The 72089-nt window shown below is 35.8% G+C and overlaps 1 protein-coding gene across 1 annotated transcript; it reads left to right on the top strand.

Moving 5' to 3' along the window:
• Positions 1 to 20035: 20035 nt before the first annotated feature.
• LOC128286793 (E3 ubiquitin-protein ligase RDUF2-like) lies at positions 20036 to 67453 on the top strand. The gene is made up of 2 exons (XM_053024507.1): positions 20036 to 20181; positions 66871 to 67453. The coding sequence occupies exons 1-2, from the start codon at positions 20036 to 20038 to the stop codon at positions 67451 to 67453; spliced, it is 729 nt and encodes a 242-aa protein (XP_052880467.1).
• The last annotated feature ends 4636 nt before the right edge of the window (positions 67454 to 72089 follow it).

Raw genomic sequence — 72089 nt, 5'->3', positions numbered from 1 at the left:
AAATTCGATAATGAAAAGGGAGAGTTTCTGGACACACTTCTTAGACGCTATAGCAAACACCAGAATCGTTGGATTCGCTCCTCCAAACTGATTCAAAAACCCCAATAGAAGTCACTACACACAAACGACTATAACTAAAGATTTGGCACCAGCTTCTAAAGTTATGAGGTTAAAAACAATGCAAAAGGCAAAATTCCAAAACGAAGAATCCCAAAATAAGTTTTATGATCAAAACCTTAAACTTGAGAAAACAAAAATTGAAGATAGAATAATAAGGAAAAAGAACGTGAACAAGGGGAACAATGAGAGAACGTGGGAGGGAGAGAAACCAAACAAAAAAAGTGCAACACGCATTTTTTCTTTTTGGGGTTTTTTTTATTCTCAAAATAAAAATAAATTAAAATAGATAAAACTAATAAATTTTTTAGCAACTCGAAAAAAATCTAAAATAAAATTATTCCCTTAAACACACACAAAGATTCAAACCCAAAACCTAAAGACAGTCTAGCACACAACCAACCACCAAACCAGCATGCCTATTCTAATACTAGAATGTGAAAATAAACAAAATAGATCAACCTATTCACTGCCCCTAACCACAAAGCTCAAAACTTCTAACCCCAAAATCCGGGGTGTTACAGGAGCAATAGATGATAGTTATGCAAATATAAAAAATGGGTACGAGGAAAACATAAGAATAAGAAAAAAACTAAATGATGCAAAAGGAAACAAGAAATGATGTCTACAATGATGCAATATGAAACTAAATATGATGTTTAAAATGATGCATTATAATGTGTGGAAGGCACGGTTTCATCAAATAGCATTGAATTACATGGTGACAAAGTTTACATGGTGTTGGGAAAGCTTTGCTTGGACATGAAATAAGCCTCAAAAAACATTTGCTACTGATGCTGCTGACCAGTGTCCACTGTCTCCCAAAGTTCCCCCAAACACTTCAGTAGGACCAAATTTCCAGTGTCAAGGGTCGTAAAATATCCCCAATGAAGTGATCAAGGGAACTCCAAGGAACAGCTGACTTTCCCTTTCTCACGCTATGCTACATTTTCTTGGTATATTTATGCATTGTAGGTTTAGTGTGTAAATAGGCAAAGGTGTACAGTTTGAAATGGTGATCCACAGGTGGGGTAAATGATAGCTTTGATGTTGTTGGAATTGAACCTGCCCAATATTTGAGGGAAAATAAATAAAGGGGTATAACAGCGATAGAAGAGGAGAGAATGATAGTAACAAGTGGAAAAAAGAGCTTTTGGATTCCCCAACTCTTACATTCTAAACGCTTTTCCTTTTCATTCTCCGGAAGGAAAAAAAAAACTGAGCCTTTTTCTTCACGTATAACACACCGCACCTCATGTTGCTAGCATTAACTTGGATTATTATATCCTTGGAATTGAAGATTAAATCACTTAATAGAAGCTTGCCAGAGACTTGTCTCTTGGTAAATGAAACAAATGCAGCACATTCACTTCTCTCATCCCATGTTTCCATAGATTTAAAGCACTTTATTGACAAATTTTGAAAAAGAAGGATTATTATCATTGTTTGGCATTTCAATTAGATTATTTAGACTTTGCCAATCAGATTGGTCAACAAAAAAGCTCTATCTCTACCTGTTAAAAGAGTTAGAGGAGACAATCTTCTTTTACCTTAAATCATATCCTGCTACAATTTAACTGATTAACAGGAAATCTCCATTAATATTCTTTGGTGCAAGTAAGAAATAAAGTCTCTAGTTTTTATTAGGTATAGCTGAAATGATTTTATGAAGATATCCTAACCAATCTAGAAAAGCTATCAAGGAATGCTAATTAACCATGAAACCATGCTTAATTATAACTGATAAAAAAACATAATTCCCTACCAATTTATGAAAGAAAGATCATTAGTTCCTATGCGAAGAAAAATTAACTAATTTTGGTAGGTTGTGAAGCAGCTTTATTTGGTTTATTTTGATCCAGATTAACAAGTCAACAGGCCATTTGAATCATCACTATTAATAAGTTGTCAGCAACAAGCCATTTGAACCACCATTATAAATAATTAAAGAAAGCAGGAAATTCTTGGCTAATATACAAACACCGCTTGAATGCCAGATATTCCTTTGTTGGAACAATTAATCCTCCCCTCGGATGGCATTGCTATGCATGATTGATATAAATTATGTCTGCAAACAATTCCATGAGAAAGCTTCTATTAGAAGTAACCCATACTTTTGACAGAGTACATCCAAAAGATATGCTTTTTTGTTCAGGTTCATTCTCTTGGTTGCTTCATGCGGAAACCTAAACTAATTAGCCTCAATTATTCTGCAAGACACTTCTAAGAATTGCTGGTTGTTTGTTTTGATTCATGTGATACAAAACATGCTCAGATAATTCCCAAGTGAAAAATTAATCTAGACGCAATAACAAGCCAAATGAATATACGAAGCCATAACTTTGAAGGCAAGGTTGGTGGATATATAATCTTCTTTCTTCAACTTACACATATTGTCATCTTTATTTTACATGCCATGCATTAGGATTTCAAGAATTAAGGCTTGTTCTGTTCAAAGAATCAGCAGTTCCATAGGTGGATGAACTTCGGGTGTATGATGTCCAAACAAAGAGCCTCTACCTTCGCGCGGTAGCACAACTGTCACAAGGTTCTTTAACTTCACATCTTCCATACCATTTGTAAGGTCTGGTGAGCAGGTCAATCACCATTGCATTGTTTAGTAGATAAACTGCAATCTCAATCTCACTTATTGATCTATGTGTGCCATTAATAAGAACTTTCCTTAAGATGATAATGGATGAGGACAGGAGGATGGTTTATTTCTGTTTCTTCATCGATATAATCGCAGCCATGTAGCTGCAGTGAAGCTTGACAAAAATAAAACAATCAAGGATCAGACATTCCATATTAAATCAGCTATCCAGAAAAAGAAAAAAAAATAGAAGGTATTCCTATTCAACACCAATGAATGCTGCCTTATTTTCATTACATTCTAATCATATTTAAGAAAAATTCTACGGATGCTAATGCTAGAAATAAAAGGAAAAAAAACAGACTTAGTACTTTGGTTATTATGGAGTAACATAAATTATGCTAAGTTTTTGACTAGATCATTCGTGCTGGTGTGAGGGGTCATCTGCTAGAAAACCTATGCAGAAGAATCTCTGATTTACCGTCCAAGGTACTTGATGTTGGAAATTGGCCATCCATGCTACTGTTATGTTTTTGTTGAGTGCATACGGCTTGTATGCATGCTGCATGCTGCAGCAACATGTTGTCTGTTGTAGTTGCAATTTAGTTTAGTTTGGTTGAAAATGAACTAAGTTGCTGACGTTTTGATGTGTTTAGGTGATGATTGAGCTGATAATTCAGCTTATTGATGTGTACAAGTAATGCTTAGCAAGTCCCTAGGCTACTAAGTGGGAGTAGGTAGTATTTGGTAATGTGTTTTCTCTATAAATGTATTGTTTCTTTATTGAATGAGTAAGCATATCTGTAAGCAAATCAATTTTCTTAGCTGAAGCCGATTGCTTCCTTGCTTCACATTTGTGAGCAAGTAATTTGTTCTTTGTTTCTTGCATTTGTTTCATTATTCTTTGTTCTCTGTTTCCTTCTTTTGTTTCTGATTTTTCCTTCAACTTTAGCTCAAGTTTGTGCTCATTTTTGCTCTTGGTTTCACTTGATCTTCTTGAGCAAATTTGTTGTTTATTTTGTGTTTTGCTGCTGCCAATGTTCCAACAAATGGTATCAAGAGCCTAAGTCTTTGAGGGCCTTCTCTTGTTGTTTGTTGTTTGAGATTTTAAGCTTAAGAAAGTAGGAAACCAAGTCGTTGAACTTGTTGTTTGTAGGATGAGCTTCACACCTCCTCCACCACCTGTTTTTCACTGGTGAGAACTACCACATTTGGGTGGTAAAATGAAGACTTATCTTCAGGCACATGATCTGTGGAGTGTAGTGGAGAATGATGCCGAGCCACCTCCCTTGAGAGCCAATCCCACCATTGCTCGGATGAGGCAAGATCTTGAGGAGATCGCCAAGAAGCCAAAAGCTATGGCCTGTTTGCAAAATGGAGTGTCTGACGTGATCTTCACTCGCATTATGGCATGTGACTCACCTAAGCAAGCTTGGGACAGGTTGAAGATAAGTTGAGAATGAAGTTCTTGTGCAGGGTCAACTTGAAAGAAAGCATCTAAGGACTGCCAAGTTCAAAAACTTGATGAATGAATGACATTTGCAGCATGGAGTCCAAGGAGGAGTGTTGGAAATTGGCCATCCATGCTACTGTTATGTTTTTGTTGAGTGCATACGGCTTGTATGCATGCTGCATGCTGCAGCAACATGTTGTCTGTTGTAGTTGCAATTTAGTTTAGTTTGGTTGAAAATGAACTAAGTTGCTGACGTTTTGATGTGTTTAAGTGATGATTGAGCTGATAATTCAGCTTATTGATGTGTACGAGTAATGCTTAGCAAGTCCCTAGGCTACTAAGTGGGAGTAGGTAGTATTTGGTAATGTGTTTTCTCTATAAATGTATTGTTTCTTTATTGAATGAGTAAGCATATCTGTAAGCAAATCAATTTTCTTAGCTGAAGCCGATTGCTTCCTTGCTTCACATTTGTGAGCAAGTAATTTGTTCTTTGTTTCTTGCATTTGTTTCATTGTTCTTTGTTCTCTGTTTCCTTCTTTTGTTGCTGATTTTTCCTTCAACTTTAGCTTAAGTTTGTGCTCATTTTTGCTCTTGGTTTCACTTGATCTTCTTGAGCAAATTTGTTGTTTATTTTGTGTTTTGCTGCTGCCAATGTTCCAACACTTGATTTGGATTCAGGAGTTCAGAAGAAAAATCTTTTCATCTTAGTATATAGTTATAGCAATATCATCAATAATGAATGGAATGCCATTGGTAAATTTCCACTTCAAGAGATGTCACAAAACTCAAAATTGAATGAAAAAAACAAAGGCTGCAAACACAAAAAACTTGCATGCAATTCCAACTATTTCATCAATGGACATGCCTTGAGAACTTTCCTTATTCATCTTAGGTCCAATGTTTTAAAAGTCATCCATCCTACGTCCAATGTTTTGAGGGTGTTGAAACAAAGAAAATTAGAATGCTCTAGACTCATGTCGCATTGCTCCTAGCACAACAACTTTATTGATGAGCTCATGATGTTCCTAGTAGTCCCATCAACAAGAAGATAACAGGAAACTTCATAGAACTTACTTCAGTGATGATCACGAAAATGAAAAATGGTGGCTTCATCTATGTCAGCATCGTAGGATGCATTGGTATACCTCTTGCCTAATAAACAAAGATCAATTTCATGAACCCCTCTCGCGACAGCAAATCTGTTTTCGTTTTGAGAAGTTGAGAGAATAAAACAAGGACAAAATACTTGATGAACTGCTATCAAATTCTCAACATCAACTTTCTTTTACACATGTAATACAATATATATAGGTGTGCTGGTTACAGATAATTCAACAAACCTCACTAATACACCTTGAAAATACAAAGATGAAACTTATACATAAAATGATTAGGTAATGTCAGTACCTAAAAATGTCAGTTCAATACTAACTCAGCTTGCTTTAACAAATAATCTCAGTAAGTAGACTAATTATAAAACATCTATATCAGCATATGTGAACCCTACCAGCATCACAACCAATGGTTCAACAAAAAATTTAACAGTTCACACTTTGATGAGCTCGCAACTAGGATGAGACCGCAACCTCAATTCAGCTTGCACTTTTAGTTAAACTCAAAGCTTTAGGTGAGGTCGCAAACATACTTGAGCTTGTAGCTTCGCAAGAAGAGTACACTACTGCATGAATGACCACTTTGTAACAAAAATTGATCATTTGATCAAGATGTGCAACATGTCAATGACGAAGTTTGAAGCATTCCCATACGAACAAGATATAATTAACACTCTTTTTAAACAATAAAAAAAACACTCACAAGGCCCCCAAAGACTAAGGCTCTTGATACGAATTGTTGGCGTATTGAGAAGTTGAGAGAATAAAACAAGAAAAAAATACTTAGCAAATTTTCGATAAACTACTATCAAATTCTCAACATCAACTTTCTTTACACATGTAATACAATATATATGAGTGTAGTGGTTACAGATAATTCAACAGACCCCACTAATACACCTTGAAAATACAAAGATGAAACTTATACATGAAATGCTTAGGTAAAGTCAGTACCTAAAAATGTTGTCTTTAAGGGTGTTCATCATTTGCCTATATCAATTGTCTTCTCAACAACTTACTATAGGCTCACAACACACATCCTACGTATGGGGTGTAAAAATGGACGTTGATAGAGGCATGCCACATTTATTACAACAAGCTCAAAAAGGCGATTACAGTCACTTGAAAGAAAGCAAGCTCAATAAATGTATACATATATCTTGTGCCCATGTAACATTTAGGTGACCGAGTTTGTTGGTCACTGCATAGGAATACCAGCCAAATCATTCCGGGTTGATCTGTGTAACCAAGTGTGTGATTATGGCAGGTTCCGCACTTTCTGTTTTCTATGTGCTCATGTAATGGCTGCATGTGCACATATCAACGTCAATTTTATGTAGTATGTGGATGAAGTTAACATGTTGGAATGAATTCTCTGAGTATGGGAAAATGAGTTCCGACCAATGGGTGAAAAAAAGAGATCTAGCCAATGCCACCACTTCCAACTAAGCTGGAACCAAATTTGGGCCTATAGGGAGAACCCAAAGGTTGCCTACAATCAACTCAAATTAGGATTGATATGGGTGCCCACGAAGGACATGAGCCAAAAAGATGTGGCTTGTGCAGAAATGTTGACCATTGTTGTAACAGGTTCTCGCATCGAATCATTTTTCCTGATCAAGCTTTCTCGTCTGAAAATGCTATATGATGATGGTTGTGAGTTGTCGTTTCCAATACTTGTTTATGGCCTAAATCAAGACAATCAACTTAATTTGGAATATAATTTAGTTATTTTTATTTGTCCACTTATATATATTACATAACGACGTGTATTGTTAGTAAATATATCATTGAAGATGAGAATCTTATCCTTAATAATTAAAACATAAAAAAAGTAAATTAAAAATATTAAAAAATGCAAAATCAAACTTCTCAAATTAAAAATGGAAAATCAAAAAACTAAAATTAAAATTTAAAAATCAAAATATATGGTTTGACGAAATAGTTCTAATGTTATATCTCTATGCTGGTTGCCTAAGGTGATGTGGTTGCTGACGATTTTGGTTTGGATTACCCTTATCCCTAAAGCTATCCCTTTCGTCTCCGTTTTCTTCGATTTGGGTTGATTGAGTCGGTTGAGATGGCAGTGTCACATATGGATCGTAGACAAGAACATTGAAGTCATACATTTCTACGAAGTCATTAAAAGTTTGCAGCTGACAAAATGCTGCCAGTGAACTAGTACCTGAAAACTAAAACACATCAGGTGCAGAGGCCAGTGCAGGACTGTATGTTAACCCAAACAGGCCCTGCTTAAGTTATGTTAATATTGATCGACTCAAAGGAAGGTTAATTTTAACAAAATTACTTCTGCAACTGCAGTAATAAACATGTGATGATTATTCGATTTTACATGTAAGTAACAAATCGGGCTAAAGGAAGATTTATTGTTCAATATGTTCTTATTGTTAGTTTTTTATTACTGCACCAAGATATCACTTACAAGTTAATCATTTTTCCAAAAATAAAATATTAATGAATGCTTGATATCTTAAGATGGGATTTACCTTTGTCCGAACTTATTATTTTGGTTTATTTTTAAAGTCTTGGGTGAGTTTGTTTTCTTTGATTCGATTACTATTATACTTACCAACATCACTACATGCTTTGATTATATTCCCATGTTAAATGACATGAAATTCAATTTATGTTAAGAGAATCTTATGATAGTTTTCGGAGTCATGGATCTCGACCTTGCATTAAGGGTTGACTCTCTCCATCACTTACATATGAGAGTACCTCTGTGTAACAACTATTTTTCAGTGGTGACGAAATAGTGGTTTAGGAAACACAAATTTCTATCGTAAAGGCTCATAAATAATATTTATAGAATATTTATGGAGTCATTAGAGTCGTATTAAAATTTGGTCAAGAAATTTTAACGTTTAGATAGTTAATTAAAGAAAAAAGACTAAATTGAAAAGGGTGCAAAACTTAGTAATTATTGCATTTAGATGATTAAATAGCTTAATAAATAAATGAGGAAGGACCTATGTGGAAATTAGCCCTAGTTTTTATGGTTGAAAGGTAAATGGTATAAAAATGATAAAATAATAGGTGCTTAATGGATAATTTGCAAACAACTCAAAATTAAACTAAAAAATTAGACATTTTACATTATTCTCTTCTCTTCAACCATTTACCGAAACCACCATTAGAGACTAGGGAGCTCCAGTCACTCTCTTAACTTTGCTGGTATGGAAATTGGCCCGTTTTCTTATAATTTTTATGTTTTTGAGATCGTTGCAACTAGGTCCAGCTAGCTCGTACCTTCGTTTTTGTATCTGTTAAAAGTTTCAGAAGTTACCATTGATGAATCTTGTTTGTTTGTGATGATAATTATATATTTGAAGCTTTGATTGTGGTATTTAGTTGTTTTGTGAAGTGATTTTTGTTAGATTTTGATTTAAGGATGGAATTGTTAAAATGTCAAAATTTCAAGGTTTGATGGTGAATTTGATGTATAATAGAGACTGTTAAAGGGAATAGAATATTCAACTATAATTTGACTCTTACAACATAGTCAATTTGCTAATTTTCGGGTTAGAGGACAAATTACAAAAGCTGTAAATGTTTTGGGAAAATGTGTAATTAATGAAAAGTTCAGGTTCATATGCATTGAATGGAACATGAAGTGTGTAAGATTAATACATTTTGTCTAATTATTTAAATAGGTCAAGATTTTAATGAGAGAGACAATAACCGAGAAAAAGTGAAAATAACGGAATAGTCCCTGCATATAGATCAAAATTAAATCGTAGGTAAGTCCATAGTATTTCAATACGTAAACAAAGTTTTACTTTTAATCTTATATTATTGTTCTTTAGTTAATATTTTTATAGATAATTATGGTTTTTAGTTAATATGTTTATAGATAATTATTGTTGAATGCACATACGTGCCCCTGTTGGTACTTCGGTACCCCTGAATGCACATTCGTGCCTTGTTTATACTTTGGTAACCCTGAACCAAATAGTATGTGAAATGTGTCTAATTGTATTTAGATTAAATATTATACTAAGTTCTTTCTAAGTTATGTAAACTTACCGGTTCTTGTGGATTATTTTGTAGATAATTGTTGTTGACATTTTGGAAGGATCAAACAACCGGCTCACACTATCCATCTAAGTTGGTAGTTTTTGTATCTTGTAGGATAGTGGCATGTATAGGATGATTTCTAATTGTGTCTTGGTATGTTTATGCATTGAAGGTTATGTTTGGTTCGATGTACTTTCAAATGCTTGTACATAAGGTTCCTTTTTTGTATTTTATGATGACTTCAAAATGGTTATTTATGATCAGTTTTGGTGAGCTTTTGAACTAGATTTTATGCATGAACTAAGTAATGTTGACTTGTTTTGGTATGTAATATTTTGATGTATTTGCGGTGCCTTTGAATGACATATTGGTTTGGTGAATTAAGCTACTTGAAATGGCATGATTATGTGCATTTGAATGATGCTTAGGTCCCTTAAAAGTGTGCATAAATGGACAGGTTGGTTATGAAATGGCTTGATTTTAGGTAAAATTTTAGGTTCATACGGCCTAGGACACAGGCTATCACGTGGCCTGGCAACACGATCGTGTGTCATTTAAGAATTTCTTAATGTTCAAGTCAATGTGTTACATGACTTAGCACATGACCTGATACACGGGAGTGTGGGGCTACTCAGTGAGTTACATGGGTGAGGACACGGGTTGGGACACGACCGTGTGTCCATTGTTCGAAAGTTACACGGCCTAGGGTGATTTTACATGGCTGTGTGACCCTTGTTTTTGAATTTTTACAACTTTTTCTTAAAACTCCTGATTTGTTTCAAATTTGTCCCGAATTCTCTCAAAGCTAATTTTAGGGCCTCGAATACTCGATTTAGGGACAAATTGCCTATGGTTGATATATTTTGAATGCCATGTATTTATTTTAATGTTATATAGGTAAATGATTCATGATTGTATGGTAATGCTCCTTAATCATAATCTGGCAATGATAACGGGATAGGGGTGTTACATTTAGTGGTATCAGAGCTACGATTTAGTCGATTCTAGGACTAATGTAGCAAGGTAGAGTTTAGTATATACATGCCACATATACCCTTTGATAGTGTGATGCTTTTGATCTACTTTAATATTGTATTTTCTTATTGATTCAAGATGTCGGCTAAGTCGAACTGGGTTGTAGTTAATGAAGCTGAAAGTAATGTTCAAGCTTCGAATTCTAAAGCAAGTAATAGTGCGTCAATTCCACATTCCTTTGGTGATAAAATGAAAAATGTATTTCTCGGAATAATGAACTAGTCATTTAACGAATTCAAGCAAGCAAATCTTGCAACTCCACCACCTCCACCCCTTACTGTGCCTCTTCCGGCACCCCTGGGTTCTTAAAATCCTATACCTATGACAGTTACTTGAGTATCCCTAAATAAAATCTAGAAATGTGGAGTGGAAGAATTTAAGGGAAAGGTTGATGATGATACTGCAAAAGCCGAGTACTGGTTAATAAATACGAAGAGAGTCTTCACAGAATTAATGTGCATTCCTGAAGATTGTTTGAGATGTGATGTATCATTGTTAAAAGATGATGCGTACTTATGGTGGGACACTTTAAGCACGATGACATCAAATAATCACATTAATTGGGACTTCTTTCAAATGGAATTCAAGAAGAAGTATATAAGTCGATTGTTTATTGAGAAGAAAAATAAAGAATTTCTTGAATTAAAATAGGGGAATCGGTCTGTAGCTGAGTATGAACGGGAATTTGTATAGTTAAGCAAGTATGCCCATAATATAGTGTCAAATGAAGAGGAAATGTGTATTGGATTTGAATATGAGTTGAATGATGATATTCGTATGTCTGTGGTAGCATTTAAGTTACGGGAATTTGTAGAACTTTTAAAAAGAGCCTAGAAAATTGAAGAAATTTACAAAAGTAAACAACAGTCAAATTCAAAATTTTGAGATTTTAACAAAAGAAGGTCGTTCAAGCATGCTCAAATGTCTCCATCGAAGAAATTTAGAAATGAGACAAGTCAATCAGCTGCCTCTTTAGAGTTCACTGGCAGAGATAAATCAAGACAAAGCAATTTTAGGTCTGTTAATTCTCCAGCAGCTAGTGTCAGAAGTGTAAGGAATGTTGAGAGAACCGTTCCTATTTGTGATTATTGCAACAAAAGGCATTTTGGTGAGTATCGATCAAAGTTGGGAGCTTGTTTCTGTTGTGGATCCACTGACCATTTCCTTCGTAATTTTCCAAAAATTCATAATGATTTTGGCAATTAAACAAACAAGCCTGAAGCAACCTCACCGAGAGGTAGACGATCTGGTAATGCTAGAAATGCTACTACTGGTTTAGGGAAGAATAGCGAGATGAATGAACGATCTAAAGTGAAAACACTAGCTAGAGCTTATACAACCAGAGCTCGTGAGGAAGCTATTGCCCCAAATTTTATTGCGGGTACTTTTTATCTCTTTGATATTAATGTATATGCATTGATTGATCCTGGATCGACTCAATCATACATATGCACTGCATTAGTAGACAAAAAGATTTTGTTTGCTGAGTTCATTGAATATACTGTCGAAGTAACGAATCAATTGGGTCAGTGTGCTTTAGCTAATTAGATATGTATATTGTGTCCACTGAAAGCTAGGGGTTACGACTTTCCCGCTAGTTTGATGTTGTTACCTTTTGATGATTTTGATCTCATTCAAGGAATGGATTGGTTGTCTGAGCATGATGTAATAGTGAGTTGCTGAAGGAAACAAGTTAGTTTGAAGTGTCCGAATGGTGAATTTATTTTTGTTAAGGCAGATGGGGTCGGTTGTATTACAAATGTAGTTTCAGCATTGTTAGCTCTAGAATTGATTAAAAATGGATGTGAAGCTTATTTTTCCTACATTCTTGGTTTGAAAGTGGCTGAATAAAAAATTGAGCAAGTGCCGATAGTCAAAGAGTATGCTAATGTTTTTCCTAAAGAACTGCCCAAGTTGCCATCGACTCGAGAAATGGAATTTGTGATCAAACTTGTGCCTGAAACAGCTCCAATTTTGATAACACCGTATAGGATGGCCCTTACAGAATTGAAAGAGTTAAAAGTGTAGTTGCAAGATTTGTTAGATCACAGATTTATTTGACTAAACAGGTCATCTTAGGGTGCTCCAGTTTTGTTCGTGAAGAAGAAAGATGTCAATGAGACTATGTATAGATTATTGACAGCTAAAAATAGACACCATTAAGAATAAATACCCATTACCTCGTATTAATGATTTGTACGATCAGTTAAAAGGAGCTAAAGTGTTTTTGAAGATTGATTTGAGATCCGGATATTATCATCTGTGAGTTAAAGAGTAAGAAGTACTGAAAACTGGATTTAGAACTAGATATGGTCACTATGAATTTCTAGTGATGCCACTTGGTTTGACTAATGCTCCTGCGACATTCATGGACTTGATGAATCAGGTATTTTAGCCATATTTAGATCGGTTTGTTGTCATATTCATTTTTGACATTCTGATTTATTCACTGAACGAGTCAGATCATGCCAAACATTTAAAAGTTGTGAAGCACACTTTGCATGAAAAAAAACTATATGCGAAATTCAATAAATGTGAATCCTAGCTACGAAAAGTTGATTTTCTGGGACATATTATATTTGCTAATGGAATCAAGGTTGATCCAAATAAAGTATCTACAATTGTTGGTTGGAAAATTCTGAAGAATGTTTCTGACTTTCGAAGTTTCTTGGGATTAGCCGAATACTATCGACGATTCGTTAAAAACTTCTCAATCATTGCTTCACCTATTACCAGGTTACTATAGAAAAATGTCGAATTTGTTTCATTTGATAAGTGTCAATAGAGTTTTGATCAGTTGAAAAACATGTTAACAAAAGCTCTAGTATTAACTCAACCTGAATTTGGAACGGCATATGTTGTTACAATGATGCATCTCTCAATGGTTTAGGTTGCGTATTAATGCAGTCAGCGAAAGTGGTAGCTTATGCTTCTCGACAATTAAAGATGCATGAAAAGAATTATATTACTCACGATCTTGAGTTGGTTGCGATTGTTTTCACTTTGAAGATATTGAGGCATTATTTATACGGTGAGAAATGCCACGTGTATACTTATCACAAAAGCTTAAAAAATTTAATGACCTAGAAGGAAATGAATCTGAGACAACAATGTTGGTGAGAGCTACTGAAATATTATTATTTGGTTATTGATCATCATACGGGAAAGGCAAATGTGGTTGCAGATGTACTCAATTGAAAGTCATCATTGTTTGCGTTTCAAGCATTGAATGCTCATTTGGCTTTGAATGTCGATGGTTCTATATTGGCAGAATTGAGGACTAAACCTTTGTTTCTACAACGAATCCAAGAGTTGTAAAATGACGATCTGAAATTGATAATGAAATGAAACTTGGTTTAGGATAATTTGACTACTGAATACAATATTAGTGATGATGGTACATTACATTACCACGATAAAATTTGTTTTTCGAATAATTTAAATTTGAAAAGTGACATTCTATCAGAATCTTATAATAGTACATATCCCATTCATCCTGGTAGCACGAAGATGTATGTTCATTTGAAATAGATGTACTGGTGGTCGGGTATGAAATATGAGATTTGTGATTTCGTAGCTAAATGTTTGATTTGAAAATAGGTAAAAGCAGAGCATTAGGTGTCGTCGGGATTATTACAAGCTATTATGATTCCTTAGTGGAAGTAAGAGCAAGTCACGATGGATTTCGTATCCCATTTGCCTATAACACTGAAAAAGAAAGATTCGATCTGGGTGATTGTTGACAGATTAACTAAGTCAGCCCATTTTATTCCAGTCAGAACAAATTACTCACTGATTGGGCTAGTGGAATTATATGTGTCACAGATTGTGAGATTGCACAGAGTTCCGAAATCTATTATTTTTTATCATGATCCGCAGTTTACATCAAGATTTTGGAGTAAACTTCACGAGGCTTTAGGCATTAAACTCAATTTCAGTAAAGTGTTTCATCCTTAGACGAACGAGCAATTAGAACGAGTAATTCAGATTTTAGAAGACATGCTACGATTAGAGGGTAGCTGGTAAAAATATCTATCGTTACCTACATTCGCGTATAATAACAGTTATCAATCCAGTATTAAAATGGCACCGTTTGAATCTTTATACGGAAGAAAATGTAAAACACCGTTGTATTGGTCCAAGTTGAGCGAATCCAAAATGGTAGGGATTGATTTAATTCGAGAAACTGAAGACAATGTTCAAATTATTTGAGATTGTTTGAAAGTTACATCTGATCGTCAGAAGTCATACGTGGATTTGAAAAGAAAAGACAGAGAACTTTTTGTTGGCGATCGAGTATTTTTAAAAGTTTCTTCGTGGAAAAAAGTGCTACATTTGGAAAGAAAGAAAAGTTGAGTCTGAGATTTATCAAGCTGTACAAGATTACTGAAAGAATGAGTCCTGTAGCTTACAGATTAGCTTTACCTACTGAACTAGAGAAAATTCATAATGTGTTCCACGTTTCAATGCTGAGATAGTACAAATCTGACCCTTCACACGTGATTCCTTATAGTGAGATTGAATTACATCCAATTTGATGTATTCTGAAGAACCAGTGAAAATTTTGGCTTGAGAAGTCAAAGAACTTCAGAATGAATGTGTACTTTTAGTAAAAGTGTTGTGGCATTGACATGGTAATGAAGAAGCTATCTAGGAAACCGAGGTGTAACAGCCCGTTTTTCAGTGGTGTCAGAAATAGTAGTTTTAGGGCCACAAATCCGACAAGTTCATAAATATTATTATTTAATATTTACGAGTCAAATATGGTATTAAAATAAATTTTGAATTGGTAATTTATGCTATTTAAAAGAATAATTAGGTTCAAATGGTATGACCCTAAAGTCAAGTGCTTTTATAAAATATGGTATCGGGACCTATTTTTTATAAATCGAGCTAGAAATATTTTATTAATTATTAATGGAGTGTTATTAAAGTTGTATTAAAGTTTCGCTAAGAAATTTTGACGTTTAAATGGTTAATTAAATGAAATGGACTAAATTGTAAAAAGTGTAAAACATGGTAATTATAGCATTTTGGATGATTTAATGGCTTAATTAGTAATGTCGGAGGACCAATAAGGAAATTAGTCATTATTTTAGTTAGTGAATGGTAATGGCAATTTTGTAAATTTTTTGAAATTCAAACGAAATTAAATGTTGTAAAATGTGTTTATTCCTCAATTTGCTTTCTCCAGAGCCGAAAAACACCCAAAAACCTACCTTGAAGGTTCAGCCATTGTTAACACTTGCGTGTACATTTTGATTTCGTTTCTTGTAATTTTTATGTTTTTGAGATTGTTGCAACTAGGTCCAGCTAGCTCATACCTTCATTTTTGAAACTATTAAAGATTTTGAATGTTGCCATTAATGATTTTTTTGTGATTTTAGATGTTAAATGATGATTTTAAAGTACTAGTTGTTATTTATAAGTATTTTATTATGCAATGTTTAATGATTTAAATGTTTAGGGATTAAATTGCTAAATTAATAATAATTCAAGGACTGGTGTGAAATTCTTATAGTTGTGGGCTGTAATGGATGCTAGTAACATTCGGTTGGTTTTAATTTTCAATAAAATTGGTTTATTTGCATGATTAGGACATAGAGAGTAAATTGAATAAGTAAAAAGTTGAGGGTAATTTTTTAAAAATTTCAGAAAGGACTAAATTGCATAAAGTGAATTGGTTTTACTGTCTAAATTAATGAATTTAATGAAATTACAAAAACGAGTGGAAAATCAAGGAGAAGAGAAAATTACCAAATAACCCTGTACTTAGTCATTACTACAAATTAGCCAAGTAAGTTTCTATTAATTGTAATCATCATAATGATAATTAAATTAGATTTTTATTATGTTATTTTTAATATAAATGAATCAATATATATATATATATATATATATGAATGTATCCACATTATGACAAATTGACGGTTATCGAGTCCATGTTGAACCTTAAGAATTCATAGGATACAAATGACATGTCATTAGGGTTTTCATGTTTGAGGTGCTGGTCTTAAATGTTCTACTGATAACTAAGGTCCTACATTTGTTGCGGATACTCCACAGCTCGTGTGAGCAGCATCGTGTAGCCTACATTCTGACCCACAGCTTATGTGAGCAGACCTATTTCATAGCTCGTGTGAGAAACGATGTAAATGAAAGGTTACGGTTATATGTTTAAGCACACTTCATGTGAGCTTTCCCGAGCGTCCAATGATAATCTAAGTGGTTCAATGGGTAAGAAAAGGAAAGGAACGGTAAGTGTTCAAATGAACTATATCATGTATGAATGAAAATGATTGAGATGGTAAACTTCGACGGAAATATGATTATGTTCATGAAAAGGTTGTATGAATCAAATAATGTATTTTCTCATGAAATGGCTTATCATGTGGTTGATTCCAAAAGATTTATGTATAAATGCACTAACTTGCATATTGATGATGATGTTTAAGCTTGTGCCAAGCTTGTGGATTTTTATGCCCATGCTTTGTAATATGCAAATGGAACTAGTAAGAAAAGAGAATGAAATGGTAAGTTCATAATTGGGATGTAATATGATGATATAAAAAGATCGATGAGTTAAATGATGTACGTATGTGTGAGAAATCTATTTATGCTAAAGATGTATTTACCTATATCATGGATAAATACACTAACTCATGAAAAGGTTAATGATTGAGTAATATGTCTTATAAAATCCTATTACATTATGAATGAAAAATATATATGATTTTGATGGACTTACTCATTTCTAAGTTGATGGTTATAAAGTTTTATAAGTATTATGGCTTTGGTATATGTTTATATTTATTCTATAATGTTCATTATTGAAATGGGATATTATGTTTAAATTTTATAGGAGCTTACTAAGCATTCATTACTTACATAATTATTTTCCTTTACTTTACAGATTATTGGAAGCTCAATCTGTTGGAAGTTCGTCAGAGATCTATCACACTATCCAGCGATTATATTGGAAGTTTTTGATGTTTTGGCCAAGGTTATAATGGCATGTATAGGTGGACTAGAGTTTGATGTTTAGTTGAATGCTTAGATGTTGAATTTGGTATGTACATGTTGCTTTGGCATCATTTATTGTTGATTGGTTTATGACATCTTGGTATTTATGGTGCCTATTTAGTATGTGTTAATGTAGCAATGGTTTGATACATGTTTCAATGAACAATATTGTAACAACCCGATTTTAGGCCTAGTCAGAACAGTGGTTTCAGAACCACTAATTCAAGGCCAGAGAAATTATTTTTAATATTATTTTATGTATTATAGCATGTTTACATGGATGCATAAAAATTTTGATGAATTAATTTTAGCGATTGTGAGCTTAATTACGAAAAAGGACTAAATTGCATAAAAGGCAAAAGTTTTGTTTTTCTAGAAAATGGTGTTAAATAGCTACAGAATCATAGTTAAGGGTCTTTAAAGGACAAATAGACCCATTTCTATAGGGGTGGCCGGCCATAGAGACAAAGAGGAATAGAAAAGTCAAAATTATGTAAAGTTGGTAGCATATTTTGACTAGAAATAAAACAAAAAGAAAGGGGTTGTCATCTTTTACATCTTCTTGTCCATATCGCCGACAATACCATACATTTTAAGGGTTTTGGAATTTCAAAATTTCAGCCACTCTTTGCTCTTGCAAGTAAGTGATTTTGATGGCTTTTCTTGATAATTTTTGTACTTTTGGGACCCTTGTAGCATAAGCTAACTAATGGGGGGCTATTTTGCAAAAGGTTGAAAGTTTAAGGTTTTTCCATGAAAGTTTTTGTGTTGTTTGCTGAAATATTGTGGAAGAAAATGAGTTATGGTTGTTAAATAACCCATTTTTGTGAAGTAGTTTTCATGGAAATCCTAACTATGGACCATTTTGCATAAGTTATAAATTATGTGGTAAATGTGTGATATAATTGAAATTGTGGGCTGCTTCTAGTATACAAAGAATTCAGCTAGGATTGGTTAGTGAGAAAATTTGATGAAAATCGATTTACGAGCCTAGGGGTAAAATCGTAATGTTGTGAAAGTCTAGGGGCAAAATGGTCATTTAGGCAAAATATAGTTTGTGAAATGTCTTGATTAATATGATGATTAAATCAGTGAATTTTATTATTTTAGATCAAGAAATATGAAATTCGGACCTAGACCGGGGGAAAACCAAGCTAGTGGACTAAATCCAACTAATCACTCACTTTTTTGTATACCGAGGTAAGTTGCACGTAAATATTACAATTTTATTGTTATTATGCATTAAATTATGGATATTGCATGAAATGTTCAATTTGAGTAAGAATATGCATGACGAAATTGGATGTGATGAAACTCCCAGTTAAACCGTAGGAATAGATTGGATATCTATGCCGTGATACTAGGGTTATGTGAGTCAGTGTAAGACCATGTTTGGAATATGGCATCGGGATTGATATGAGAGCTAGTGTAAAACTATGTTTGAAACATGGCATCAGCCTCGATATGTGAGTCAGTGTAAGACCATGTTTGGAACATGGCATCAGCATTGATATATGAGAGCTAGTGTAAGGATATGGCATCGACCTCGATAGGAAGGTTAGTGTAAGACCATGTCTGGGACATGGCATCGGCCTCGATAGGTAGCTAGTGTAAGACCATGTTTGGAACATGGCATCAATACTGATATATGAGAGCCAGTGTAAGACCATGTCTGAGACATGGTATCGGTATCTTACCCTTTTGTATGAGGCTTAGCGGATATCCATTTGTTTTCCAACTGGCTCAATGGGTGATTTAAAGATTATATCATGATTAATAAAAGTTATGATTATGTTGCGAGTGGTACAGGTACCTGCATGAAACTCAAGAGAATGAGCTCAGGGTATGTATATGAGTAGTAAGGATGAAATGAGTAAGTTATGTTTATAGTCATTCAATAATCTTGTGCAAGTGTGTAATATGTTATGAGTATGATGTTACTTGGTAAAGCAATGTTAATTATTTACTTGTAACTTACTAAGCTTTATGGTTACATCTTATCTTTTCCATTTTCTTAGTACACAGGTGTGTACCATGGCCATGTGCCCCTAAAGGGTTGCTGACGTTAGAAACAAAATGTCAAGGTTTTTGTACATGGGCTGAGACACAGGCGTGTCATGGCCGTGTGAAGGACACGGGTCATGGACATAGGCTTGTGCTAAGCTGTGTAAAAACCCCTATAGGTTTGAATCGATAAATAAATTTGCACGGGCTAGGGACACGGGCGTGTCCCGATATGTTCAGGCCGTGTGAGCCACACGGGCTTACAACATGGTCATGCTAAGAATACACACGGGCGTATGCCCCTATCTACTTTGAAATTTTATAAACTTTTTTAAAGTATTTAGTTTATTCTCGAACCATTTCCAAAGCGTGTTTTGGACCTTGTAGGTCTATATTAGGGTCTTTAAGAGGAAGTTTTAAAGTTTTAAAAATTGAGCAAAATTTTATGACCCAAAAATATTTGTATGTATGTGTTTAAGTCTGATAACACCTTGTATCCTGTTCCGGCATCGAACTCGGGTAAGGGGTGTTACATTTAGTGGTATCAAAGCTACGGTTTAGTCGATTCTCAGACGAGTGTACAAGTCTAGCTATACATGCCATAAATACATTGTGATGGTGTGATGACTCCTGACTTTAAATTGTGTTTTCATATAGTAAATGGATTCCGACGGAGTAGTGGCGGACGATGTAGAGAGTAATACACCGGCTCCCGCTAAAGGGACTGCGCCAGTCGAGAGTGTGCCTGTGACATTTTCTCAGGGCAGAGGGGCTAGAGAAGTCTACCTCCACATGATGAACGCATGGTATTTGTAGTTTGTTCGTGCAAACCCAAACACTCCACATTCTCCACCCCCTCCAATTCCCCAGCTTGTGCCCATAGCTCCCCAAGCTGTAGAGATGATTAGGAGGGAGAGACCTCCGGTTGACAGAATTCGGAACTAAGGGGCCGAGGAATTTAGAGCGAATATAGATGATGACCCAGAAAGGGCAGAGTTTTGGCTAGAAAATACCATTTGGGTATTCGATGAATTGTCTTGCACGCTTGAGGAGTACATGAAGTGTATTGTGTCACTCTTGCGAGACTTAGCCTACCAATAGTGGAACACCCTTGTGTCGTTGTACCAAGGGAAAGGATTACATGGGTGTTTTCCAAAAGGAATTTTGAAAGAAGTATATTAGTCAGAGGTTTATAGATCAGAAGAGGAAAGAATTTTTATAATTAAAGCAAGGTCGAATGACAGTGACAGAGTATGAGCGTGAGTTCGTGAGGCTCAGCAAATACACTAGGGAGTGCGTATCTACCGAAGCTATCATGTGCAAGAGATTTAAAGACGGATTGAACAAAGACATCTGATTGTTAGTTGGCATCTTAGAGTTAAAAGAGTTTGTGATGCTTGTTGAAAGAGCTTGCAAGGCAGAAGAATTGGCCAAAGAGAAGAGAAAAGTGGATATGGAGTCTCATGGCTTAAAGAAAAGACAGATGGGGAAATCACATTAGACCCCATCCAAGAGACCGAGAGAATTTCTTACTCAATCGAATGCTTCAGTGGGATTCTTGAGTAGAAATAAGAATAAGTAGTACATAATTTGTAAAGCTCAAACCACTTCTATCGCGAGTGTTGGTAATGCTCAACCAAATAGGCCTGAGTGTTCTCATTGTGGTAGGCGTCATTTTGGTGAGTGCCGAGGAAATGATAGAGGTTTTTTCAAGTGTGGCTTACTAGACCATTTCATCTGAAACTATCCTGAAATGGATGAGAAAGGCAAAAAGTAAGATGTGAGAGCGAGTAATGCCCCTTCGAGGGGTAAACCATAGAAGAGCCCGGGAAGTGGGGCTAACAACCAAGGTGTGCTTAGAGATTCAGTTGTGAGGTCTGAGGGCCGAGCTCTTGCGAGGACTTATGCCATTCGTGCTTGCGAAGAGGCATCGTCACCGGATGTGATTACGGATACTTTTTCTCTTCATGATTTTCTATTGTCGCTTTGATTGATTTTCAGTCTACCCATTCGTATGCTTGTGTGAAATTGGTGTCTAGCATGAATATGCCTGTCGAGTCTACAGAATTGTCAAACCCATTAGGCAAGCATGTATTAGTTGACCAAGTATGTAGAAATTGTCCCTTGACAATTAGATGTCATTCTTTTCTAGCTAACCTCATGTTATTATTGTTTGATGAATTTAACATTATCCTTGGTATGGATTGGTTGTCTACCCATGATGTTATAGTAAATTGTGGGAAGAAATTTTGTGACAGCCCTAAATTGACCCTAGTCAGGAAGTGGTTTCGGGACAGCTAAACCGAGTCACCGAAGTATTTGAATGTGATATTTATTGTCTAGAATATCTAAATATGAATGTGTGATAGTTTTAAGCTTCGATTTAGTCGATTGCATGTGAATTTAGTTAATAGGACTTATGTGAGAAAATATAGAAATGTGCTAGGCAAATGTAAGTGGCCTATTAATGCATGTTATAAAGATGATGGGTCTGCATGTCAAATTACCCAAAATTTGAACTAGTGGCCGGCCATGCTATGGGTTAAAAGGTATTATAAACATTTTATGTTAGTGTTTTATGTTAGGAATAATAAAATAAGGAGCATGGGTGATGAAAAAAAAAAAAAGAGAAAAAGTTCTCATTTTGCTCTTCTTGACCGAAAAATCAAAAGAAAGAAAGGAAGAAGGGTTGAAGAGGTTCGGCCATGCTTGTAACTAGGTTAAGGTATGTTTGATGTTATTCCATGAAATTCATGCATATTTTTAGATGTTAGTTTGAATTCTACCTAGCCCATGTTTTAAATTCTTTTTGCTATTTGATGGAGATGATACTCGGCCATGGATGTTGTCATTCTTGCTTGGTGTTGATGTTGTGTTGATGAGGTATCAAGTTATTTTAGTAACCCATGTCAAAATTATGAAAATCATGGTATGGTGTCTTGAGCATTCGGCCATGGTAGGAAGTAGAAGAGAAATATGGTTGTTGTTCATGTTATTTGGATGAAAAAAAAAGGGGTTAGTAGTTAGATGAAGTAGAGTCTAACAAATGAGCACATATGTGCATTAGTTGCTAGATGGAGAAAAATCGGCTAGCAAGTTATGTACTAAGGCCGAATATGATTTTGAACATTATTGAGTAATGTATGTGTTTTGAATTGATGGAATGGAGAGGATACTTTAATTGTGTTATGCACAATTATATGTTAAATTAAGGTTTGCTAAGCTAGCTATTAAGGTGAAGTGCAAATGTTAGTATTTGATTACTAGTGTATATATGTGTATTAGCCGAGTTTTGAACTTGAAACAAAATGGTATTTAGTTAATACAAGTGACCATATTTGTAGAATGTATTAAGTATACAATCGGCCTCAACATAGACATGCATATTCGGCCACATGAATGAATACATAGGTTGATGTGTACGTTCGGCTATAGGTAAGCATATTGATGGCTTTATCTTGACTTAGAAAATCGGCTAAAGGGGAATATTGGCAAATATGTTGAATTTGATTCATGATTTCATACATATATGACTCTAATGCCTAATATACATGGGCTAAGTACCTTGAGTTTCTCTTTGATGTTCAAAATGATTAAATTAATTTATTTGTTAAATTAAGCTCAAGAACAAAGGGGAACTAAATCCGATAAAGGAAAGGAAAAGGTGATCGAATAGCCGTTGAAATCGTTCGACAACATCCGAGGTAAGTTTTCGAGTAATGGAACTTAGATTATGATTCGATTAGATCATGCTATGAGCAAATCAAAATCATGTTCTTTGTATGTAGCTATTGAGCCGAAAATGATAATGCTTGATAAGTGACTTGTGTTTGAATTCTAGTTATGAAAATGAAATATAGATGTGTCATGATTTATTGATATGTTCATGAATATTCGGATGATAACTGGGCTAAGTCCTGAAGGCATTTGTGCTAGTGACTAATTCCGGGCTAAGCACTGAAGGCATTTGTGCGAGTTACTATATCCGGGCTAAGTCTCGAAGGCATTTGTGCGAGTTACTATATCCGGCTAAGTCCCAAGGCATTTGTGCGAAGTTACTATATCCGGGCTAAGTCCCGAAGGCATTTGAGCGAGTAGCTATATCCGGCTAAATCCCGAAGGTACATGGTTTGGGAATGAGCAATCTTGTTGTAATAATTTCAATTAATACGCTCGTAAAACCCCAACGTTGAGGTATGTTTTGTATATGCATTGTAATAATTGATTCCTTTTAAATAGTATTCGCTCAATCGATTAACAAGCTTCCGGCCTTTAGTCAAGTTGATTTCTTATGTATGAATATAAGGGTTGGAAATGTGAAGTAGGTATGGTTGTGAGAATATGTGTATATGAAATTATTCGTTTAGTCATATGAATGCTATACTTCAATTGTGCCTAATTTCATTGCTCAAAACTTACTAAGCATTAAATGCTTATTCCGTTTCTTTGATTCTCTGCTTTATAGATTTTGGTTCGTCACCATCGGACTCGGAGTGTCAAAGTCGAAGTCGCCCACACTATCAAAGCCCTTTTGGTACTCTTTTAGTTGAACTCTGATAATGGCATGTATAGGGCTGCCCTTTTGTTGTTAGTCAAGTACTTTGGTATTGTATATATTTGGATAGCCATGCGAAAATGGCTTATATATTTTGAGCATAGCGTTATAATCATTTTGTATATATATATGGTTATTGAGAGGTGTAGAAATGCTTGGCAATGATTAGCCATTGGAATGGTTAATCACGATCATATTTTTGTGCTATGCATGTAAAAGGGCTAGTTGAATCATGGAAATTATGAAATAGGTAAAGTCTACCTTAAAAATAGATACCGACAGCAGCAGTGATGTGAATTTGAAAAATCACTAAAAATATTAGGAATAGAATTAAATTGTGAATAAATTATTTAATCAAACCTTGATGAATATATTTTCATATGAAAGTAACGAAACGATCATATGAGCCGTATTTTATGAGATGTTTAAGTTTTCGTGAAACAGGGCCAGAGCGAATTCTGGATCCCCTATTCTGACTTTGGAAATTCATTATAAATTAACCAGAGATAATTAGAAGTCATACCATATATGTATAGATTCCTTTTCGAGTCTAGTTTCTTTAGAAACAAATAGCATAAGTATTGAAGCCCTGTACAGGGAGATATCTAAGTCGTAATGCATGAAGGTCAGAGTAGTTGAACCCTGAAACAGGGGAGACTTTAACTAATAAACTGTACTAATTGGCTCAACCAAAAATTCTAGAAAAAAATTTTTAGATGCAAATATGAGTCTAGTTTCAGGAAAAATTTACGGAACTGGTTTTCGAGTTTTGGAACTTGAGATATGATTTTTAAGGTAACAGTGACGCTGTTAGCCAGCTTGTCTGGAAATTTTAAAATGGACTGTGTAAATAAATGAATTAAGTCTGTTTGCACCTCGTGTTCGACTCCAGCAATGGTCTCGGGTACGGGGTGTTACAATTTTATTGGTATCAGAGCTACGGTTTAGTCGATTCTAGGACTACCGTAATACGTTTGGGTCTAGCTATACATGCCATTATGTGATTATTTGATAGTGTGGTGATTTCTGACAATTGAAAATGTGTTTATTTATAGTAGTGGATCCCGATCCCAACCGAGCGGTAGCTGATGATCTTGAGAGTGTAGCGCCTGCTCCCGCACAAGGGACAGCGCCAGCGGACTCTCAACCTATTGCTAGTAATCCGAATGATGAAGCTAGACAAGCTTTTTATAGCGTGATGAATGATTGGTTCAACCAATACATTCGAACTAATACGCCTGTTCCAAAACCTCCATTCCCGACTAATACAACCCCCGCACCTACAATACCTCCGGTAACTGACCAAATAAGGCCAAATAAGCCCCCAGTTGACAGAATCCGAAAACACGGGGCTACTGAATTTAAAGCTACGGACAGCGACGATGCCGAGCAAGCTAAATTTTGGTTGGACAACACTATTCGGGTACTTGATGAACTGTCTTGTACACCCGATGAATGCCTAAAGTGTACTATCTCCTTGCTACGTGATCCTGCCTACTATTGGTGGAATACGTTGATTTCTGTCGTGCCCAGAGAGCAAGTAACTTGGGAGTTTTTCCAAACCGAGTTTCGAAAAAAGTATATCAGTCAGAGATTCATTGATCAAAAATGGAAAGAATTTCTTGAACTTAAACAGGGTTCCATGTCGGTTACCGACTATGAACGAAAGTTTGTAAGGCTCAGCCAGTACGCGCGAGAATGCATTTCTTCAGAAACTGTGATGTGTAAACGTTTCGAAGATGGACTGAACGATGATATAAAGCTGTATGTTGGCATTTTAGAAATCCGAGAATTTGTGGTACTTGTCGAGCGAGCTTGCAAAGCCGAGGAGCTTAGTATGGAGAAAAGAAAAGCTGATATGGGAGCAGAGGAGCTTCATAAGAGGTCTTCGGGGAGGCCCTTTCAACAGTCATCAAAAAAATTTAGAGATGATTTAGGCCGATCTAGAGACACTTCGGGCTTTTCTAGACGAGATCGTGATCGACCCCCTGTGAGTACACGAGTCACTTCAGTCGCCAGTGTTGGAAATGATCGTCGAGACAGAACGGAGTGCCAGTATTGTGGTAAATGGCATTCGGGGAGTTGTAGATTCCATGACCGCTCTTGTTACAAGTACGGATCATTGACCACTTTATTAAAGATTGCCCGAGATTGTCCGAATGAATGTAAATCGAGTGGGAACCGGTGCTACCAACGCTCGGGGTAGACCATCTAGGAATACGGGCAATGCTAGTGGCGGTCGAGAGGATCTAGAGATGCTACAACCAGATCTGAGGCTCGTGCTCCTGCTAGAGCTTATGCTATACGCGCACGCGAGGATGCTTCCTCGCCAGATGTTATTACCGATACTTTTACTCTCTTTGATACTAATGTGATTGCTTTGATTGACCCTGGTTCTACTCATTCTTATATATGCGAAACCTTAGCATCCAGTAAGACGTTACCTATTGAGTCTACTGAGTTCGTAATTTGGGTGTCAAATCCATTGGGTCGTTACGTGCTTGTCGACAAAGTGTGTAAGAAATGTCCCCTAGTAATCCGAGGTTCCTGTTTTCCGGCCGATTTGATGCTTTTACCGTTTGATGAATTTGATGTTATCCTCGGTATGGATTGGTTGACTGTACATGATGCAATTGTAAATTGCAAAAGAAAAACCATCGATTTGAGGTGTGTAAATAACGAGATAATTCGAGTTGAGTCTACTGACTTAAATAGGTTGCCAGCTGTAATATCATCGATGTTGGCTCAGAAATATGTAAGAAAGGGGTGTGAAGCATACCTTGCATATGTACTTGATGACAAAGAGTTAGAAAAGAAGCCTGAATCTGTGCCGATGGTTTGTGAATATCTGAATGTTTTTCCCGAAGAATTACAGGGTTTACCACCTGTTCGGGAGGTAGAGTTTGGCATCGAGCTTGTACCTAGGACTACACCGATTTCGATAGCTCCGTATCGTATGGCACCAACGGAATTAAAGGAATTAAAAGCTCAGTTGCAAGAGTTGATGGATAGAGGTTTCGCTCGACCAAGTTTCTCACCTTGGGGTGCACCAGTATTGTTTGTGAAAAAGAAGGACGGAACCATGAGGTTGTGCATCGACTATCGTCAGCTGAATAAGGTGACAATAAAGAATAAATATCCGATACCGCGCATTGACGATTTGTTTGATCAACTAAAGGGAGCCTCAGTGTTTTCAAAGATAGATTTGAGATCGTTTATTATTATCGATTCTAATTCGAGATTCGGATATACCCAAACCGCTTTCGAACGAGATACGGTCACTATGAATTCTTAGTGATGCCGTTTGGGCTCACTAATGCCCCGCATGTATTTATGGATTTGATGAATCGGATCTTCGCACGATTTTGGACCGGTTTGTAGTTGTGTTTATTGATGACATCTTAGTCTATTCAAGAGATGAGACCGAACATGCTGAGCACCTAAGATTAGTGTTGCAGATTTGACGGGATAAGCAGTTATATGCTAAGTTTAGTAAGTGCGAGTTCTGGTTAAGAGAGGTTAGCTTCTTGGGTCATGTGGTATCTGCATCGGGCATCCGAGTTGATCCGAGCAAAATTTCAACCATACTTAACTGGAAGCCTCCGAGAAATATTACTGAGGTTCGGAGCTTTTTGGGACTTGCCGGTTACTACAGACTATTTGTAAAAGGTTTCTCGATGATAGCCACACCAATGACGAAACTACTTCAGAAAGATGTTGAGTTTGAATGGATAGAAAAGTGTCAGAAAAGTTTCGATCAATTGAAAACTCATTTGACGGAAGCTCCAGTACTAGTGCAGCCTAAATCAGGCAAGGAGTTCGTCATCTACAGTGATGCATCTTTACTTGGGTTGGGTTGTGTATTGATGCAAGAAGGTCGAGTTGTAGCTTACGCGTCAAGACAATTGAAGCCACATGAGAAAAATTATCCAACCCATGATCTCGAATTAGCTGCCATCGTATTCGCTTTGAAAATATGGCGACATTACTTATTTGGTGAGAAGTGCCATGTATTTTCGGATCACAAAAGCCTCAAATATTTAATGACTCAAAGAGACTTGAATCTGCGACAAAGACATTGGCTCGAGTTGTTAAAATATTATGAGCTTGTCATTGACTATCACCCAGGAAAGGCTAATGTGGTTGCGGATGCTTTGAGTCGTAAAGCACTGTTTGCTTTACGAGCGATGAATGTACACTTGCCCGTTCTATCCGACAATGTGTTAGTAGCGGAATTAAAGGCTAGACCATTGTTGATTCATCAAATCCGTGAAGCTCAGAAAGTCGATGATGAATTAGTTGCAAAATGGGCTGAACGTGTTTCGAATATGGAATCAGAGTTTCAAATTGATGATTACGAATGTTTGAGGTTCAGAAGTCATGTGTGTGTTCCAAGAAATTCAGAACTTATTTCGACAATTCTGAACGAAGCTCATTGTAGCCGAATGTCAATTCACCCGGGGAGTACGAAAATGTACAACGATCTGAGACGTCAGTTTTGGTGGCATGGTATGAAACGAGACTTTTCCGATTTTGTTTCTAAGTGTTTAATATGCCAACAAGTGAAAGCGGAACATCAAGTGCCTACAGGTTTACTTAAGCCGATCATGATACCTGAATGGAAATGGGAACGAATCACGATGGATTTTGTATCTGGGTTACCATTGTCGGCGAGTAAGAAAGATGCAGTTTGGGTTGTTGTTGATAGACTGACTAAGTCGGCTCATTTTATTCCTGTACGTACAAATTATTCATTGGATAAACTAACTGAATTGTATGTTTCTCAGATTGTGAGATTACACGGGGTACCCATTTCTATTGTGTCGGATAGAGATCCGAGATTCACCTTGCGATTTTGGAAGAAATTGCAAGAAGCTTTGGGTACCAAGTTGCATTTTAGCACTGCTTTTCATCCCCAAACCGATGGTCAATCCGAGCGGATAATTTAGATACTCGAGGATATGTTAAGATGTTGCATCCTTGAGTTTAGTGGTTCATGGGAACGGTATTTACCTTTGATTGAATTCGCTTACAACAATAGTTTTCAATCAAGTATTAAGATGGCACCTTACGAGGCTTTGTACGGTCGTAAATGCTGTACACCATTGTTTTGGACCGAGCTCGGTGAAAGTAAAATTTTCGGGGTTGATTTAATTAAAGATGCTGAGGGAAAGTAAAAATAATTCGTGAAAGTCTGAAGGCAGCATCCGATCGTCAGAAGTCGTACGCGGATTTAAAATGAAGAGATATTGAGTATCAGGTGGGAGACAAAGTGTTTCTTAAGGTTTCACCTTGGAAAAAGATACTCAGATTTGGCCGTAAGGGCAAACTGAGACCAAGATTCATTGGGCCGTATGAAATCTCCGAACAAGTTGGTCTAGTTGCATATAGGTTACTTTTACCCCCTGAACTTGAAAGGATTCACAACGTTTTTCATGTTTCGATGCTTCGACGTTACAGATCTGATCCTTCGCACATAATTAGTCCATCAGAGGTCGAAATTCAATCTGAATTGAGTTATGAAGAAGAACCGATTCGTATCCTAGCTCGTGAAGTGAAAGAGTTGCGAAACAAAAAGGTTCCTTTAGTAAAAGTGTTATGGCTCAAACACGGGATGGAAGAAGCTACTTGGGAACCCGAGAACTCTATGAAAGAACGATACCCAAACCTATTTACCGGTAAGATTTTCGGGGACGAAAATTTCTTAAAGTGGGGGAGAGTTGTGACAGCCCTAAATTGACCCTAGTCGGGAAGTGGTTTCGGGACAGCTAAACCGAGTCACTGAAGTATTTGAATGTGATATTTATTGTCTAGAATATGTGAATATGAATGTGTGAAAGTTTTAAGCTTCGATTTAGTCGATTGCATGTGAATTTAGTTAATAGGACTTATGTGAGAAAATTTAGAAATGTGCTAGGCAAATGTAAGTGGCCTATTAAGGCATGTTATAAAGATGATGGGTTTGCATGCAAATTACCCAAAATTTGAACTAGTGGCCGGCCATGCTATGGGTTAAAAGGTATTATAAACATTTTATGTTAGTGTTTTATGTTAGGAATAATAAAATAAGGAGCATGGGTGATGAAAAAAAAAAAAGAGAAAAAGTTCTCATTTTGCTCTTCTTGACCGAAAAATCAAAGGAAAGAAAGGAAGAAAGGTTGAAGAGGTTCGGCCATGCTTGTAACTAGGTTAAGGTATGTTTGATGTTATTCCATGAAATTCATGCATATTTTTAGATGTTAGTTTGAATTCTACCTAGCCCATGGTTTAAATTCTTTTTGCTATTTGATGGAGATGATACTCGGCCATGGATGTTGTCATTCTTGCTTGGTGTTGATGTTGTGTTGATGAGGTATCAAGTTATTTTAGTAACCCATGTCAAAATTATGAAAATCATGGTATGGTGTCTTGAGCATTCGGCCATGGTAGGAAGTAGAAGAGAAATATGATTGTTGTTCATGTTATTTGGATGAAAAAAAAAAAGGGGTTAGTAGTTAGATGAAGTAGAGTCTAACAAATAAGCACATATGTGCATTAGTTGCTAGATGGAGAAAAATCGGCTAGCAAGTTATGTACTAAGGCCGAATATGATTTTGAACATTATTGAGTAATGTATGTGTTTTGAATTGATGGAATGGAGAGGATACTTTAATTGTGTTATGCACAATTATATGTTAAATTAAGGTTTGCTAAGCTAGCTATTAAGGTGAAGTGCAAATGTTAGTATTTGATTACTAGTGTATATATGTGTATTAGCGAAGTTTTGAACTTGAAACAAAATGGTATTTAGTCAATACAAGTGACCATATTTGTAGAATGTATTAAGTATACAATCGGCCTCAACATAGACATGCATATTCGGCCACATGAATGAATACATAGGTTGATGTGTACGTTCGGCTATAGGTAAGCATATTGATGGCTTTATCTTGACTTAGAAAATCGGCTAAAGGGGAATATTGGCAAATATGTTGAATTTGATTCATGATTTCATACATATATGACTCTAATGCCTAATATACATGGGCTAAGTACCTTGAGTTTCTCTTTGATGTTCAAAATGATTAAATCAATTTATTTGTTAAATTAAGCTCAAGAACAAAGGGGAACTAAATCCGATAAAGGAAAGGAAAAGGTGATCGAATAGCCGTTGAAATCGCTCGACAACATCCGAGGTAAGTTTTCGAGTAATGGAACTTAGATTATGATTCGATTAGATCATGCTATGAGCAAATCAAAATCATGTTCTTTGTATGTAGCTAATGAGCCGAAAATGATAATGCTTGATAAGTGACTTGTGTTTGAATTCTAGTTATGAAAATGAAATATAGATGTGTCATGATTTATTGATATGTGCATGAATATTCGGATGATAACCGGCTAAGTCCCAAGGCATTTGTGCTAGTGACTAATTCCGGCTAAGCAATCAAGGCATTTGTGCGAAGTTACTATATCCGGCTAAGTCCCAAGGCATTTGTGCGAGTTACTATATCCGGCTAAGTCCCAAGGCATTTGAGCGAGTAGCTATATCCGGCTAAATCCCGAAGGTACATGGTTTGGGAATGAGCAATCTTGCTGTAATAATTTCAATTAATACGCTCGTAAAACCCCAACGTTGAGGTATGTTTTGTATATGCATTGGAATAATTGATTCCTTTTAAATAGTATTCGCTCAATCGATTAACAAGCTTCCTGCCTTTAGTCAAGTTGATTTCTTATGTATGAATATAAGGGTTGGAAATGTGAAGTAGGTATGGTTGTGAGAATATGTGTATATGAAATTATTCGTTTAGTCATATGAATGCTATACTTCAGTTGTGCCTAATTTCATTGCTCAAAACTTACTAAGCATTAAATGCTTATTCCGTTTCTTTGATTCTTTGTTTTATAGATTTTGGTTCGTCAGCTATCGGACTCGGGAGTGTCAAAGTCGAAGTTGCCCACACTATCAAAGCCCTTTTGGTACTCTTTTAGTTGAACTCTGATAATGGCATGTATAGGGCTGCCCTTTTGTTGGTAGTCAAGTACTTTGGTATTGTATATATTTGGATAGCCATGCGAAAATGGCTTATATATTTTGAGCATAGCGTTATAATCATTTTGTATATATATATGGTTATTGAGAGGTGTGGAAATTCTGGGCAATGATTAGCCATTGGAATGGTTAATCACGATCATATTTTTGTGCTATGCATGTAAAAGGGCTAGTTGAATCATGGAAATTATGAAATAGGTAAAGTCTACCTTAAAAACAGATACCGACAGCAGCAGTGATGTGAATTTGAAAAATCACTAAAAATAGTAGGAATAGAATTAAATTGTGAATAAATTATGTGATCGAACCTTGATGAATATATTTTCATATGAAAATAACAAAAAGATCATATGAGCCGTATTTTATGAGATGTTTAAGTTTTCGTGAAATAGGGCCAGAGCAAATTCTGGATCCCCTATTCTGACTTTGGAAATTCATTATAAATTAACCAGAGATAATTAGAAGTCATACCATATATGTATAGATTCCTTTTCGAGTTTAATTTCTTTAGAAACAAACGGCATAAGTATTGAAGCCCTGTATAGGAAGATATCTAAGTCGTAATGCATAAAGGTCAGAGTAGTCGAACCCTGAAACAGGGGAGACTTTAACTAATAAACTGTACTAATTGGCTGGACCAAAAATTCTAGAAAAAAATTTTTAGATGGACATATGAGTCTAGTTTCAGGAAAAATTTACAGAACTGGTTTTCGAATTTTGGAACTTGAGATATGATTTTTAAGGTAACAGTGACGCAGTTAGCCAGCTTGTCTAGAAATTTTAAAATGGACTGTGTCAATAAATGAATTAAGTCTGTTTGCACCTCGTGTTCGACTCCGGCAACGGTCTCGGGTACGGGGTATTACAAATTTATTGAACTAAAATGTGAAAATGGGGATATTCTTCAGGTTGAATCAGGTGAACCGGATAGCTTACCTGTAGTGATTTCTTCTACGACGGCTGAGAAATATATGAGAAAAAGGTATGAGTCTTATCTAGCGTTTGTGTTGAATATCCAAGTGTCGGAAGTAAAGATTGAGTCAATGCCAGTGGTATGTAAGTTTTCGGATGTGTTTTCGGAAGAGTTGCTCGGACTGCCTCCAACTAATGAAGTCGAGTTTGGTATCAAGTTAGTCCCTAGTACTACGCCTATATCTATTGCCCCGTATATAATGGTACCATTGGAGTTAAAAGAGTTTAAGGTTCAGTTGCAAGAATTAACAGATAAGGGTTTGACGAGACCAAGCTATTCTCTGTGGGGTGCTCTGGTACTTTTTGTAAAAAAGAAAGACAGGTCGATGAGGTTATGTATAGACTACAAATAGCTCAACAAGGTGACTGTGAAGAACAAGTATCCATTGCCAAGGATCGATGATTTGTTTGACCAATTGAAAGGAGCCACAGTGTTTTCTAAGATAGACTTAAGATCCAGTTATTACCAGCTAAGAGTTAAGGAGCAAGATGTACTGAAAATCGTGTTTCGAATAAGGTACGGGCACTATGAGTTCCTTGTCATGCTCTTTGGCTAAACAAATGCTCTGCCGTTTTTATGGACTTAATGAGCTGTATTTTCCAACCGTACTTGGATAAGTTCGTTGTTGTTTTTATCGATGGTATATTAATCTATTCTTGTGATGAGAGTGAACATGTAGAGCATTTGAGAATTGTTTTGCAGACTTTAAGAGACAAGTTGTTGTATGCCAAGTTTAGTAAAAGTGAGTTTTAGCTCTGAGAGGTCGGATTCTTAGGACACATCATGTCGGGTGATGAATTAAAGTTGACTCGAGTAAGATCTCAGCTATTGTTGAGTGGAAACTGTCGAGGAATGTATCGGAGATTAGAAGCTTGCTAGCCTTAGCGGGTTACTACAGACAATTCGTCAAAGGATTTTCCATGATTGCTACTCCGATGACGAGGTTGCTACAGAAAGATGTCAAGTTCAATTGGACAAAAAAATGCCAACAGAGTTTCGAGAAACTTAAGGCGTTAACTAAAGCCCTAATTTTAGTGCAACCAGAACTGGGAAAAGAATTCGTAGTGTATAGTGATGCATCCTTGAATGGATTAGGATGCGTGCTCATGCAAGAAGGCAAGGTAATAGCATATACCTCGAGACAACAGAAGCCGCATGAGAAAAATTATCCGATACATGACTTAGAGTTAGTAGCCATAGTGTTTGCACTGAAGATTTGGAGACACCATTTGTATGGCAAGAGATGCAGAGTATTCACCGACCATAAAAGCCTAAAGTATTTGATAACTCAAAAAGAATTGAACCTTCACCAACGGAGATGGCTAGAGCTGATAAAAGATTACGAGCTGGTGATCGACTATCACTCGGGGAAGGTGAACGTGGTCACTCATACTTTGAGTAGGAAATCCTTATTTGCCTTAACAACTTTGAATACTCAATTGACTGTGTCCGATGATGGTTCAATACTAGCAGAGTTGAGAGCTAGATCGACGTTTCTCCAAGAGATCTGTAAAGCTCAGAAAGGTGACAGTGATTTGCAAACCAAGAGAGCTCAATGCGAGTCAGGTATTAAATCAGATTTTCAAATTAGTTCCAATAGTTGTTTGATGTTCCAAGATAGGGTCTGTGTACCTAGAGATGATGAGCTTGTTGGGAAAATTCTTCAAGAGGCATATAGTAGTTGTATGTCAATCCATCCGGGTAGTACCAAGATGTATAATGACTTAAAGAGATTGTATTGGTGGCTAGGTATGAAAAGAGACATCTTAGAGTTTGTGTCGAAATGTTTAATTTGTCGACAAGTGAAATCCGAGCACCAAGTACCTTCGGGTTTACTTCAGCCTGTGATGGTTCCCGAGTGGAAATGGGATCGAATTACCATGGATTTTGTAACAGGATTACCGTCATCACTAAGAAAGAAAGATGTTGTTTGGGTCATAGTTGATCGATTAATGAAACCAACTCACTTTATTCTGGTATGTACCGACTACTCACTCGATAAGTTAGCTGAGTTGTATATTTTTAAGATTGTGAGACTTCATGGAGTACCTTTATCGATTATTTTGGATAGGGATCCGAGATTCACCTCACAGTTTTGGAAAAAGTTAAAAGAAGCTTTGGGGACAAAGTTGAGTTTTAGCATGGCTTTCCATCCGCAAACCCACAGTTAGTAGGAAAGATTAATTCAGATTCTAGAAGACATGTTGCGGTGTTGTGTCCTTGAATTCCAAGGCAGTTGGGAAAAGTATTTACCGTTGGTAGAGTTTGCCTACAACAATAGCTATCAGTCGAGTTTGAAAATGGCACCTTATGCGACTTTATACGGGCATAAGTGCCGAACGCCTTTGTTTTGGACCGAACTCAGAGAAAATCAGATTTACGGGGTTGAGTTAATTAAAGAGATAGAAAAGAAAGTAAAGGTAATTTGTGATTGTTTGAAGGCCGCTTCTGATAGACAGAAATCCTACGTGGATTTGAAATGAAAAGAAATTGAGTTTTAGGTCAGTGATAAGGTGTTTTTAAAAGTATCCCCGCAAAAGAAAGTCCTTAGATTCGGTAAGAAAGGAAAATTAAGCTCAAGTTTTATTAGACCTTATGAGGTGACTGAGAGAATTGGACCAGTAGCTTATCGACTAGCCTTGTCATTCGAGTTAGAGAAGATCCACAATTTTTTCCATGTGTTGATGTTGCACCGTTACCGCTCTGACCCTTCGTGTGTTCTTTCACCAACAGAGATTGAGATTCGGTCAGATATGACTTATGGCGAAGAACCGATTAAGATTTTAGCTTGGGAGGTTAAACACTTGAGGAATAAGAGTATAGCACTTGTGAAGGTATTATGGCATAGATATGGGATAGAAGAGGCCATATGGGAGCCCGAGGAGACCATGAGAGACCAATACCCAAACCTTTTTAACGGTAAGATTTTCGAGGATGAAACCCCCTAAGGGGGAGAATTGTAACAACCCGATTTTGGGCCTTGTAGGAACTATGGTTTCGGAACCACTAATCAGAGGCCGGAGAAATTATTTTTAATATAATTTTATGTGTTATAGCATGTTTACATGGATGCATGAAAATTTTGATGAATTAATTTCAGCGATTGTGAGCTTAAATGCGAAAAAGGACTAAATCGTATAAAGGGAAAAAGTTTTATTTTTCTAGGAAATGGTGTTAAATAGCTAAAGAATCATAGTTAGGGGTCTTTAAAGGGTAAATAAACCCATTTCTATAGGGTGGCCGACCATAGGGACAAAGAGGAATAGAAAAGTTAAAATTAGGTGAAGTTGGTAGCTTACTTTGACTAGAAATAAAACAAAAAGAAAGGGGTTATCATCTTTTACATCTTCTTGTCCATACCACCGAAAATACCAGCCATTTTAAGTGTGACAGCCCTAAAGTGACCCTAGTCGGAAAGCGGTTCCGGGACCGCTAAACCGAGTCACCAAATTATTTGAATGTGATATTTATTGTCTAAAATATGTGATTATGAATGTGTGAAAGTTTTAGGCTTCGATTTAGTAAATTGCATGTGAATTTAGTCAAAAGGACTTATGGGTGACATTTTTGAAATGTGATAGGCTAATCTACAAGGACCTAATAGTGCATGTAATCAAAAGGGAGGACTTGCATGTCAATTTCCCCCCTAATATGTAGTGGCCGGCCATGAGCATAGGTGGACAAGATGTTATGGCTAAAAACATGTCATAAACATGTTGGGGTAATGCATTATGTAAGGATTAATAAAATAAAGAGCATGGGCAATAAAATATTAGTGTTAGTAGGATGAGAAACAAAAAAAAAAAAGAAAGGATGTGTCTGATTGTCCCCCCCCCCATTGCCGTGAGTTGAAGGAAAGAAAAACAAAAAAAAAAGTGTTCATCTTTTGGTTCATCCTTGGCCGAAAATTTTAAGGAGGAAGGAAGAAGAAAGGTTGAAGAGGTTCGGCCATGCATGTAACTAGGCTAAGGTATGTTTGATGATGTTCCATGAGATGCATGCATGTTTTAGTTGTTAGCTTGAGTTCTACCTAGCCCATGGTCTAAATCTTGCTATGTGATGGAAATGACACTCGGCCATGGATGCATCATTCTTGCTTGGTGTTGATGTTGTGTTGGTGAGATATCAAGTTATTTTTGTGACCAAGTTGAGATTTGAATTTTTGGAATGAGTAAGGTTTCCGTCTATGGTAAATATAAGGGTGATGGATGTTGTGTCATGCTAAATCTAGATGAACAATGTTAGTGCTTATATCTCGATATTCATGAGTTTCTTTCTTGGTTTTACCTCAAACCCATGAAGTATTTTAATTGGTGTTGTTAGAGGTTTCGGTCATGGGATTATAAGCTTGTTAGTTTTGATGGTGAAATTTATGCCTTGCAAGGGTAAATGGTGTCTTGATGCATTCGGCCATGGTAGAAAGTAGATGTGAAATGGTAGTAAGATGAAATGCAAAATGTTAGTATTTGATTACTAGTGTATAAATGCGTATTAGCTGAGTTTTGAATTTGAAACGAAATGATATATAATCAATACAAGTAACCATACTTGTAGGAAGTATTAAGCATATAATTGGCCTCAACATATACATGCATACTCGGCCACATGAGAAGATTAGTGTTGCATGCATTCGGTTAGAGACAAGCATATTGATGCCTTATCTTGGCTTAGATAATCGGCTAAAAGAGAGTGTGGACTATTGTGTTGAGTTAGATTCATGATTTCGTACATATGTGACTTTAATGTCTAATGAATATATATGGGCTAAGTACCTTGAGTTCCTCTTTTTGATACTCAAATGATTAAATCAATTTATTTGTCAATTTAAGCTCAAGAGCAAAGGGGAACTAAATCCGATAAAGGGAAGGAAAAAGTGGTCAAATAGCCATCGAAATCGTTCGACAACATCCGAAGTAAGTTTTCGAGTAATGGAACTTAGATTATGATTTGATTAGATCATGTTTTAAGCAAATCAAAATCATGCTCTTTGTGTGTGGCTATTGAGCCGAAATTGCAAGTGTGAAAAGTGCCTTGTGTTTGAGTTTTGCTAATGAAAATGAAATACGAATGTGTCATGATTTATTGATAAATGTGTACGGTTATTCGAATGATGTCCGGGCTAAGTCCCGAAGGCTTTGTGCTAAGTGACTATATCCGGACTAAGATCCGAAGGCATTTGTGTGAGTTACTAAATCCGGACTAAGATCCGAAGGCATTTGTGCGAGTTACTAAATCCGGACTAAGATCCGAAGGCATTTGTGCGAGTTACTAAATCCGAGTTAAGTCCCGAAGGCATTTGTGCGAGTTACTATAACCGGGCTATGTCCCGAAGGCATTTGAACGAGTAGCTATATCCGGTTAAACTCCGAAGGTACGTGATTCGGGAATGAATGAACTTGCTGTAAAAATTTCAGTTAATACGCTTGTGAAATCCTAACAATGAGGTATGTTTCGTATGTGCTTTGAATTTGTTGAGCCCTTGCAAATAAGTATTCGCTCAGTTGATAAATGAGCTACCGACCTTTGGCTAAGTTGATCTTTGTGTATGAATATAAGGGTTGGTAATGTGAAGTAAGTATGATATTGAGAATTTGTGCATATGAAATTATCTGTTTAGCTACATGAATGCTATACTTTGGTTGTGTTTAAATTCATGGCTCAAACTTACTAAGCATTTAATGCTTACTCCGTTTCTCTGATTCTCTGTTTTATAGATTTTGGTTCTTCAGCTATTGGACTTGGGATTTTGAAGTCGAAGTCACCCACACTATCAAAGCTCCTTTTGGTATACTTTTGGTTGAACTTTGAAATGGCATGTATAGGACCACCCTTTTGTTGTTGGTCATGAACCCTTCGGTATTGTGTAAATTTGGATAGCCATGCGAAAATGGCTTAAATATACTTTGATCATAGCATTATAATCGTTTTGTATGTTGTCCATCGAGAGGTATGGAAATGTTGGCAACGGTTAGCCATGGGAATGGTTATTCATGATCACTTTTGATATATGTATGACAAACTCTAGTTGATCCATGAAGGATCATGAAATAGGTAAAGTTTACCTTAAAAATAGATGCTGGCAGCAGCAGTGATGTGGATGTGAAAAATCACTAAAAATAGTAGGAATGGAATTAAATACTGAATAAATTATGTAATCGAACCTTGATGAATCTATTTTCATAGGGAAGTAATGAAACATAAATATGAACAGTATATTATGAGATGTTAAAGTTTTCGTGAGACAGGGCCAGAACAGTTTCTGGATCCCTTTATCTGAATTTGGAAATTCATTATAAATTAACCAGAGACATTTAGAAGTCATGCCATATATGTATAGATTCCGTTTTGAGTCTAGTTTCTATAGAAACAAATGGCATCAATATTTAAGCCCTGTACAGGGAGATATCCAGGTCGTAATGCATGAAGGTCAGTGTAGTCGCACCCTGTAACAGGGGAGACTTTAACTAATAAACTGTACTAATTGGCCCGACCAAAAATTCTAGAAAAAAATCTGTAGATGGAAATATGAGTCTAGTTTCAGGGAAAAATTATAAAACTGATTTTCGAGTTTTGGAACTCAAGATATGATTTTTAAAGTGACAGTGATGCAGTAAGCCAACTGCCTGGAAATTTTTAAAATGGACTGTGAAAATGAGTGGTTTAAGCCGTTAACCCCTCGTGTCCGACTCCGGCAGCGGTCTCGGGTACGGGGTGTTACAATTAAATTGGTATCATAGCTACGGTTTAGTCGATTCTAGGACTACCGTAATGCGTTTGGGTCGAGCTATACATGCCATTTTATGTGATTATTTGATAGTGTGGTGATTTCTGACATTTGCAAATGTGTTTATTTATAGTAATGGATCCCGATCCCGACCAAGCGGTAGCTGATGATCTTGAGAGTGTAGCGCCTGCTCCCGTACAAGGGACAGCGCTGGCGGACTCTCAACCTAATGCTAGTAATCCAAATGATGAAGCTAGTCAAGCTTTCTATAGCGTGATGAATGATTGGTTCAACCAATACATTCGAACTAATACGGCTGTTCCACAACCTCCATTCCCGACAAATACCACCCCAGACTACAATGCCTCCGTGAATCGACCAAATAAGGTCAAATAAGCCCCAGTTGATAGAATCCGAAAACAGGGCTCTGAATTTAAGGCTATGGATAGCGATGATGCCGAGCAAGCTGAATTTTGGTTGGACAACACTATTCGGGTACTCGATGAGCTATCTTGCACACCCGATGAGTGCCTAAAGTGTACTCTCTCCTTGCTACGTGATTCTGCCTACTATTGGTGGAATACATTGACTTCTGTTGTGCCTAAAGAGCAAGTAACTTGGGAGTTTTTCCAAACCGAGTTTCAAAAGAAGTATATCAGTCAGAGATTCATTGACCAAAAATGGAAGGAATTTCTTGAACTCAAACAAGGTTCCATGTCGGTTACCGACTATGAACGAAAGTTTGTAAGGCTTAGTCGGTACGCACGAGAATGCATTTCCTCAGAAGCCGTAATGTGTAAACGTTTCGAGGATGGATTGAATGATGATATAAAGCTGTAAGTTGGCATTTTGGAAATCCGAGAATTTGTGGCACTTGTCGAGCGAGCTTGCAAAGCCGAGGAGCTCAATAGGGAGAAAAGAAAAGTCGAGGCGGAGCAAGGAGTTTCAGAAGAGGTCTTGGGAAGCCCTTCCCACATCATCGAAGAAATTTAGAGATGGCTTAGGCCGGTCTAGAGACACTTGGGCTTTTCTAGACGAGATCGCGATCGACCCCCTGTGAGCACACGAGTCACTTCGATCGCCAGTGTTGGAAATGGCCATCGAGACAGAGCGGAATGCCAGTATTGTGGTAAATGGCATTCGGGGAGTTGTAGGTTCCATGACAGCTCCTATTACAAGTGCGGGTCAGCCGACCACTTTATCAAAGATTGCCCGAGATTGTCTGAACAGAATGTAAATCAGAATGGGAAACCGGGTGCTACCACTGCTCTAGGTAGACCATCTAGAAACACGGGAAATGCTAGTAGTGGTCAGAGAGGATCTAGAGATGCTGCGACCAGATCTGAGGCTCGTACTCCTGCTAGGGCTTATGCTATATGCGCACGTGAGGATGCTTCCTCGCCAGATGTTATTACCGGTACTTTTACTCTCTTTGATACTAATGTGATTGCTTTGATTGACCCTGGTTCTACTCATTCTTATATATGCGAAACCTTAGCATCCAGTAAGACGTTACCTATTGAGTCTACTGAGTTTGTAATTTGGGTGTCAAATCCCTTGGGTCGTTACGTACTTGTCGACAAAGTGTGTAAGAACTGCCCCCTAGTAATTCGAGGTTCCTGTTTTCCGACGGACTTGATGCTTTTGCCGTTTGATGAATTTGATGTTATTCTTGGTTTGGATTGGTTGACCGTGCATGATGCGGTTGTGAATTGCAAAAACAAGACTATTGATTTGAGGTGCGCAAATGACGAGATAATCCGAGTTGAGTCTACGGACTTAAAGGGGTTGCCAATATAATATCGCAATGTTGGCCCGAAATATGTAAGAAAGGGTGCGAAGCATACCTTGCGTGTACTTGATGACAAGGAATTGGAAAAGAAACCCGAATCAGTCTGGTGGTTTGTGAATACCGAATGTTTTTCCCGAAGAATTACGGGTTTACCACCTATTCGGGAAGTAGAATTTGGTATTGAGCTTGTACAGGACTATGCCAATTTCGATAGCTCAGATCGTATGGCACCAACCGAGTTAAAAGAATTGAAAGCTCGGTTGCAAGAGTTGACGGATAGAGGTTTCGCTCGACCAAGTTTCTCACCTTGGGGTGCACCAGATTGTTTGTGAAAAGAAGGACGGAACCATGAGGATGTGCATTGACTATCGTCGGTGAATAAAGTGACGATAAAGAATAAATATCCGTTACCGCGTATTGATGATTTGTTTGATCAACTAAAGGGAGCCTCAGTGTTTTCAGAGATAGATTTGAGATCGGGGTATTACCAGTTGCGAATTCGAGATTCGGATATACCCAAAACTACTTTCAGAACGAGATACGGCCACTACGAGTTCTTAGTGATGCCGTTTGGGCTCACTAATGCCCCTACGGTATTTATGGATTTGATGAATCGGATCTTGAACAAGATTTGGACCGGTTCGTAGTTGTGTTCATTGACGACATCTTGGTCTATTCAAGAGATGAGACCGAACATCTTGAGCACCGAGATTAGTGTTGCAAATTTTACGGGTAGCGAGTTATATGCTAAGTTCATGAAGTGTGAGTTCGGTTAAGAGAGGTTAGCTTCTTGGGCCATGTGGTGTCTGCATCGGGTATTCGAGTTGACCGAGCAAAATTTCAGCCATACTTAACTGGAAGCCTCAGAAATATTATTGAGGTTCGAGCTTTTGGGACTCATGGGTTACTACCGACGGTTTGTAAAAGGTTTCTCGATGATAGCCATACCCATGACGGCTACTTCAAAAAGATATTAAGTTCGAATGGACGGAAAAATGTCGAAAAGTTTTGATCAATCGAAAACTTATTTGATGAAGCTCAATTTTAGTGCGCACCGAATCGGGCAAAGAGTTTGTCATCTATAGTGACGCCTCCTTACTTGGGTTAGGTTGCGTATTGATGCAAGAAGGTCGAGTTGTGGCCTATGCGTCGAGACAATTAAAGCCACATGAGAAAAATTATCCGACCCATGATCTCGAACTAGCTGCCATCGTATTTGCTTTGAAAATATGGCGACATTATTTATTTGGCGAGAAGTGCCATGTGTATTCGGATCACAAAAGTCTCAAATATTTGATGACTCAAAGAGACTTGAATCTGCGACAAAGACGTTGGCTCGAGTTGTTGAAAGATTATGAGCTGGTCATTGATTATCACCCGGGAAAGGCTAATGTGGTTGCGGACGCCTTAAGCCGGAAATCACTGTTTGCTTTACGAGCAATGAATGTACACTTGTCTGTTCTACCCGACAATGTGTTAGTAGCCGAATTAAAGGCCAAACCATTATTGATTCATCAAATTTGTGAAGCTCAGAAAGTCGACGATGAGTTGGTTGCAAGACGGGCTGAATGTGTTCCGAATATGGAATCAGAGTTTCAAATTGATAATGATGATTGTTTGAGGTTCAGAAGTCGTTTGTGTGTTCCAAGAAATTCAAAACTCATTTCGATGATTTTGAACGAGGCTCATTGTAGCCGAATGTCGATTCACCCGGGGAGTACGAAAATGTACACGATCTGAGACGTCAGTTTTGGTGGCATGGTATGAAACGAGACATTTCCAATTTTGTGTCGAAGTGCTTAGTATGTCAACAAGTGAAGGCGGAACATCAAGTGCCTACGGGTTTACTTTAACCGATCATGATACCTGAATGGAAATGGGATCGAGTCACGATGGATTTTGTATCTGGGTTGCCAGTGTCGGCAAGTAAGAAAGATGCGATTTGGGTCGTTGTTGATAGATTGACTAAGTTGGCTCACTTTATCCCCGTACGCACAGATTTTTCAATGGATAAATTAGCTGAATTGTATGTTTCTCAGATTGTGAGATTACACGGGGTACCTATTTCTATCATGTCGGATAGAGATCTGAGATTCACCTCACGATTTTGGAAGAAATTGCAAGAAGCTTTGGGTACCAAGCTGCATTTTAGCACCGCTTTTCATCCACAAACAGATGGTCAATCCGAGCGGATAATTCAGATACTTGAGGATATGTTGAGATGTTGCATCCTCGAGTTTAGTGGTTCATGGGAATGGTATTTACCTTTGATTGAATTCGCTTACAACAATAGTTTTCAATCAAGTATTAAGATGGCACCTTACGAGGCCTTGTACGGGCGTAAATGCCGTACACCATTGTTTTGGACCGAGCTCGGTGAAAGTAAAATTTTCGGAGTGGATTTGATTAAAGATGCTGAACAGAAAGTAAGAATAATTTGTGAAACTCTGAAGGCAGCATCAGATCGTCAGAAGTCGTATGCGGATTTAAAACGAAGAGATATTGAGTATCAAGTGGGAGACAAAGTGTTTCTTAAGGTCTCGCCTTAGAAAAAAATACTCAGATTTGGCCGTAAGGGCAAATTGAGTCCGAGATTCATTGGGCCGTATGAGATCTCCGAACGAGTTGGCCTAGTTGCATATAGGTTATTTTTACCCCCTGAACTCGAAAGAATCCACAACGTTTTTCATGTTTCGATGCTTCGACGTTACAGATCCGATCCTTCGCACGTAATAAACCCCTCCGAGGTCGAAATTCAAGCCGATATGAGTTATGAGGAAGAACCGATTCGTATCCTAGCTCGTGAAGTGAAAGAGTTGCGAAACAAAAGGGTCCCGATAGTGAAAGTGTTATGGCTCAAACACGGGATCGAAGAAGCTACTTGGGAACCCGAGAACTCTATGAAAGAGCGATACCCAAAGCTATTTACCGGTAAGATTTTCGGGGATGAAAATTTTTTAAGTGGGGGAGAGTTGTGACAGCCCTAAAGTGACCCTAGTCGGAAAGCGGTTTCGGGACCGCTAAACCGAGTCACCAAATTATTTGAATGAGATATTTATTGTCTAAAATATGTGATTATGAATGTGTGAAAGTTTTAAGCTTCGATTTAGTAAATTGCATGTGAATTTAGTCAAAAGGACTTATGGGTGACATTTTTGAAATGTGATAGGCTAATTTACAAGGACCTAATAGTGCATGTAATCAAAAGGGAGGACTTGCATGTCAATTTTCCCCCCTAATATGTAGTGGCCGGCCATGAGCATGGGTGGACAAGATGTTATGGCTAAAAACATGTCATAAACATGTTGGGGTAATGCATTATGTAAGGATTAATAAAATAAAGAGCATGGGCAATAAAATATTAGTGTTAGTAGGATGAGAAACAAAAAAAAAAAAAGAAAGGATGTGTGTGATTGTCCCTCCCCATTGCCGTGAGTTGAAGGAAAGAAAAACAAAAAAAAAGTGTTCATCCTTTGGTTCATCCTTGGCCGAAAATTTTAAGGAGGAAGGAAGAAGAATGGTTGAAGAGGTTCGGCCATGCATGTAACTAGGCTAAGGTATGTTTGATGATGTTCCATGAGATGCATGCATGTTTTAGTTGTTAGCTTGAGTTCTACCTAGCCCATGGTCTAAATCTTGCTATGTGATGGAAATGACACTCGGCCATGGATGCATCATTCTTGCTTGGTGTTGATGTTGTGTTGGTGAGATATCAAGTTATTTTTGTGACCAAGTTGAGATTTGAATTTTTGGAATGAGTAAGGTTTCCGTCTATGGTAAATATAAGGGTGATGGATGTTGTGTCATGCTAAATCTAGATGAACAATGTTAGTGCTTATATCTCGATATTCATGAGTTTCTTTCTTGGTTTTACCTCAAACCCATGAAGTATTTTAATTGGTGTTGTTAGAGGTTTCGGTCATGGGATTATAAGCTTGTTAGTTTTGATGGTGAAATTTATGCCTTGCAAGGGTAAATGGTGTCTTGATGCATTCGGCCATGGTAGAAAGTAGATGTGAAATGGTAGTAAGATGAAATGAAAATGTTAGTATTTGATTACTAGTGTATAAATGCGTATTAGCCGAGTTTTGAATTTGAAGCGAAGCGATATATAATCAATACAAGTAACCATACTTGTAGGAAGTATTAAGCATATAATTGGCCTCAACATATACATGCATACTCGCCACATGAGAAGATTAGTGTTGCATGCATTCGGTTAGAGACAAGCATATTGATGCCTTATCTTGGCTTAGATAATCGGCTAAAATAGAGTGTGGACTATTGTGTTGAGTTAGATTCATGATTTCGTACATATGTGACTTTAATGTCTAATGAATATATATGGGCTAAGTACCTTGAGTTCCTCTTTTTGATACTCAAATGATTAAATCAATTTATTTTTCAATTTAAGCTCAAGAGCAAAGGGGAACTAAATCCGATAAAGGGAAGGAAAAAGTGGTCGAATAGCCATCGAAATCATTCGACAACATCCGAAGTAAGTTTTCGAGTAATGGAACTTAGATTATGATTTGATTAGATCATGTTTTAAGCAAATCAAAATCATGCTCTTTGTGTGTGGCTATTGAGCCGAAATTGCAAGTGTGAAAAGTGCCTTGTGTTTGAGTTTTGCTAATGAAAATGAAATACGAATGTGTCATGATTTATTGATAAATGTGCACGGTTATTCGAATGATGTCCAGGCTAAGTCCTGAAGGCTTTGTGCTAAGTGACTATATCCGGACTAAGATCCGAAGGCATTTGTGCGAGTTACTAAATCCGGACTAAGATTCGAAGGCATTTGTGTGAGTTACTAAATCCGGGTTAAGTCCCGAAGGCATTTGTGCGAGTTACTATAACCGGGCTATGTCCCGAAGGCATTTGAACGAGTAGCTATATCCGGTTAAACTCCAAAGGTACGTGATTCGGGAATGAATGAACTTGCTGTAAAAATTTCAGTTAATACGCTTGTGAAATCCCAACAATGAGGTATGTTTCGTATGTGCTTTGAATTAATTGAGCCCTTGCAAATAAGTATTCGCTCAGTTGATAAATGAGCTACCGACCTTTGGCTAAGTTGATCTTTGTGTATGAATATAAGGGTTGGTAATGTGAAGTAAGTATGATATTGAGAATTTGTGCATATGAAATTATCTGTTTAGCTACATGAATGCTATACTTTGGTTGTGTTTAAATTCATGGCTCAAACTTACTAAGCATTTAATGCTTACTCCGTTTCTTTGATTCTCTATTTTATAGATTTTGGTTCTTCAGCTATCGGACTCGGGATTTTGAAGTCAAAGTCGCCCACACTATCAAAGCTCCTTTTGGTATACTTTTGGTTGAACTTTGAAATGGCATGTATAGGACCTCCCTTTTGTTGTTGGTCATGAACCCTTCGGTATTGTGTAAATTTGGATAGCCATGCGAAAATGGCTTAAATATACTTTGATCATAGCATTATAATCGTTTTGTATGTTTTCCGTCGAGAGGTATGGAAATGTTGGCAACAGTTAGCCATGGGAATGGTTATTCATGATCACTTTTGATATATGTATGACAAACTCTAGTTGATCCATGAAGGATCATGAAATAGGTAAAGTTTACCTTAAAAATAGATGCTGGCAGCAGCAGTGATGTGGATGTGAAAAATCACTAAAAATAGTAGGAATAGAATTAAATACTGAATAAATTATGTAATCTAACGTTGATGAATCTATTTTCATAGGGAAGTAATGAAACGTAAATATGAACAGTATATTATGAGATGTTAAAGTTTTCGTGAGACAGGGCCAGAACAGTTTCTGGATCCCTTTATCTGACTTTGGAAATTCATTATAAATTAACCAGAGACATTTAGAAGTCATGCCATATATTTATAGATTCCTTTTTGAGTCTAGTTTCTATAGAAACAAACGGCATCAGTATTGAAGCCCTGTACAGGGAGATATCCAGGTCGTAATGCATGAAGGTTAGTGTAGTCGCACCCTGTAACAGGGGAGACTTTAACTAATAAACTGTACTAATTGGCCCAACCAAAAATTCTAGAAAAAAATCTGTAGATGGACATATGAGTCTAGTTTCAGGGAAAAATTACGAACTGATTTTCGAGTTTTGGAACTCAAGATATGATTTTTAAAGTGACAGTGACGCAGTTAGCCAACTGCCTGGAAATTTTTAAAATGGACTGTGAAAATGAGTGGTTTAAGCCGTTAACCCCTCGTGTCCGACTCCGGCAGCGGTCTCGGGTACGGGGTGTTACATTAAGGGTTTCGGAAGTTCAAAATTTCAGCCACTCTTTACTCTTGCAAGTAAGTGATTTTGATGGCTTTTCTTGATAATTTTTGTACTTTTGGAACCCTTGTAGCATTAGCTAACTAATGGGGGGCTATTTTGCAAAAGGTTGAAAGTTTAGGGATTTTCCATGAAATTTTTTGTGTTGTTTGCTGAAATATTGTGGAAGAAAATGAGTTATGGTAGTTAAGTTACTTTTGTGAAGTAGTTTTCATGGAAACCCTAACTAAGGACCATTTTGCATAAGTTATAAATTATGTGGTAAATGTGTGAAATAATTGGAATTGTGGGCTACTTCTAGTATACAAAGAATTCAGGTCGGCTTGGTTAGTGAGAAAATTTGATGAAAATTGATTTACGAGCTTAGGGGTAAAATCATAATTTTGTAAAAGTCTAGGGGCAAAATGGTCATTCAGCCAAAATATAGTTTGTGAACTGTCTTGATGAATGTGATGATTATATTAGTGAATTTTATCATTTTAGATCAAGAAATATGAAATCTGGACCTAGACTGGGAGAAACCAAGCTATTGGACTAAATCTAACTAGTCGCCCATTTTTTTGTATACCGAGGTAAGTTGTATGTAAATATTACCATTTTATTGTTATGATGCATTAAATTACGGATATTGCATGAAATGTTTTATTTGAGTAAGAATATGCATGATGAAATTGGATGTGATGAAACTCCCAGTTGAACTGTAGGAATAGATTGGATATCTATGCCGTGTTACTAGAGTTATGTGAGCCAGTGTAAGACCATGTTTGGAACATGGCATCGGCATTGATATGAGAGCTAGTGTAAGACCATGTAAGACCATGTTTGGAACATGGCATCAGCCTCGATATGTGAGCTAGTGTAAGACCATGTTTGGAACATGGCATCGGCCTCGATATATGAGAGCTAGTGTAAGACCATGTCTAGGACATGGCATCAGCCTCGATAGGTGGGCTAGTGTAAGACCGTGTCTAGGACATGGCATCGGCCTCGATAGGTGTGCTAGTGTAATACCATGTTTGGAACATGGCGTCAGCACTGATATACAAGAGCCAGTGTAAGACCATGTCTGGGACATGGCATCGACATCTTACCCTTTTGTATGAGGCTTAGTGGATATCCATTTATTTTCCAACTGGTTCAACGGGTGATTTAAAGATTATATCATGATTAATAAAAGTTATGATTACGTTGCGGGTGGCACAGTTACCTGCTTGAAACTCATGAGAATGAGCTCGGAGTATGTATATGAGTAGTAAGGATGAAATGAGTAAGTTATGTCTATAGTCATTCAAGAATCTTGTTATGAGTATGATGTTACTTGGTAAAACAATGTTAATTATTTACTTGTAACTTACTAAGCTTTATGGTTACATCTTCTCTTTTCCATTTTCTTTTAGTGTCGCCAAGCTAGTTCGGAAATCAAGGGACGTCGGAGGCATCGATCACACTATCACTTAAAGCTTTGGTATAGCTAGTTTGAATGTTTTGAGTGTGGCATGTATAGGGACTTGGGCTTTTGTTGAGATTCATGTTAGTTTAGCCACAAGTGTTGACCCATATGGATGTGATATTCATTTTGTATAGGCCATTGATATTGGCTAATATTGATTACTATTAAATGCATTTGATGAAAATGTTCATGGTTGTGGTTGTTTTAGTTATGTGTGTTTATGGTTGGATTGGATATGTTTGATGTTGTGTAGGTTGGTGCAAGTAAGAGAGGCAAAAAGGCTTGGTAGATAGCCTTGCTTTTGTCCACACGGGCAGACACACGAGTGTGTGTCTAGACCGTGTGTGACTCACGGTTTGCCCCATAGGCGTGCAGGCAAGCCGTCTATCCCCTGCACCTAAATTTGGCAAAATAGAATGCCCAGTAGTAACCACACGGGTGGAGACATGGCCATGTGTCCCAACCGTGTGGAGGACACGACTTAGTACACGTGCGTGTGCCCCTAAAGGGTTGCTGATGTCAGAAACAAAATGTCAAGGTTTTTGTACACGGGCTGAGACACGAGCGTGTCATGGCCATGTGGATGACACAGGCCATGGACACAAGCATGTGCCAAGCCATGTAAAAACCCTTGTAGGTTCGAATAGATAAATAAATTCGCACGGGCTAGGGACACGGGCGTGTCCCGATATGTTTAGGCCATGTGAGCCACAAGGGCTTACAACATGGCCATGCTAATAATACAAACGGTCGTGTACCCCTGTCTGCTTTGAAATTTTATAAAGTTTTCTAAAGTGTTTAGTTTATTCTCAAACCATTTCCAAAGCGTGTTTTGGACCTCGTAGGTTTATATTAGGGTCGTTAAGAGGAAGTTTGAAAGTTTTAAAAATCGAGTGAAATTTTATGACCCGAAAATGTTTGTATGTATGTGTGTAAGTCTAGTAACACCTTGTATCCTGTTCTGGCGTCGAACTCGGGTAAGGGGTGTTACAAATATGGTATGTGATGGATTATTTTAATATGGTCAAGATAGGGTATATTTTGAAATGGTATTGGACATGATGTGTATGGTTGAAATGTGGTAATGTTTACATGTTTAGGAATGATTTGAATAAATGCATTCGTGGTACCTTGTTTGGCATACTAGTTGGATGGATTTTGGTCTATTGAATTGGTCATTTTATGTATGTTTTGGTAAGGTTTTGAAGCATTGAGCTTGTGCACAAAATGCTTTTAAGTACATGTTTGAGCTGGTGATGGAAATGGCTTAATTTTGGCCAATTTCATGTCCATACGGCCTGAGACATGGGCTTGTGAGTCAGTCCTGTGAGACACACGACCATGCGGCACAATCGTGTGTCCCCTGTAGGTTTTAAGTCATGAAAGTCAGGTTTACACGGCTTGGCACACGGGCATGTGGCTTGGCCGTGTGACCTAATTTAGAGAGTTACACGAGCATGGGCACAAGTTGGGGCATGGTCATGTGTCATTATTTTGATTGTTACACGACTTGAGACACGAGTGTGTGTCTCAGTCGTGTGAGTCACACAGCCTAGCCACACGGCCGTATGACCCATGTAGTCCAACTTTTTTAACTTTTTCATGAAATTTTTGATCGATTATAATTTAATCCCAAATTGTTTCTACTAGATTTCTAGGGCCTCAAAGGTTCGATTAAGGGATGATATGCATGTAATGAATGATTATGCTAGGATTATGTTGTTGTATGATATGTATGTTTTAAAGTTACATTTTTATGGTAATGTTTATTAACCTAATCTGACGATGAATAAGGGTTAGGGGTGTTACACGAGGAATCGATGAAACTATAGTATCCGAACTTATTCTTAAGTAACAATTTCAAGGACAAAATTTCCTAAGGGGGAGAGTTGTAACAACCATTTTTAGTGGTAACAGAATAAGGGTTTCGAGACCACAAATTTCTGTCGTATAGACTCGTAAATAATATTTATAGAATATTTATGGAATCATTAGAGTCGTATTAAAATTTGGTCAAGAAATTTTAACGTTTAGATAGCTAATTAGGGAAAAAGGGCTAAATTGAAAAATGTGCAAAATATAGTATTGCATTTAGATGATTAAATAGCTTAATAGCTAAATAAGGAAGGACCTATGTGGCAATTGGTCCTAGTTTTTATGGTTGGATGGCAAATGGTATGAAAATTATAAAATAATAGGTGTTTAATGGCAAATTTGTAAATAAACAAAATTAAACTAAACAAATTAAAACAAATTAGACATTTTACATTATTCTCTTCTCTTCAACCTCTTCCCGAAACCACCATTGGAGACTAGGGAGCTTCGTTCACTTTCTTAACTGTGCATGGTATAGAAATTGGCCCGCTTTCTTGTAATTTTTATGTTTTTGAGATCGTTGCAATTAGGTCCAGTTAGCTCGTACCTTCATTTTTGAATCTGTTAAAAATTTCAAAAGTTACCATTGATGAATCTTGGTTGTTTGTGATTATTATATTATATTTGAATCTTTGATTGTGATATTCGGTTGTTTTGTGAAGTGAATTTTTGTAACAGCCTGGTTTAGACCCTAGTCGAAACAGTGGTTTCAGGACTACAAATCTGAGTCAAAAAATAAATTAATATTATTTTTAGTGTTTACAGTATGTTAATTAATATGTGTGAAATTTTCGTGATTTAATTTTATCTTTTGAATGTCTGATTTGATAAAAGGAGTTAATCGCGTAAAATGCAAAAGTTGCATTCTATTTGATAAAGGTGCCTATTTGTTATGGCTTATTAAATGGAAGGTCCTTATGTTGTAATTAGACCATTGAAAGTGGAAATTGACATAAATGGGTTTAATATGATGGAATATGGTGGCTTTTAATTAGGGTTAATTCTGTAAATTAGTTATTAAGTTAATATTAATAAAAACAAAACAAAAATAAGCTCATAATATCATCTCTTTCACCGAAAATTAAAAGAAGAATAAGCCAAAGCTAGGTTTTGATATTCAGCCCTTGTTCATCTTGATTGAGGTATGCTTTAAGCTCGATTTTTGATGATTTTTACGTTTTTGTGATTGTTGCTTTGTATTCTATCAAGTCCATGCCTAAATTTTAGAATTTGTTGATGATTTTGTGATATGCCATTGTTAATTTTGTGAGCTTTGTAATGTTAATTGATGAAATATGGAAGCTTGATGATTGATAAATATATTTTGTGTTGGGATTTTTGATGAATTTGATTATTATGGCCTAAATTGTAAAAAGGAGAATTTGAGGGACTAAAATGTGAAATAAATAAAATTTATGGGCTACTAGAGACTATATGAAAATTCAACTAAGCTTTGATATTGAGGGATTTTGTGAATTTGACGTATTTGTGAAAATGGACTAAATTGATTAAATGCGAAACTTTAGGGGCTAAAATGTAAAAATTCTCAACTTGTGTGTTTTTGGTAACATTGTTTGATTTGGTGATTAAATAGATTAATTTTGAATATATATAGATCCTGAAAGAAAGAAAACGGATATAGACCGGGGGAAATCGAAAGTTGACGAATAATCGATCCAGTCCCTCTATTCCGATTACGAGGTAAGTTCATATGCAAATAAATGTATTTGAATTTATTTATTCATGCTTTTATGATATTGAAATGTAATGGATGGTTATGGAATGAATATCTGAAATTGAGAAAACATTGATCGAATTATGGTGTCCGAAAGTCCCGTATGAACCATAGGAATAGTTAGGATACATATGTCATGGCATAGGATTCCGATATATGATTTCGTGTAAGACCACGTCTAGGACGTTGGCATCAATTTGAGGTTTATGTGTAAGACTATGTTTGGGACATTGGCATCGTATATGATTTCATGTAAGACCCTGTCTGGGACAGTGGTATTGATATTTGATAACATGTAAGACCATGTCTGGGATGTTGGCATTGTATGAGTTTACGAGCTATCCAAGTATCCTTATCAATTCCAAATGGTTCAACGGGAAATATCGAAAATGGAATGAAAATGTGAATGAGTATCCAATTCATGTACGTATGAAATGTATATGTTATTCAAGAATGAAAGGTGAGTATGTGTACAAATAATGACATGTGAATTTCATAAGAATGAATAGTGGTTAAATGCAGGTGTATTAAGAACAAATGAGTTAGATGTGAACTATGAAACTTGTGTATGTGATTTGCTATGGATTCCATGGATTAATTGGTTTATATTTATCTTATGTATTAGGTTTATTTGTATATGACTTACTAAGCTTTTGAAAGCTTACTTTGTGTGTGTTTTTCATTGTTTTATAGACTACCGAAGCTAATGTGAGCTCGAGGATTGTTAAGGAATTGTCGTCACACTATCGAATTGTAAATATTAATGTATGGCATGTATAGGCTAGTGATGTTATGATATGTGTTATGTGTGTTTCTTACCATGTGATATAGTATGAATATGATTGAGACTATGGAATTGGTTTTGGTATAGACTATGTCATGGAAAAATGTTATAATTAGTGTATATATATATAGTCTTGTGTGAATGGCCATTTTGGTATGATTTAGTAGTTAAAATGGTAAAGTTTTGTTATGATTTTGAGTTTAATTATATGGTGTTTGAAACAAATGGATTGGAATGATTTTAGTTCATGAAGTTGGTATGCTTTGATATGAAATTGAGTATGAAATTGATTGGTGATATTGTGGATTGAATTATGCATGTTTGGGTATGGTTTTGGTTGCTATTTGATCATGAATTATGCTTTGGTTGATGTTTGTAGAGATGACCCTTTTTGGGCGGCATGTTGGCCTTATAAATGGCTTATTTTTGTCCACACGGACGTGTGTCTCAACCGTGTGTGACACAAGGTTATCTTACACAGCCGTGTGTCCCCTGGGGTACCCTATGTATTAAAGTCAGTACACCTTACAGTTTTGACAGGGCCTAGACACACGGGCATGTCTATCAGTCGTGTATGGCACACAGGCTGGCACATGGGCTTGTGACCCAAGTTAGTAACCTCCCTAATTTTCCTACAGCCATGGCACACGGTCGCGTCCTCGGCCGTGTGATACAAGTCAGTATGTATGCCCTGTTTTCACACGGCCTGTGATACGAGTGTGTCTGGTAGCCGTGTAAGGCACACGGCCTGTTCACACGGGCATGTGACCCTTATATCTTTGAAAATTTTTTATGTTTCCCAAAGTTTGTGATTGTTATCAGTTTAGTCCCGAACCTCTTCTAAGCATGTTTTAAGGTATCGTAGAGACTTATAAGGGACATTATAAATGTTTGAATGGATTTCGATTATGAATGCTTAAGTGTATGTGAATGAGGTGTGTTATTCAGTAATGACTCGTAACCCTATTCCGGCGACGGATACTGGTTAGAGGTGTTACATTTTTGTTAGATTTTGATTTAAGAATTAAATTGTTAAAATGTCAAATTTTCAAGGTTTGATGGTGAATTTGATGTATAATAGGGACTTTTAAAGGGACTTAATTATTCAACTGTAATTTGATTCTTACAAAATAGTTAATTTGATGATTTTCGGGTTAAAGGGCTAAATTGCAAAAGCTGTAAAAGTTTAAGGAAAATTAATAAAAAGTTAAGGGTCATATGCATTGAAAGGAAGGTGAAGTGTGTATGAGATTAATATATTGTGTTTAATTATTCGATAGATCAAGATTCGAATCAGAGAGACAACAATCGAGGAAAACGAAAAATAACAGAATAGTCCCTGCATATTGACTAAAATTAAATCGTAGGTAAGTCCATAGTATTTCAATACGTAAATAAATTTTTACTTGTAATCTTATATTATTGTTGTTTAGTTAATATGTTTCTAGATAATAATTGTTGAATGCACATATGTGCCCCTATTTGTACTTCGGTACCCCTGAATGCACATATGTACCCCTGTTTCTACTTTGGTACCCCTAAATGCACATACGTGCCCCTGTTTGTACTTTCTTAACGCTAAACCTAATAGTATGAGAAATTTTCTAATTGTATTTAGATTAAATGTTATACTATTTTCTTACTAAGTTATGTAAACTTACCGGTTCTTGTGGATTATATGGTAGATATTTGTTGCTGACCTTTTGGAAGGACCAAACAACAGGCTCACACTATCTATCTAAGTTGGTAGTTTTTGTATCTTCTAGGGTAGTGGCATGGATATATAGATAAATATGTGCTTTTAAAATGTATAGGATGTTTTGTAATGGTGTCTTGGCATGTTTATGTGTTAAAGGTTATGTTTGGTTTTGTGTACTTTAAGGCTTCACCAAGTATTGTCATTTTGGGCACTTTCAAATGATTGTACATAAGGTTCCTCTTGGTATTTTATGATGACTTGAAAATGGTTATTTGTAATAAGTTTTGGTAAGTGTTTGAACTAGATTTTATGCATGAACTAAGTAATGTTGACTTGTTTTGGTATGTAATGTTTTGATGTATTTGTGGCGCCTTTGAATGACATATTGGTTAGGTGAATTAGGTTGTTTGAAATGGCGTGATTTTGTGTATTTGAATGATGCTTAGGTCCCTTGAAAGTGTGCATAAATGGATAGGTTAGTTATGCATGAATTGGTTATAAAATGGCTTAATTTTAGATAAAATTTTAGGTTCACACGACCCTGTGTCATTTGAGAATTTCTTAGTGTTCAAGTCAGTGAGTTATACAACCTAGCACACGAGTGTGTGTGGCAACATAGAAAGTTACACAGCCTAGCACATGGGCTGGCACATGGGCGTGTGGGGTACTCAGTGAGTTACACAAGCGAGGGCACAAGCTAGGAAATGGCCGTGTGTCCCTTGTTCGAAAGTTACATGGCCTGGGGTGATTTCACACGTCCTGGCCACACAGCCATGTGACCACTATTTTCCAATTATTATAACTTTTTTTTAAAGCTTCTGATTTGTGTCAAATTAGTCTCGGATTGCCTCAAAACTGATTTCAGGGACTCGAATGCTCGATTTAGGGACAAAATGCCTATGATTGATATGTTTTGAATGTAATGTATTTATTTTAATGTTATATAGATAAATGATTCCCGATTTAGGGAAAAAATGCGTATGATTGGTTAATTTTAACAAAATTACATGTGTAACTACGGTAATAAACCTGTGACGATTATTTGGTTTTAGATGTGAGCAATAAATCGGGCTAAATGAAGATTTATTATTTTACATGTTCTTATTGTTAGTTTTTTATTACTGCACCAAGATATCATTTACAAGTTAATAGTTTGTCCAAAAATAAAATATGAATGGATGCCCGATATCTTAAAATGGGATTTCCCTTTGTTCAAACTTATTATTTTGGTTTATTTTTAAAGTCTTAGGTGAGTTTGTTTTCTTTGATTCGATTACTATTATACTTACCAACATCACTACATGCTTTGCTTATATTCCCATGTTAAATGACATGAACTTCAAATTATGTTAAGAGAATCTTATGATGGTTTTCAGAGTCATGGATCTCGACTTTGCATTAAGGGTTGACTCCCCCCATCATTTACATTTGAGAGTACCTCTATGTAACAACTGTTTTTTAGTAGTGACAGAACATTGGTTTTGGGAACACAAATTTCCATTGTAAAAGCTCATAAATAATATTTATAGAATATTTATGAAGTCATTAGAGTCATATTAAAATTTGGTCAAGAAATTTTCACGTTTAGATAGCTAATTAAGAAAAAAAAAACTAAATTGAAAAAGGTGCAAAACTTAGTAATTATTGCATTTAGATGATTAAATAGCTTAATAACTAAATGATTAAGGACCTATGTGGCAATTAGCCCTAGTTTTTATGGTTGGATGACAAATGGTATGGAAATGATAAAATAATAGATGTTTAATGGCAAATTTGTAAATAAATCAAAATTAAACTAAACAAATTAAAACACATTAGACATTTTACATTATTCTCTTCTCTTAAACCTCTTGTCGAAACCACCATTGGAGACTAAGGAGCTTCATTCACTTTTTTAACTTTGCATGGAATGGAAATTGGCCCGTTTTCTTGCAATTTTTATGTTTTTGAGATCGTTACAACTAGGTCAAGCTAGCCCGTACCTTCGTTTTTGAATCTGTTAAAAATTTTGGAAGTTACCATTGATGAATCTTGGTTGTGTGTGATGATAATTATATATTTGAAGCTTTGATTGTGGTATTTGGTTGTTTTGTGAAGTGATTTTTGTTAGATTTTGATTTAAGGATTAAATTGTTAAAATGTCAAATTTTCAAGGTTTGATGGTGAAGTTGATGTATAATAGGGACTTTTAAAGGGACTCAAACATTCACCTATAATTTTATTCTTATAAAATACTCAATTTGATGATTTTCGGGTTAGAGGACTAAATTGCAAAAGCTATAAAAGTTTAAGGAAAATGTGTAATTAATGGAAAGTTAAGGGTCATATGCATTGAATTGAATGTGAAGTGTGTATGAGATTAATATATTGTGTTTAATTATTTTATAGATCAAGATTTGAATAAGAGAGACAATAACTGAGGAAAAGGGAAAATAACGGAACAGTCCCTTCGTATTAACCGAAATTAAATCATAGGTAAGTCCATAATATTTGAATATGTTAATAAATTTTTACTCATAATCTTATATTATTGTTCTTTAGTTAATATGTTTATATATAATTATTGTTGAATGCACATGCATGCCCCTGTTTGTACTTCGGTACCTTTGAATGCACATAGGTGCCCCTGTTTGTACTTCAGTACCCTTGAATGCACATAAGTTCCCCTATTTGTACTTTGGTACCCCTGAATGCACATATGTGCCCTATTTTTACTTTGGTAACCCTAAACCATATAGTATGTGAAATGTGTCTAATTCTATTTAGATTAAATGTTATACTATGTTCTTACTAAGTTATGTAAACTTACCGGTTTTTGTGGATTATTTTGTAGATAATCATTGCTGACCTTTTCGAAGGATCAAGCAACCAGCTCACACTATAGCAACCAGCTCACACTATCCATCTAAGTTTGTAGTTTTTGTATCTTCTAGGGTAGTGGCATGTATATATCGATAAATATGTGGTTTTGAAATGTATAGGATGTTTTGTAATTGTGTCTTGGTATGTTTAGGCGTTGAAGGTTATGTTTGGTTTTGTGTACTTTAAGGCTTCACCAAGTATTGTCATTTTGTGCACTTTCAAATGCTTATACATAAGGTTCCTTGTTGGTATTTTATGATGACTTGAAAATGGTTATTTGTGATAAGTTTTCGTAAGTGTTAGAATTAGATTTTATGCATGAATAAGTAATGTTGACTTGTATTGGTATGTAATGTTTTTATGTATTTGTGGTGCCTTTGAATGGCACATTGGTTAGATGAATTAGGTTGTTTGAAATGTCATGATTATGTGTATTTGAATGATGCTTAGGTCCCCTGAAAGTGTGCATAAATGGATGGGTTAGTTTTGCATGAATTGGTTATGAAATGGCTTGATTTTAGGTAAAATTTTAGGTTCACACGGACTAGGACACGAGCTGTCACACGGCCGTGTGTATTTGAGAATTTCTTAGTGTTCAAGTCAGTGAGTTACAAGGCCTAGCACACGGCCTAGCACACGGGCATGTGGGGCTATTCAGTGACTTACACGAGTAAGGACACAGGCTAGGACACAGGCCTGTGTCCCTTGTTCGAAAGTTACACGATCTGGGGTGATTTCACTAAGTTGTGTGACCCCTATTTTCCAATTTCTACATCTTTTTCTTAAAACTTCTAATTTGATTCAAATTAGTTCTGAATTGCCTCAAAGCTAATTTTAGGGCCTCGAAGGCTCGATTTAGGGACGAAATTCCTATGGTTGAAATGTTTTGAATGTCATGTATTTATTTTAATGTTATATAGATAAATGATTCTCGATTGTATAGTAATACTCTGTAACTCTAATCCAGCGACGGAGACAAGTTAGGGGTGTTACACTCTGATCAAATGAGGGGGATGAAAATGTGAGAGATATCAAATCTATTTTGTATGATGATAATGGAGAATGTCATTCTAGAAACATCTACGAACATTGTGTCTGATACGATTGCCATGAGTAAGAAATTCATGGATGTAACACCCTTAACCCGTCTCTGTCATCGGATTGGGTCACGGAGTATTACGATAACATTTTAAACATTTAATATTTCATACAAATAAATATTCAATCATAATTAAAATTAATCAATCACAATCCATTCATAATATAACATACACTTACGAGCTTTAAAGTGAGTCTACGAGGCCCTCAAATTAGATTGGAAACATTCTGGGGTCATTCGAAACAAAATAAAGAAGTTGGGAAAAAGTTGAAAATTTTAAAAATAGGGGACATACAGCCTTGTGTCACAGTCTAAGCCGTGTGGACATTCGAAGTCCAGTCACAAGGCCATGTCTCGGCCCATGACCTTGCACCTAAATACATTGAGACACATAATCGTGTGGGTCGACCGTGTGTGTCACATGGCCGTGTGACAGCCCGTGTGTACCAAACTTTGCTTCAATACAAGGCATAATTCACACCTATCTTAGGTAACAAAGCAAACATAAAACATCCATGTAAACACCACCAATGACACTTCCAGACCAAGAAAAACAAGTCAAATTCCTAAAATTTATATGCCTTACCAATGTGCCCTTATTGACACCACATTTAAATAATCAAACACAAGCTAACATTTCATCCATCCATTACCTAACCAATATGTCATTCAAAGGCACCACAAACAAAGACTAATAATTCCATAACCAAGTTAAAGTGCATATGACATTAACCACTCTTTCATACTCAATCAAACATCAACCAAATAGAAAAATATAACCAATATCACCAAGTTGCCATTTTACCAAAACATTTATCATTCCACATCAACAATTATACTCACCTTAAAGAGTCCAGTTTATCAAACATGCTTATTTCATTCATAACCATTTACAAGAATTTGTTTTAAGACCAAAAAAACTCAAAAGCTTATATGACATTCAATACAAATAACCAATACTAGGTTCAACCATAGACCAAAAGACTGTTACTCAAAATATCATTATCCTAGGTACATGCCAAGACATACAAAAAGAAATGTGTCACCAATTTTGAGTTCAGGATTTATGTTGGATGCTAAGTCGATGATCAAAATAAGTACCTAACCTGTATACAAAGGAATGATCAACTATTGAATAATTTCATTAACTCAAAAAACTACATATGAGTTTAATACTCCATTAATTCAAATATCTAGTATATATATAATAATTGTTACCACATAGTGCACCATAAGTCATCATGGACATTTCATAAGAAATTTAAGCCATCTTTCCTTTACCAACCATCCTTAATGAATCGGACAAACATTTTCAATATTAATAAACCTGTTATTGGCACCCAGTGCCTGAAGGATTAACGGTAATAGTGTAACACCCCGTACCCGAGACCGTTTCCGGAGTCGAACACGAGGTGTTAACGGACTTAATTCATTAATTAAACAGCTCATACAATTCATTTTAAAATTTCCAGACAAGCTGGCTAACTGCATCACAGTCGCTTTAAAAATCATATCTCGAGTTACGAAACTCGAAATCCAATTCCGTAAATTTTTCCTGAAACTAGACTCATATATATATCTACTAATTTTTTTCTGGAATTTTTGGTTGGGCCAATTAGTACAGTTTATTAGTTAAAGTCTCCCCTGTTTCAGGGTTCAACTACTCTGACCTCTGTGTATTACAAATCAGATATCTCCCTATACAGACCTTCAATGACTATGCCGTTTGTCTCTAATAAAACTAGACTCAATAAGGAATCTGTACATATAAAGCGTGACTTCTAATTATCTTTGTAAAATTTATGGTGAATTTCCAAAGTCAGAACAGGGGATCCAGAAATCGCTCTGGCCCTGTTTCACAAAAATTTAAACATCTCATAAAATATAGCTCATATACCTGTTTTGCTTATTCCATATGAAAATAGACTCATCAAGCTTCGATTCCATAACTTATTCATTATTTAATTCTATTTCTACTATTTTTAGTGATTTTTCAAACTCACGTCACTGCTGCTGTCTGAATCTATTTTATGGTAAATTTTACCTATTTCATGGTTTCCATGGATTAGCTAGCAATTTGACATACATAATACCAAATATGATCATGATTAGCCATTCCAATGGCTAATCATTACCAAGCATTTCTATTTCCATACCACTCAATAACCATATCATAAGACCATACATATAAAATGATTATAATGCTATACATGCCATACTCAAAATATACAAGCCATTATGCCAAGATGGTATACGGATAGTGTGGCGTGCCTCCGACCGTTTCCGATTTCGAGCTGGCTTGTCAACACTACAAGGAATGAAAAGGAGGAGTAAGCATAAATGCTTAGTAAGCTCACATGCAAATAGCAAGTAACATAACCATATAAGCAAACATAAAACATCATTTGCATAATCATCACCAAGACATTCATATCACCTTTTCATTTATCATCTTACCATATTGTTGTTATATCGAGTTTTCAACCCGAGGGTTAAGTACATACCTGTTCAAGTATCCATTTCACAACACTTACCAATACGTCCCTTTCATCTTGAGTATTCCTCCATTTGAGTAGAACTTTACCCGTTGAACACATCGAATATAATTGAATACATGGAAAGTTTGCACATAAGTGCCACATATGTAGCCAAGCTACCATGTAACCCGCCCATAAGTGAACTCGGACTCAACTCAACGAGCTCGGGCGTTCGCATCCGTAAGTGAACTCGGACTCAACTCAACGAGTTCGGATGCCTAGTTACATCTCACGAACTAGGACTCAACTCAACGAGTTCGGACGCTCGCATCCATAAGTGAACTCGGACTCAACTCAACGAGTTCGGATGCTCAACCATCCTAGTGACATGTCACTTGTATCCTCATCTATTCCTAAGGTTCAAACGGGCTTTTTCCTCGAACACTTATCCTTGCCGTCTTCCGTAGAATGCCGAAATCAATACTCGGTAACAATTATATTTAACAAGTAGTTCACATAATTTGCATATTATTTGAAATTAACCACAAAGCATACATTTCATAATAAAATTCAGCATAACATATAATTAACATCAATAACTTAAAATAACCATTATGCTACATTATTTACATATGAACTTACCTCGTATGCTAAAATGGCTATTTTACCATTTCGTCTACAACTTGGTATTTTCCCCATTTTAGCCCAATTTCAGTTTTCCTTGCTCTATCATTTAAAATATAGTCTAATTAGGACTCACATTATTCAAATTGACCCAAAATCATATTTTGGAAAAATTACAATTTTGCCCCTAAACTTTTGCATATTTACACTTTTGCCCCAAAGCTCGTAAATTAAAATTCAGCCTATTTTCTTATGTTTTATGACATGCTGATCATTTTTCCCTTCTATGGCAACATCAAATTCTCACTCTAACATGTACTTATGACTATTAGGTATTTTTACCGATTAAGCCCTTTTGCTCGTTTTCACTTAAAACCGAGTAGCACAAGTTGTCTAACATAATTTAAAACCTCAAATTCTATCATAAAACACCAAAATACACAAATTTCACCTATGGGTATTTTTCCAAATATAAACCCTAGGTTAAATTATTGCTAGCATAAGCTAAATCGAGCTAAGGGACTCCAAAACGTAAAAATCATTAAAAACGAGGCTAGAACGGACTTACAATCGAGCTTGGAAGCTTGAAAACCCTAGCCATGGTTTCTCCTTGCTATATTCGGCCATGGGGTTGAAGATGAGCAAAATTGGCTTTAATTTTGTATTTTAATTCATTTTACCCCTAAATGACCAAAATGCCCTTACTACTAAACTTTCCAAAATTCCTTCCATGTCCTAATTTTTGTCCATAGACTTAGAAATTGGTAAAATTACTCTTTAAGGACCTCTAATTAATAATCTAATTCAATTTTATGAAAAATACTTCTAGAACACAAGTTTTGCAATTTATTCAATTTAGTCCCAAATTTCAAATTAAGCACTTTATGCATAAAATTTCTTCACGAAATTTTCACACAATCATGCAATCATATCATAGACCTTAAAATAATCATAAAATAATTATTTCTATCTCGGATTTTGTGGTCACGAAACCACTATTCCGACTAGGCCCAAAATCAAGATATTACAAATAGAGTTTTGCTCTCCCCGCTAGTCGGATAATCTGATGATAAGTGTGCCTTGTACTAGTCGGATAAGCTGACAATGTTTTGCGCCCAGTGCTAGTCAGATAAATCGACAATAATTGTGTCCTACACTAGTCGAATAGATCGAAAAAGATTTGAGCCCAGTGCTAGTCGGATAAATCGACAATAATTGTGTCCTACACTAGTCGAATAGATCGACAAAGATTTGCGCCCAGCGCTAGTCAGATAATTGACAATCATTGTGCCCTACACTAGTCAAATAAATCGATAAAGAATTGCGCCCAGCGCTAGTCGAATAAACCAAAGATATTAAACGTGTGCCCAGCACTAGTTTGATGTACCAACAATAAGTTGTGCCCTACGCTAATTGGATAACCGATAATACATACATAATTACATTAGTCCACAATTATTCAATTCATAATTTAAATTCGTTACATTAAACTTCTATACTAAAACTCTATAATCCACTTCATAACCATTTTCATATATATATATATATATATATATATATATTTCCATAGCATTTCATTTATAATATTAATCATTTTGAATGCACATAATTGACTATCAATTTAACTAATAATCTAACTAATTAACTAAGTAACTAAATAAAGTTCAAGTTTAAAACTACGAACTTACCGAATTTACAATAGTTTTCTGTGAACAAGATGGATTAATCGACAAATTTCTCCTTCCCTCGGTTAACGACCGCTTTGCTCGTTTCTTGATCTAAATACCATAATCTAATTCAATTAACTAATTCAAAACTACAATAATTCAATTTAGACAATCTATCATAAAGTCATATCTCCACATTTAATTCCTAATAAATTGGTCAATACTCAACTCAATCCTTAACATCAAAAATTAATTTAATCTCATATATTAATTCAATTCAGTACGCATAATTCCTTATTTTCAATTTTACTCATTTACCCCTAAAAATTTACACTCCATACAATTTAATCCATAAAATAAACAAGTCAATTCCACAATTAATACATAACCCCAACATTGCCGAATACTTACCCTTATTATGCAGCCTATATATCCTTAAATTTATAACAAATCCTTCTCATATTATAAACTACTCAATTAAATCCAAAATTTATAAATTTATAAAATTTTACTCTATAAAATAGCACAAAATCAACATCAAGCACTCAAGGAAAACTCTTTCAAGTAGAAAGCTTCAAAAAACATTATGATATACTTTCTCAACTTCACTAATTTTACAAATTAACACCCGAACAAGATATATTTCAACTCAACTAACACAAAAACATAAAATTTATTAAGAAACAATTAAGATATCACTTACGTGCAATGAGAAATGACAAAACCGAAACCCCTTTAGCTATAACAATGGTGTTTCAGTTGGAATAAGAAAGAAATATGAGGAAGATGATAGTGGCCCCATAAATTTATAACAAATCTTTCTCATATTATAAACTACTCAATTAAATCCCAAATTTCTAAATTTATAAAATTTTACTCTATAAAATAACACAAAATCAACATCAAGCACCCAAGGAAAACTCTTTCAAGTAGAAAGCTTCAAAAAACATTATGAATATACTTTCTCAACTTCACTAATTTTAGAAATTAATACCCGAACAAGATAGATTTCAACTCAACTAACACAAAAACATAAAATTTATTAAGAAACAATTAAGATATCACTTACATGGAATGAGAAATGACAAAACCGAAACTCACTTAACTATAACAATGGTGTTTTGGTTGGAATGAGAAAGAAATATGAGGAAGATGATAGTGGCCCCATAATGTTTTATTCTTCTTCTTATTTTTACTTTGTAATTTTACCCATAAAACCACTTAAAACAAACTTCAAAACAGGCCACTAATTTTAACATTAGCCAATTTGCCAATTAAGTCCATCAACTCTCTAATTCCTAACTACTTAATACTATTAACTTTTGGAACTCACTTTTTAAGCTTTTGCAATTTAATCCTTTAACTTATTTAACTATCCAAACGTCAATATAACTTAACCAATTTTTAATACGAGCCTCTTCAAACTTCATAAACATTAATAAAGTAATAAAATACTGACTTGCTTACTGGAATTACAGTCTCGAAATTATCGTTTCTGACACCACTAAAAATAAGTCATTACAATGAAGAACTTTGAAAAGATGTTTGTCAAGAATGAAGAGGCTAAATTGGTGTGTTCTTAATAAATCTAACTCCGATGAGGTATACAAAGAAAATACGACATTGCAGGAGAAACAAGAAAAGGGATAAACTAAGGATGGTTGTTTCTTTTATGGTGTGATTAGTGCACTTTTTAATTTTGTTTGTTCTAAAGTTAATGTGACTCGTAAGTTGTGGATTTAGTCTTTGCACTTTTCGAGTATAAATATTTCAATTGTAACCCAAATGGTATTTATTAAATCTCTTAGGTCAAATTTTACTATTAGTCGTGTACCATGTATAAGGTGAGTATATAATTACTGTTTTTCAATTTAATTATTTTTAGTCCTTATAATATTTGGATTTTGAAAGTTCAGTTATAAATGAAATGGTAACTATTAAATTAATTAAAATGACTGGTTTTTATGAGCATTAAGTGAAAATAATAAGTACACATGTCATTACATTGTGAAAATATATTTGTTGTATAAAATTTTAAAAATAAAATAATTTAATTTAGCGAATTTAAAAACTATCATTTGAGTACATTACCGTCGTGTTTGGGTAACTTGACATATTCTCGCTATTTGACCAACTTGTGTTCAATTAATTAACTAAATAATTTATAGAAGATTCACCATTATTAATAAAGTTCAAATTATCATTAGCTTTCTTTAAAAACTCGTTATTATATAAGATTTTGAAATAGTATAATTTAGTTTAATAAATTTAATGATTATTATTTGTGTAAAGGTTAAAATTTTAAATTTTTAAAAACATAGAAAATAATAATGATCAAATTAAAATATAAAACTAAATTTATAATTTATGCATAGTACAAAGATTAATGGTAGAATTTAAAATAAAATTCACATTTTGCTACCATATTATTCACGTTATTTTATTTGTAAAGTAGAAAAATTAGTATTTTTTAGGAAAATGTATTAAAACAAAAATAATTGTAATAAGTAGTAAATCCACAGAAGTATTGACTCCTCTTACTTGTAGGTTTCTGACTCCTAGTAGATTTATAATTTAGTCAAATTATATTGACCTATTTCTACTGCATACTTTACACCGCCATTGTCTACTTATAAATACGATTATGAGAATTGGCATTGTAAACCTCAACTGATTGTGGGCTCTTGGTATAAACATTTCTTTTTCTCAACTTCCTAATGGCTTCGACTCCAAACGAGTATGCTATCTTTCACCACCGTACTTTTCAAAATAAGATCATCCCACAAACTCGTGATATTGCTCCCCGTTTTATGAATTTTCAATTAAGCATTGACTTCGTTTTGATATCAGTCACCATGATTGCCTAGCAAACATCTACACCACCACCGACGACCCTTTGTCCTTGAGACAAACCTTCCGTTTCAAGCTCAACATTGTTGAAAACGAGTACCTGCTTCACCAAATTCTGTTTCCCACGTTTACAAGACTCCGAATCAACACAGCCTGTGTTGGTTATCACAGCTTCATTCATGAAATTCTCCAACGTGGACGAAGAATGTCACATTGGGTGCTTAGCAGCGGAATTAATTGTAAAGTGTTGCCTTTACGATCAGTGATACAGGCATCCATTTTGGATCATTACAATGATGGGATTTTGATGGGAAGAGCTTTGGCTGAATCAGAATCAGAGTTTGAAAACGTTAATTACGGCATGGTTCCGGCTAAAGAGTCCTTGGTTAAGGAGATGCTGAAGACGGTAAGAATAGAAGCTGGAGATGAAGAAGACTGCATGATATGTTTGGAGGAGCTCGAGGTTGGGTTTGATGCTTTTCGGATGCCTTTTTCTCATACTTTTCATGGTGATTGCATCGAGAAGTGGTTGAGGCCTGGCCATTATTGCCCTATTTGCCGGTTTGAAATGCCAACCAATTAGGCTTAGATATGAACTTTCTTTATTTCACGTTTTTTCATTTGTTTCTCACTGAAGCTATTTTAATTATTTGATAACTTTTGTAAATGGATTTAAAAGAGTGGTTATTTTACCAAGAAAAACTGATAGTAAATTTTATTATGAATGTTGGCATTGTTGGAGCTGTAGATGATAGTTATGCAAATAGGAAAAATGAGTATGAGGAAAACATTAGAATAAGAATAAAACCAAATGATGCAAAAGGAAACCAGATATGATGTCTACAGTGATGCAATATGAAACCAAATATGATGTTTAAAATGATACATGAAAATGAGTGAAAGACACGGTTTCATCAAACAGCATTGAATTAAATGGGTGAGGAAATTTACATGGTACTAGGAAAGCTTTGCCTAGACATGAAATAAGCCTCCAACAACTTTTGCTGCTGCTGCTGCTGCCGTTGTACAGTGTCCACTGTCTACCAGAGTTCCCCCAAACACTTCAGTAGGGCCAAATTCCCTGTGTCAAGTGTCGTAAAATAGCCCCAATGAAGTGATCAGAGGAACTCCAGGGAACAGCTGACTTTCCCTTTCTCACGCTATGCTACACTTTCTTGGTATATTTATGCACCGAGGGTTCGGTATATAAATAGGCAAAGGTGCACAGTTTGAAATGGTGATCCACAGGTGGGGTAAATGATAGCTTTGATGTTGTTGGAATTGAACCTGCCCAATATTTGACGGAAAATAAATAAAGGGGTATAGCAGCGATAGAAGAGAAGAGAATAATAGTAACAAGTGGACAAAAGACCTTTTGGATTCCCCAACTCTTTCATGTTAAAGGTCTGTCCATTCCAACCTTTTCTTTTCACTTTTCATATGAAAAAAAAGGAAACCGTTTTTCAAGTATGAGACACCATGCCTCATGATGGCAACATTAATTTGGCCTTGAGAAATTTTATTTAGTGCAATCTCTTGTAGCATCAGCAATACATACGAGACATAGCTGAAATGATATTCTGACAATAGCCTAACCCTTCTAGAAAAGCTATCAAGGATTGCTAGTTAGCCATGAACTATACTTAATGATACAACTGATAAAAAAGCATAATTCCCTACAAATTTAATCAACGAAGATTATTTTCAGTAACTGATCCTGATTGTTTCATGCTGATTAACCTCAATTATTATGTAAGACACTGGCAATTTTCTTTATTATTGCTGGCCATATATACTTTTATTCCCATGTGAAAAGTTAATCTAGACGCAATAACAGGCCAGATGAATCCTTAGTAACGATTTTAGAGTTCTTGAGTTGCATAAAATTCTGGCCGTATATACTTTTATTCTCTATCCGTCATTTTCTTCACCCCACATGGTCTCTAAGCAGCTGCTAGTTGAAATCTGGTATTCACAATGGACCTTTTGGTGTAATTCCTTCTCAAAAACATTCATACACGTGTTAATGGCAGATATGTCAAAGTTATTAAGGGCAATGCATATAGCACTTTCTGAACTATGACAAGGATAGAAGCATGGAAAAGGTGTGGGGAGAGCTCATGTCCAATCACGTCAATAATATTCTCTATCTCCTCATCTCTTGTCCCCAAATGCCATAATTCTGGCTGGATTCAGTTTCAGTATTGCCATGTGTGGATTTGTTTCATATCTAATGCCGATCCGATCTGTTGAAGGGTCACAATTACTTGGCTAGCAGAGCCTTCACCTATAAATTGGTAGGTTGGCTTCCTATTGCCTAAGCATCTAACCACAAAGGAGAAATACAGAGTCATCTGTCCTCTTGAGTTCCCCTGATCACTTCACTGGGGTTATGGGGTCTGCTCTTCTCTTCTCAGAGCCTTGTTAAAAGGGAGGTCTCCGATGACCTACTGAAGTGTTTGGGGGAACTCTGGCTGGCATCTGACACTGATTACAAAGCTGAACATATGAAGGCAAGGTTGGCGCGGATATATAATCTTCTGTCTTCAACTTACTCATATTATCATGTTTACATGGCATACCATGCATCAGGATTTCTAGAATTAAGGCTTTTTGGCGTTCAAAGAATCAGCAGTTCCACAGGTAGACGAATTTCGGCTCTGTGATGTCCAAACAAAGAGCCCTGCGTTCGCATCAACTGTCACAAGCTTCTTAAGCTTCCCGTCTTCCATAAGGTCTAGAACGTGGATCAATGGGATAAAAACTTGCCCTAGAAGGTGATGCAGGAAGGCAGGAGGATGGTTTAATTCTGTTTCTTCATCAATATAATCATAGTCGTGTAGCTGCAGTGAAACTCCACAAAAATATAGCAATCAAGGATCAGACATTCCTTATTAAATAAGCTATCAAGAAAAGAAAAAACAATAGAAGGTAATCCTATTGAATACCAATGAATGCTGCCTTAGTTTCATTACATTCCAATCATTTTCAAGAAAAATTCAACGGATGTTTTCAAGAAAAAATAGACTGACTACTTTAGGTTATTCTGGAGCAACATCGGTTCTGGTATGTTTTTGAGTAGACCATGCATGATGATATAAGTTGTCATCTGTTCTTCCCAAATGATTTTCAGTTTTGTCTTAATGTATCTTTAACCGTATCAATCATATGGCGCATGCAGAATAATGTCTGCTTTGTCTGTCATTGCACTTCATCTGGATTCAGAAGTCTAGATGAAAAATATTTTCATCTTAGTAAATAATTAGAGCAGTTTCATCAATGATAATGGAATCTCAGTGGTATATTTCCACATCAAGCGATGTCTAAAACTCAATTGATGATAAATAAAATGGCTGCAAAAACCCAAATTACAGGCAATTCCAACATTTGCATTAAAGGTCAACATACCTTAATTAACATCATTTCTTATTCACAAAAGGCCAAGGTGAGGTATGAAAGCTTCTAAAATTGCTACATGTTTGTGATTGTAAATTTACAACACATAAATTTACACCTTTTAAACATACTAATAGTAATGAACGTGCATTGTATTTAAAGGATATCTTAGTTTATGCTTTAAATAATAAAAACAACAATACAAACATTATTCAATAAAATAATTTATATAATATATAAAATTTTGATTAGATGCAAATATAATAATTTAATTGATGTTAATGAGATATAATATTCATCCATAATTTATTAACCAATTAAAATAATTTTATTCTTATTCATGCGATGTACGAGTTAATTATATGTATTAATTAATATATATTAATATATATTATAATTTTTTATTAATTTTATTAATGATATGATAAATAAATATAAACATGATATTTCAATGTTAAAAATATTAAAATTAATAAATGATATTATAGGAATAAATGTAAATAAGATATAAAATATGATACAAAAGATACCGATATTTTATGTTATAAATAAAATATAAGGAAGAAAATTATATAAAAATAATCTTCTATGGTTAAATTTTGTTTTATAAATCATACTAATGATAAAATATGAAGCAATAAGTACTTTTTAATAATTTATTTTTGTTAAATTGTGTTTATAATAATTATTTTAATTTAATCAATTTCTTTTTTTTGTCTAAGAATAAATCATTTTATTAGAAAATGGAAGGCAAAGTACAGCAAACAAACAAAAGTCAACTTGCAAGACAACAACAAGGGCAACAAACCAATAGTACATAATAGAAAACAAGGACAAAACAAAGCTTCAAGCAACACAAATGAAAAAAATAGAGCAAAAAAATAATAGAAAATTACCACCATGCCTTGAACATACAAGAACAATGAACACTTGTCTTCACTAAATCATCCGCCATACTATTCGCTTATCTTCGATCATGGAAAAATTATGTGGAATTATTTACCCTATCAATGAATATCATATCACTCATGGAAACATATTTGGAAGATTGAATTAGATTAGATCTGTAACACCCCGTACCCGATATCGTCGCCGGAGTCGGACACGAGGGGTTCACAGACTAAATTCACTTGTCACACAGACCATTTTAACGTTTCCAGACAAGCTGGCTGACTGCGTCACTGTTACCTTAAAAATCATATCTCGAGTTCCAGAACTCGAAAACCAGTTCCGAAAATTTTCCCCGAATTAAGACTCATATATCCATCCATGGATTTATTTCTAGAATTTTTGGTTGAGCCAATTAGTACAGTTTATTAGTTAAAGTCACCCCTGTTTCAGGGTTCGACTACACTGACCTTTGCGCATTATGTCTTGGATATCTTTCTGTACAGGGCTCCAACCCTTATGCCGTTTGTTTCTAAAGAAACTAGACTCACAAAGAAATCTGTATATATAGAGCATGAATTCTAATTCTCTCTGGTTAATTTATAGTGAATTTTCAAAGTCGGAACAGGGGATCCAGAAACCGTTCTGGCCCTGTTTCGCGAAAACCTGAATATCTCTTAAAATCCGACTCATATGACCGTTTTGTTTCTTCCATATGAAAGTAGATTCATCAGGGTTCAATTTCATAATTTATTCACTATTTAATTCTACTTCTACTATTTTTAGTGATTTTTCAATCTCACATCACTGCTGCTGTCAGCATCTGTTACTAAGGCAAACAATGCCTATTTCATAATTCCTCCATGACCCAACTAATCATCCATCATTCATATCACAAATTATGACCACCTTATCAAAATTAAGATTTTAAGACT

This window comes from Gossypium arboreum, chromosome 13, assembly GCF_025698485.1.
Source record: "Gossypium arboreum isolate Shixiya-1 chromosome 13, ASM2569848v2, whole genome shotgun sequence".
Taxonomy (NCBI): Eukaryota; Viridiplantae; Streptophyta; class Magnoliopsida; order Malvales; family Malvaceae; genus Gossypium; species Gossypium arboreum.
This window is presented reverse-complemented; position numbering and strand designations above follow the sequence as displayed.

Bases quoted from the DNA above. Each gene is read 5' to 3' on its own strand.
- LOC128286793 (XM_053024507.1), top strand. From the start codon at position 20,036: ATGGATTCCGACGGAGTAGTGGCGGACGATGTAGAGAGTAATACACCG. The intron at 20,182-66,870 runs GTATTTGTAGTT...TTTTGATATCAG, and splicing joins CTCCACATGATGAACGCATG to TCACCATGATTGCCTAGCAA.